This window comes from Salarias fasciatus, chromosome 5 (genome assembly GCF_902148845.1).
Source record: "Salarias fasciatus chromosome 5, fSalaFa1.1, whole genome shotgun sequence".
In the NCBI taxonomy this organism is placed as follows: Eukaryota; Metazoa; Chordata; class Actinopteri; order Blenniiformes; family Blenniidae; genus Salarias; species Salarias fasciatus.
This window is the reverse complement of record NC_043749.1, coordinates 784,894-856,341: the sequence shown is the minus strand read 5'-3', so window position 1 is coordinate 856,341 and position 71,448 is coordinate 784,894. Positions and strand designations below refer to the sequence as shown.

General features: G+C 44.4%; 3 protein-coding genes across 4 annotated transcripts in view; all 3 read left to right on the top strand.

Moving 5' to 3' along the window:
• Positions 1-6,858, top strand: part of bin2b (bridging integrator 2b) — an 11,789-nt gene extending 4,931 nt beyond the window's left edge. Inside the window, exons 4-12 of one of the 2 annotated variants that reach the window (XM_030092622.1) lie at positions 20-114; positions 223-318; positions 394-501; positions 579-664; positions 1,642-1,717; positions 1,851-1,933; positions 2,220-2,949; positions 3,619-3,711; positions 6,505-6,858. In XM_030092622.1, coding sequence (XP_029948482.1) covers positions 20-114; positions 223-318; positions 394-501; positions 579-664; positions 1,642-1,717; positions 1,851-1,933; positions 2,220-2,949; positions 3,619-3,711; positions 6,505-6,606 — 1,469 coding nt within the window. In that variant the 3' untranslated portion in view covers positions 6,607-6,858. Of the gene's footprint in view, positions 1-19; positions 115-222; positions 319-393; positions 502-578; positions 665-1,641; positions 1,718-1,850; positions 1,934-2,219; positions 2,950-3,618; positions 3,712-6,501 lie in introns of both variants that reach the window. The other variant, XM_030092621.1, reaches the window with a different exon arrangement.
• An 11,397-nt stretch (positions 6,859-18,255) lies between these two features.
• On the top strand, positions 18,256-58,103 carry LOC115388981 (integrin alpha-5-like). Its single transcript, XM_030092319.1, has 30 exons — positions 18,256-18,609; positions 27,095-27,219; positions 29,288-29,388; positions 30,902-31,025; positions 31,131-31,192; positions 31,332-31,377; positions 31,484-31,609; positions 32,383-32,427; positions 32,560-32,603; positions 32,728-32,784; positions 35,821-35,873; positions 38,037-38,245; positions 38,657-38,848; positions 38,926-38,971; positions 39,719-39,832; positions 41,674-41,729; positions 42,132-42,286; positions 44,409-44,546; positions 48,356-48,423; positions 53,541-53,691; positions 54,121-54,213; positions 54,432-54,511; positions 55,122-55,202; positions 55,288-55,393; positions 55,584-55,742; positions 55,822-55,929; positions 56,508-56,624; positions 56,712-56,813; positions 56,896-57,018; positions 57,596-58,103. The coding sequence occupies exons 1-30, from the start codon at positions 18,410-18,412 to the stop codon at positions 57,677-57,679; spliced, it is 3,165 nt and encodes a 1,054-aa protein (XP_029948179.1). The 5' UTR covers positions 18,256-18,409; the 3' UTR covers positions 57,680-58,103.
• Positions 58,104-68,960: 10,857 nt separating this feature from the next.
• Positions 68,961-71,448, top strand: part of fbxo2 (F-box protein 2) — a 13,818-nt gene continuing 11,330 nt past the window's right edge. Inside the window, exons 1-2 of the mRNA XM_030091820.1 lie at positions 68,961-69,023; positions 69,659-69,724. Coding sequence (XP_029947680.1) covers positions 69,688-69,724 — 37 coding nt within the window. The 5' untranslated portion in view covers positions 68,961-69,023; positions 69,659-69,687. The remainder of the gene's footprint in view (positions 69,024-69,658; positions 69,725-71,448) is intronic.

The window sequence follows — 71,448 nt, the reverse complement described above, 5'->3', positions numbered from 1 at the left end:
TCCCTCTTCCTTCCTGCAGGCGTCCACGAGACGTCCAGACGTCTGTCCCAGACGCTGAGGGACGTGTACGAGCCGGACTGGATGGGAGCGCAGGACCTGGGCGTCATCACGGAGGCAGGATGGAGACACGTCCAGGACCACCTCCGACCAGCAGGAGGCGCTGAGGAGCGGGTTCTGACTGCTATTCCTCTGTGTGTGTGTGTGTGTGTGTGTGTGTGTTAGAGTGAAGATTTACTGTGGAACGACTTTGAGGAGAAGCTGAATGACCAGATCGTCCGCACCATGGAGAACTACACCAGCCAGTTCCCCGAGGTCAAGGTAACCGGCCCCGCCCCTCCTCCTCCCCTCCCCCGCTGTCAGAGGAAGACGTCTTGACCCGCTGCCGCTTTTCAGGAGCGAGTGGCGAAGCGCGGACGCAAGCTGGTGGACTACGACTCGGCGCGTCACCACCTGGAGGCGCTGCAGGGCGCCAAGAAGAAGGACGAGGCCAAGATATCCAAGGTGAGTGTGTGGCGGTGGTCAGAGGCGGCGGCGGCGGCGGCGGCTGGTGGTCACAGCGGCTCTGATTCTCTCTGAAGGCCGAGGAGGAGTTCAACAAAGCCCAGAACGTCTTCGAGGAGATTAACAAGGAGCTGAGGGAGGAGCTGCCCGTGCTCTATCAGAGGTGAGGTTCAGCACACACACACACACACACACACACACACACACACACACACACACACACAGTGTTACCTGCTTTTTCACACACAAGCTTGAAACATGTCTAACTTTTGAAACACCAGTGTCAAACATAAGGTTTGTGGGCCAAAACTGGCCCGTGTGGTCACAGTGCGGTCCGCCGAAGCAACAGACAAGTTGTAAAAATGAAAAAATAAATACACACATATATATATATATATATATATATATATATATATATATATATATATATATATATATATATATATATATAATTTTAATTTACAAAATTTTTCAGAGTGAAATTTTTCAAGTGTGAAGCTGTTTTTAGTGAACTTATTCGTTGTTTAGCTGTTTTTGCTTCTTCTCTAGTTTGGTTATTTTAGTCGGTTTTACTCACTTGCTTAGGTATTTTATTTAGTTATTTGGCTCTTTTTTTAAACCAGCTTTTAAATACTTTATATGTTTGAACACCTGTTTTTATTTTTTTTTGTTTGTTTTTTTTAACCTTCTATACCTTTTTTAGTCAAAGTTTTCTAGATTTTGGCAGATTTCTCTGTTATTTTTAGCACTTTGAGCCATTGTAACTGTTTAAAACTTTTAGTCTTTCAAACTATTTAAACTGTTTTTACCTTTTTAGTAATTTCAGCTCTTGTAGCCAGTTTGGATTGTCACACATTGTGACTGTTATTGAATATTTAATAGTCAATTGCACTATATTATATATTATATAATATTTTGAGCAACTATATATATATTTTAAGGCATTTTACCTTTCAAACAGTTTGTTTTTCCCTCTTAATCTCACTCCTGACTGCTTTCAGCTGTTTCAGGGTTACCGAGGCGCTGCAGAGCCACAGACCTCTGGCTCTGACCGATCGCCATTACTAGACGTCATTTGGTTCAGCAGAGGAAAAGTTGTGGTTGTTTGAAAGTTAAAATGTTCTTTCTTTGCCTCCACAGTCGAATTGGCTGCTATGTGACGGTCTTCCAAAACATCTCCAACCTGAGAGACGTCTTCTATAAAGAAATGAGCGTGGTACGATGTGGATCCAGCCTTTTTGCTTCCTCTCATTCGCTCTGGCAGGAACAGAAACGTGTTGATGTCCAACATGTGGTGAAGACCTGCAGGAATATAACCTGTGTCCCTTTGTTTGACCTGTGCCTCCCAGCTGAACAATGAGCTGTATAACGTGATGAAGAAACTGGAGAATCAGCACTCGGGTAAAGCCTTCATCGTCAAAGGTCTGAACAGGTGAGGGTTGGTGTTTGGTCACTCGACACACCCCGTCTGAGCCGAATACCAGACATACAGACATTTCCCCGTTCCTCCAGACCACAGTGGGACAGCTTTCATCAGCTGAGAATCACAGGAGTTACTCCTCTGCTAAATGGGAGTTCAGCAAAATAGTAACTGTCGAGATGACTCTGACTCCAGTGGACCGGACCCAGACTCCTTTAAAGTGTACAGACTGTTTGAACTGAACCCACTTGCTTTTTAACCCCAGGAGAATGACCGTGACCGTCTTCTCTTCCATCAGCATGACCACCAAGTCCAAAAAGAGAACCTCCCTGGTTATTTCCAACCCCATCCCCTGCAACACGGCTTTCCCCGCCGACCACGTCTCCATTAAGTCCTCCAACCAGAACGGCAAGGACTCGGCTCCCGCCGCCGTGCAGAGGACCCAGAGCACCTCCGAGGACAGCAGCCTCCCCTCCAAAGACAGCAGCTCGTCGGAGTCCGACCTCAGCTCCAGCGGCGCCCACACGCCCAAGAGGCGATCCACGTGCGACGACGAGGCCGCCGCCAAGGACGGAGACGGCCAGAGCCCAGAGGAGACGGAGAGCCAGTCTGAAGACTCCGGGGTCGGAGGGCAGCCGTCGGAGGCCGCGAGTCAGGAGGCCAGCAGCATCTACGAGTCGGCCCCAGAGAGCCCTGATGGGGACGCTGCCGCCGATCCTCCACCCGGGGAAGACCAGGCCAAGTCTCCGTCAGAGGAAGACCAGGCCAAGCCTCCGTCAGAGGAAGAGGAGGTCGAACCTCCGTCAGAGGAAGAGGAAGTCAAACCTCCACCTGGGGAAGACCAGGTCGAACCTCCGTCCGGGGAAGAGGAGGCCAAGCCTCCACCCGTTCCGGCCCCTCGAGTCTCGTTCTGTTCCGCTCAAAAGCCCTCGCTCAGGTCTGCTGGCACACCGGAGGAGACGGAAGAAGACTCGGTCCACCAGGAGACAGCAGAGGACTCCCAGAATCCACCGGGCTTTCTTTACAAGGTAAAGCACCGCGGCGCTCCAGCAGAAGGAACAGCAGGATGTTCTGGTGATCATGAACCACAGGATCTGATCAGCTTGATCCAGTTTAGCTCTTTGGCTCTAGTAAATATTTTAACCCCATCAACGAGCAAAAACACGCTTTACCTTTGAAATTCATGTTTTTTAAACAGGAACTTGGAATATACCTTTTCTGTTTTTTTGTGCTGCCGCTAAAAAGAGCACGATCTTTTATTATCAAGGAATGAATCCATTAATAATGTTAGGGAAGTGTGGACAAGTACTGTCATTTTTTTTTTTTTTTTTTTTTTTTCTGTTTGTATACCAGTTTCTACAGATTCATTAAGAAAAATCAGATAAAACTCATGGAAATATGTCAGACGTGTTTCATTAGGCTGGTTACATGAATTTTAATTCATTTATGCATTGAGCCAATCTCAGCATTGTTCTATTGTTGCTAAAAACAGAAGACTTGGGTGTGTCGCCACATGGAGGGCTTCCACTCTCCAACATTCTGTCCTGAAACTTCAGTTTAACTACGTAGTGTTGAGATTCCAGCTGCTTGAACTAACTGCCTGAACCTGGTAGATGTTTTTAGCTTTGATAATTGTCCCTTAAACAGGCTGAAAGTGCTTGTTATTTATGCTTCCTTGTAACCTGTGCTTCCACCAGGCGGTGGCGCTGGAGAGCCACGCAGCTTCTGAGGAAGGCCTCCTTCAGTTTGAGCAGGGAGACGTCATCCTGGTGCTCCAGGCCGCTCTGCAGGTAGGAGTGTGTGTGTGTGTGTGTGTGTAAAACAGAGAGAGATTAGGTTCCTGGATGTCTGTGGAGCTCAAACAGATGCATTGTGGGATTGATACTTTTTGCCACAGCTTCTGAAGCAATGCTTCTCATCACTTTTGAAATTTCTTTTTGTGATTTTCAAGGAATTATTTTCTAAATTTTCCAGTTTCCCTCTGCACATGAGCTGAAGTCTAGACTGAATTTATCACTGAACTCTGGAGTTGACACCCTGAAAGTTGCTGCTGACGCCTGAGTTAGAAGGAAATATGGCGTTTATGAGGAATGAATGTGAAGAAAACGGACGTAATCGTGTGTTTTCACCTTCGCTTCCGGCCCTGATCTGTCCGGAGCAGATGTTTGGCGGCCTGCAGGCTCCTCCTACAGAGCCGCAGTGGAACTGAGTAACGCTGGAGTCAGAAAACACAAACCTAATGATACGGAGCCAAAACAGGCCCTGCAGGTCCAGACGGTAACTAAATCATGAAGGTAAACTCAAACCTCTGTTTCAGCAGGGCAGTAAATTCACTTTAGATAAGACACACACACATTCATACATTCACACACACACACAAATCTAAGACCTGTTCAGACGATGTTTTCAAGTGAAAACACTAAACTCTGATGGCGTTTTATCAGAGCGTCGTGTGTTTCATTATCCTGCTTTGCAAAATACTGAGAAAATGTTTCACATTTTAGTGATTTTCTTTCTCTTTAAACAAATCAAACATATTTAGATGTATTTTTTCCACAGTATCAACTTTTAATTATCCATTCTTTTGTTACTTTATGTGGACCCTCGAGCCCAGGAGTGTCAAACATAAGGCCCGTGGGCCAAAACCGGCTCACAGGAGACTCCAATCCGGCCTGACAAACCAATTTTTACAAAATTAAAAAAATAAAGGATGGATTCTTCTTCTGTTTATAACAACTTCAGTAGTAATGCAGCGAGGGATGGGAATTGTTAAGAATTTAGCGATTCCCATTCCGTTATCGACACAACTTATTGATACGATTCCTTATCGATTCTCATTGAGTGAGAAATAGAAATAATACAAACGGGTGTTTGCATTAACTCTTTAATATCTTCATCCTGAACAGAAGAAAAAAATATCTGTGCAACGGCGAAAAGCGTTGCAAGTAGCCCCGGTGGTCTTCATCTTTTCTCCAGCCGAACTCTGGAGCTTCTTCCTCGACGCCATGTTGGAAAACTCAAAACCGAATTAGGCCGGGCTCACATTGGACGCCCGTGCGTGTCCGGTCCGGCTCCGGTACGGAATTACAGCAGCGCTGTCACCCGCACCGCCTCCGGTGGGTCTGCTGTCTGCTGAAGGAGGTTGCCAGATCTGTCGCTCTTTCAGCCCAGAGTCAGGGCCCCAGACATCATGTAAAACCGTCCAGCAATAGAAAGCAGCCCAAACCTACTTCCCTGTAGAAAATGCAAGATAAAACCGGATTTGCATAATTAAAAAAAAAAAAAAGTCACAAGCACAAAACCATTTCATTAACCTGCCCGACACGTTCAAAAGAACCTTGATTGTGCAGAAACCTGCCCAATCTGGCAACACAGAGCCGCTCCGGCCATAGAGCTGTTTTGCGCAATTCTGGTGTCGTTTGACTTTCCTACAATGACTAAGTACAACATCGCTCATTATTCTAATGCGTATAATGACTAGATCGCGTTATCTGTCATATATTCCACCAGAAGAATTACAAAAAACAATGTTAAGGCAAAAACACACACAGATTTTATTTGGAACGCTTCTTTTAGAACAAGTATCTGCTTCCAGCACCCGACTTGCTTCTGTTCAGATTGAAGCGGCAGGGCTCTGGAGTGCGGAAAAATGGGATCCTTGCTGAAAGTTTCTGGACCGCCGGACGGGCTCCGCAGCGGCGCCAAAGCCAGACTGCAGCGTGGCTGCTGTAAGCCCGGCGTTACGCTCCGCGCATGTTACGTCATCACACACAGCAGAACCGATAAGCGGAACCATCAAGGAGACAAAAAATTCCTTGGAATTGAGTCTCTGGGAACCGGTTCTACACAAGAATCGGTTCTTGATTCTCATCCCTAAATGCAGCACAACACTAAGAACTGAACTGAGACGAAGGTGACGCCTCCATGAAAGCCTGCTGGCTGGTTACTGTCAAATAGCCTCAAAGAGTTTGGAAAAACAACTAAAAACGACAGGTTTTTTTGGACATTTCGCTGGGTTTCCCATCATTAAAATTGACTTTATGCTGAAATTTGAGTACTTTTCAGTCCTAATTGTTTAGTTTTTACAGATATAAAGACATTTTACTCTTGTATACTCTGCACCACAAGAAAAAAAACCTTAAAATTGAGAGCTTTTTATGCTTCTGTTTTACTGGTTCGACCCACTCAGGATGAGAATGTTCTGTTTGTGACTCTTGAACTAAAATCTGTTTGACACTCCTGAACTATTGGGCCAGTTTTTGTCCCACGAACCTCATGTTTGCTTCCCTTTTTTATTATTATTATTTTTTTTAACCTTCTCTTCCTCCTCATACAAATAAGAGTTTGTTTCACAGTCATGGTTGAACTGTAACTCCGGTGAGTTCAGGAACTCGTCGTCATAGCAACAGCTTCAGCTCCTCGGCGTTCGTTGGAACTTCTTTAATGTGTTTTCTTGCGTAAAACGAACTGACAAGGCTTAAACAGAATGACAGTGTCCGCTTGCAGGGTGGATTCGTCCCAGCGAGCCCTCACGTGTGTGTGTGTGTGTGTGTGTGTGTGCGCGTGTGTGTGTGTTGCAGCAGGAGGGTTTCCTGACGGGGATCAGGGAGGAGAGCTGGAAGCAGCACCGCCGACTAGAAGGCCACTCTGGGATCTTCTCGGAAAAACTCGTCCAGCCAGAGTGAGGCAAGAGCCGGTCCTCGGCCTGCAGCGCGCTTCCTCAGTGACTCTCACACACACACACACACACACACACACACACACACACACACACACACACTCTGAGTCACGCAGAGGGAGGGAGCCCATATGTTTTGGGTGCAGAAGCTGCACAAACAGATGAGCGCAGTCCTGCGTGCTTTCAAACATCCCATGATGCAACTTGTGGAACAAAAAAGAAAAAAAAAAAAAAAAACGAGCTGCAGAACATTTCGTAAGAGACGCTGGAAAATGTTAACAGTATTTTTTTTTTTTAAACCATATTTCTTGTGACACTGTGAAACATGCATGTTTTTAAACTGTTTGTGTAAAATTTCCTATTAAAGTTCTAAGTAAAAGATCTTGTTTGTTGATGGTTTATGAAGGAAACGCTGCATTTCTCTGAACACCGACACAGCTGCTGCTTTTATTGCTCAGATTTCTCTCTTTCCTCTGTTGAACAGATTTTGCCTTTTCCATATAACAAAATGGAAATATATGGTAAAGCGAGACGATAAAGAGGACGCTTTGAGCTAGAATTAAAAGGACAAGCATACAGTGAAGCAGCTGGACGCCACACTGTCCTGCTGATCATCAGCTGAACTTCAGGAGGTGATATTTATGTTCACAATGACTAATTACATGATAAATACTTAAACTGAATCTTATAGTTCAATCATTTGCACAAAATGTCATTTTCTTCCTCTGTAGTTTGAATCTGTCGTATCTTTAAAATGACACCAAAATAACTTTCAAGTTTAATTTCTTTTCCACTCTACATGTTTCCCTTTATTTTAGTGCCAATAGTTTGATAAACTACTTTCAAGTAAATATCTTCTTGTAGTGATGCATGCTGGTGCAAAATGCAAAGAAAAGTTGTTAAAAATAGTCTTTTTGCTGTGTTTTGCAGCATTAAACGTGCACTTTGTGTGTGGTTGAGATGCTAACACTGCATCGTTATTCAAACATGCACAGGTTTGTACAGGATCAGTAAAAAACTTCCGTTTTTATTAGACACAGTGTATTTATCCGGTTTGCTATCATGAACCTCAGACAGCTGGCAGCGTTCAGGCAGTGTGTGAATGTGAGTGTAGAAAGGTGTTATCTCAGTGAAGTTCACTTATCAGAGGGGGGATTTTCTGGATGGAATCTGAGCTGGAGCCTGAATGAAGTGAGGTTTTCCACATCAGGACAGCGGCTGATAAAACCTCTATCGGTCTGTGGAGAAGCTCCAGCGGCCTGAACCGTCTCCTTGTGCTGATCTGCCGACGATCTGTTTTTGAGTCCGTCTTCTATGAACACGTGACGGTGAGGGGAAAAGAGAAGCGAGGACTGCCACACTGAAAACGCTCTGAGCAACACATGAACTCTCCTCTGGGGTGTAATCAAGGCCGTCAATGTCTTGCATGTTTCACCCACTGTGCTTCTTTAATGTAACTGTCCAAGTTGTGTGATTGAAAAAATAGAAAAAAACTCAAAAACACAGTCACATGTTTAACTGATATCTTCGTATAATAAAGTTTGTTCTGAAGTCTTAAAGTTGGAAAATACTTGAGTCAGCATTCTGCAGCTCAGACTTTTAATTTAACAGCTTTCTGGAATCATTTATGTTAATCAATAGAAAAAATAGATTTTTTTTTATTTTATGCTTTGGTTATCTAAGAATCACGAAAAAGTCTCAATGCTTGTGATTCAGGCTGGTTTTTGACACACTGGACACATCAGTCTGTGTCTGCTGCTTCAGAATCCAGTGAACCTGACGTGAAGACGTCGGATCAGCAGGCGGAGAAACACAAGCAGCAACTGTTGAGACGGTTCAGGCCGCTGGAGCTTCTCCACAGTAAACACTCTGAAAAGACCGAAAAGAGGTTTTATCAGCAGCTGTCCTGATGTGGAAAACCTCACTTCATTCAGATTCCATCCAGAAAACCTCCCCTCTGATCAGTCATTGAAGGAAACTGCTTAACTTTACTGAGATAAGACACTTCTACGCTCGCATCCACACACTCCCTGAATGCTGCCAGCTGTGTGTGAAGTGTGTGAAGACAGAGTCCGTCACAGTAAACTGTATCAAAACACTGCTGTAAGTTTTAAGTTTCTGATAAAAACTGATAATGTTGCGCTACTGCTGTAAAACCCGGACATCTCTGAAACTGTTAGTGAGTGGAGAAATTCTCCAGGAGCCTCTGCAGTCGCTGTCAGCCATGAAGAAACGATATGACGAGTACATCTCAATATTTACAGCTTCTTTGCTCCATCGTCACCTTTTCCTTCTTTCTCCAATGTCACTGTGAGCTTCGGTGGTTTAAAGAGGTTCACTGCTGAGGCTCCCCGATGAAGACCTCCAGCTGATGAAGACCTCCAGCTGATGAAGACCTCCAGCTGATGAAGACCTCCAGCTGATGAAGCTTCCCTGTCGTATTTCCTCCATGATTTCTCTGAAAGACCCAGGTCAAAGCTGAGTAAGTATGGAGAAAAGCTGGTCTTTGGCCTTCTTGAGGGAGCAGCGCCTCGCCACCATCCTGTTTATTGACTTCATTCCTGATGAATGAAGTCGCCTCGGGGGCTTTGAGTCATGTTGACGGGATCAGGAACAGTTTGGCCCCTGAAGAAACCTCCTCCCTTAACATCTGGGTAACACCGTCACTGATCACAGGAGCCTTTCATAGTTAACGCTGGCAGGTTATTTTTTGTTGCATTATTTAGACACTTGATGGCAGTAACTAGACATATATGTAGAGGATGTAGGGGGAGGGTACAGTTCTCTACAGACCAGGACAAAGATCCAGAACTTAGAGCAAAGCCCATGTATGTTTATCTTCTGCTAGCTTGAAATAAACCATCAGCTAAACTGCTGCAGGTCAAACCAATGAGACTCCCGGGGCTCACAGGTCCTCATGCTGGTTTGTTCCTCATGAAGTCACTAATAAAGCGGTCCCTCCATGGGAGATTCTCTACATGAGCCGTCTCTATCTGGACGTTTCAAACCTCGAGGCGCGACCTTCCTCGGGGCTGCTCCAGAGGTCAAGGCGTGAGCTGAGGGAGCGGCGCTGTGCCGACAGGCCCGGTGCTGGATCAGTCTGACCACGGCTCTCTGGAGGAGTATCGCCTTTTTAGCACTTCTCGCTCCTTGATTAGGTCTGGAAGCCGGAGCGACGGCGTCTGATGGTGGATCACATTTCTCTGTTTTCACAGCCTCCGGAGCAGCACCGGAGATGACGGAGGAAATCCAGTCCAAGTCCAGTGAACACTTACAACACACGACAACATTTTCAGGCGGAAACGCAAAACTTCTGGAGCACTTCCTGTTTCCATGACAACGTGTTCGGAGCCACACAACTTTTTGAAAATGCTCAAATACATTTCCATGGAAATGGAGGAAAACAACTTTGTGCCAGAAACTGCTGAAAGGATGAAAAATAACTAAACTACGTCAAGATGGCTGAACTTGCTTTGAACTGAAAAACGTTGAAACAGCTTCATCTGCTGGAAGATGTGAAAAGGAAAAACAAAAACGTTGAAAAAAAATCCAAACAGTTAAAAAAGCAAAAATGACTAAACTAGTCAAAGCATCTAATTTTTTTAGAATAAAAAAAAAATGCCTCAGAAAATGTAAAAATAATAATAAAAACAGAAAAAATTTATTTAAAAAAATAGTTAAAATGTCTAAATGAGAAGGCCACTAAAAAAGCTAAATAACAATTTACCAAAAAACACAAATGCAATCTATAATATTCTACAATATAGTTTTTATATGTAGTCAAACTTCCTCAGGCTAATTTAATGAGGGAGAAAATGATAAGAATGGGAATTTCAGTTTAGTTCAGTTAAAAGCTTTTTTTTAATGAAGCAATCGCAGTCAGAGATATAAATGTCTCCTTGTGACCTTTACTGGATCATACATTCAGACGGAGCAGGAAACACTCACATGACTGAAGAACAAATCACCCTCTGTGGAAAAGCAGAGAGGAAATCTTTCATCAGGATTTCTTCCTGTAACAATATTCTTCTTCCTCTCGCCTCCAGTCAGGAAGATTGCAGGTCAGGCAGAGGTCAGAGGTCACGCTGGGCTACATGTGAAAAAACCGAGCCACGGCAGGAAGTCTCCAACACAGGAATCATTCAGTGTGAAACGGGTTTAATAACAGGATGTTGGTGCAGATCAAGCTTCAGTTCAAAGTTAACATTTATGAACATTTACTTCACCATCATCTGCGTATGAGCAGACATTTACCCAGTCTCCGTTTACAAGACGACGCTTCATGTGGAAACGCATCCATTTTCGTATTTGCTTAAGAAAAGCTTTGCGTTTCACTGCAGTGTTTTGAAAAGTGGCAGAAGTTTTGATCAGTGGCCTCTCCACTGGCTCTCATGCTGGGCGGCAGCGTCTCTGCGGTTTCCTCCTGCCTGGCGATCGAGGAATAACGTTCATGGGACTTTCTCTTGCTCGCTCAGCAGCAGTTGATGATCTCTGCTGTAGTTACAGTTCACTAAAGATCTGTGAAAGAGAGTTCCAGCGGCGGATTTTAGGGTGTGACTTCTGAAACAGTGAGCTCCAAATGGTCTGAATCAGCCCCGCTGAGGTTTGAAGCGGCAGCTCTCCACTGATGACTGCAGATTAGAAAAAGTGGCCACAGCTAGATGATCCAGCTCGTCTCCCGCTCATGCAACGCGCTCCAGTTGGAAATGCAAGGTGGAAACCTCAGAGTGGAAGTGGCTGCATATCCAAACGTGGCGTCTCTTAATGTGAAGCTGGCAGAAAAAAACGGCTCCCGAGCGCCAAATGTCTGTCTGCTCTGAAGCTCTCATCACAACAGAAGCCAGGAGGTTCATCTTCACATGCAAACCACCTGCAGTGGAGCGATGGAAGCCATGATGGTAGAGATGTGTGGGTCTTCACCGGCGGAGTCAAACCAAGTGTCTGTGCCTGGTGCAGCACCGTGCACACCGAGCAGGAACAGAGCTTTTCCCTGGAAGACGGTGCTGCTGCATATGAATCACGTAAATGGAAAAACCAAGAATTTTCACCAGAAACGTTGTGTAAACCGGCCGTAGACGTCAGTTTTATTTCTCTCTTTCAACTATCAATCATTGAAACTTCATTTGTGTATTCTATTACTTGCCCACGTTGTGATTTGTTTACTTGTCATCATTTCCCAGATTTAAATGAGGGGGTCACAATAAATCACGGAGGTTTACACTGAGCATTTTCAAATAGTCGCGTTTTCCCCCCGTCTACATGACGGAGCATTTTCGAAAAGTTCTGCTTTGGGAGCTGCTCTCAAAAGGTTTTTCAGTGGTGCCAAATATTATTGCAGTGTAAACAGACACCGACAACACAATAAAACTGTTGTATTTTTACTTAAAGAAGCTTATTTTACATTTTCAACAGATTTCAAGTGATTTTCTCAGATTCTTTTAAAAACCAGACTTTTTCTGGAGGAAACTTGCCAGTCAGTCGCCTCAGTGTGTGATCCGCCGCAGTCCTGCCCCTCCTCCCATTGATTAATGTAGAACAATGCTTTGGTTTATAGTGTTTTCAAACACAATAAAAAGAACGATCACACAATAAAACCCAGCTATTGCCAAAGAGATCATTGCGTAAACTCCTGGGGGGATTTCAGGCTGGGGGCTTTTTGCAAACGCTCAGCAAAGAACCTCAAAACTCCCACATCAGCTGCCATGTTGTTGTTTTAATTGCGGTAATCTTGTGGTTTCCTGGGTGTGTAGGTGTGTAGGTGTGTGTGTGTGTGTGTGTGTGTGTGTGTGTGTGTGTGTGTGTGTGTGTGTGTGTGTGGAGAGACAACTGCTCTTTCAGGGCTCCTCCAAACAACATGCAGACGGTCTGCATGTGTGTTACGTCTCTTATCGCCTTCAGCTTGACAGAGTGCAGACTGTCCTGACTGGGGTCGGGAGTGTGTGTGTGTGTGTGTGTGTGTGTGTGTGTGTGTGTGTGTGTGGGGGGGGGGGGGGGGGGGGGGGGTAGTTTTAGCTGCTGAAAAGCAAAAAAAAAAAAAGAAGATATCCCCCACATAGCTGGTGGAAAACGACACCCTTTAAACTTTACAAGCACCCACCAAGCAGAAACTAACGCTGGAAGAGCTGAGGAGTGTGTTTCAGCGCTGCCACACTCCAATTAGCCTGCGGATAAATAACGAGCGCCGCGGGGCGCGCAGCACTTTCAGCTCGCTCCTCTCTGGCAACGCAATGGACCTTTTTTTTTTCCACAGCAAAGAGCCAGATGAGCAAAACCCAGCCCAGGTTACCTGCAGATTGCCTGAAGCGATGAAAACAAAGCTGGTTAAACGGCTGAATCTGAAGGAAATCTCTCCGTCTGATCATTTTGCTAGGTTTGAGTGAAGCGGGTCCAAACTCAGACTTGTAAAATTTCAAATGCCAAACACGAACCATCTCAAACTTTACTGTTTGTGTTCCTAATCCTAAAACTAAATGTACACAAATTAAAGAAAATTAGATTTCTTTTGTTTTAACTAATTCCTCAGAGGAATTTGAGTTTGCATGTTGAATGTGTTAATTAGTACTAATGACGGAGATGTCAGGATGAAGATTGTTCACAGGAAAGTAAAAGTGAGACACTGAGCTCAGTAAATACGCCCAAACTCCAAAACCTTTCGTGACATTTCTATTTACAGTGATCACGGCCGCCATATTTCACGTTACACTTGATTATGGAAGCCAGTGTCGCTGTAAAGTCCTGCAGCTTTAGCAACTTAATGTAAGACAGCTGTTTCCACACGGAATGGAAAGTGATTTTTTTCCCTCCTTTTTCATGTTTAATTTGTTTTCCCTGTAATTTTACCATCTGTCAGATTCTAAAACCATCAGAAAACCTGAACTCTATCTTTCCATGTCTCTGGAAGCACACTTCATGAATTAGCAGATGAAAGCTGTGAGTTGTTTCCTGACCTTTTGCACAGATCTGCTCATTACGCCTTAAAAATCGGTCTTTTTCTCAGCAGATGTCGGAGAAGCGTGAGAACCAGATGACACAGCAGCTTGCTTACAAGATCCGGACCGTTATATAACTGCGTCTTTCTCCGTCTCCACTCTGCTGCGCTGGCCTGGAGTTTTTATGTGACTTTCCCTGTTTGTGTCAGCTCAACGTTGTACACTCTCAAGGTTGTGCAATTCACTCCTCGGGCCAACAGAGGTCAACAAAGGTCACAGATTGCCTGGGCTTCTTCCAAATTCAAGCAGTTTACATGACATATGCTCATTTGTTTCCTTGATGGGACCCAAGTTTCCAGCTCTAAATCTTTAGCTGTTTGATTTCAGCCACCTGTGGTGCAGAGATGACAGAAATCTTGTGTTTTTATGAATGTAGAGGTATGGATTTCCCACAATGCCTTCTCTGGTGTTGGTGTTAAGTCAGCCTGTGGATGAAATCCATCGCTGGATGAATCAGAAGCCATCACTCGGCACCAGCCGGTCTTTATGGGAAGAGCTGGCGGGTGGATCCTCGTCGCTACGAGACGAAGTTTACGGCCTCCGCTCCACCTGAAAACGTGTTTTTACGGAGTGAAAACTCTCTCTGTCCAAGTCCTGTTGCCTTTGGCAGGTAACGCGTCGTGACTCACTGTTATTCAAAGCTGACGGTCTCTAAAGGCTACACACACACACACGCACACACACACACACACACACACACACACTCCCACCTATAAATAATCCCACACTGCTCTGTACGCTCGCTCGCCTGTCAGGACTTCAGTTCGAACAGAGTGAGGACAGACGCCTGTCCGTGGGTTTTCCCGCTGAACTGTCCCGACATGTTGGGAGGAAGACCTGACTCGGTGACTCTCAGCGTCGGGCTTGTTCTGTACCCAGGAAGTTTACCCACAGTTCACTGGCCTGCCGCGGCCATATTCGAAGAAAAACAGCATCGACGGAGATGAAAGGCCGCATTCCTCTCCGTGGTCATTATATGCAGAGATGCTTATCTGTGTGTAAACTTATATCAGCTGCAATCAGTCAGTTTATAATGACGATGTTTTAACTCCGTCTGCAGCTGCCCTCAAGTGTAAGCACTTGGAAATGATCCATAAAAACCTGCATGACTTTTATTTCACCCATCTAAAGGGGCATTATTTTCCATGTCCAGATGTAATTCCAGGTCCAGCTGCTGGTCCAGAGTTCAGTCCTCAGCTCTGGACGTCGTTCTGTCAGCCCATGATTCTTTGTTTTCTTCAGTGTGATAACAGATTCTCTGCTGTTCTCCAATCCCTCACAAGTTGAACTCTCTGAGGTAATAGAGGTTCTTTTTGTGGTCCTGTAGCAGCCTTCCCAGAGGGTATATACAGGTATATTCTAATATATAAGTCACAAGACCAACCAACCAAGAAAAAGTGTAACGGACAGTCTGGACACCTGGTTTATCCATCTCAGTCATATCGGTTTAACTCTTCTTCAGGTTCACACAAAGGGAAACAGTCAATGACATTCTCCAGAGTACACACACACACACACACACACACACACACACTAACAGGGAGAACACAACTAACTCCACACAGAAATGTCCAAAGTCAGATCGCTGACACTCAAACCGCTGCACCGCTGTGGTCAGTCACGGGTTTCACTGCTCAGACCAGAGCTGATCCTGTTTTCCAGCACTCATCAAACAGCTGTCAGAAGTAAGACATGTACACATGTTTCCTGCATGCTTTCAAGGAGGATTTACATTGTTTTCATAGCTGAGCCATCACAAACAGCACAGCGGTATAAAACAGCTTCATCTGCATAGAGACTGATTTTTGAAAGACAAGGTTAAATACATTTTTTTTTTAGGAAATATGATAACGCGTCCTGGATGTGAAATAAATGCGTCAATGAAACGCCTTTTTTTTTTAGTTGACATAAATACAACGGATGAGACATACAACATCCAAGAAAGATGTATAAAAAACTTTCATCCAGGCTCTCTTGAGGACGTCTTCTGGACGTGCAGAGATAACGCCTTACAGACCTGTTTCTGAGCACTTTTTGCTCGGTGGGATTGTTTACAGCAGATGGTGACGGGGCCCACTGTTGATCCCTGCTATACAGAATTGCTAAATGGCACATTTAGTTATTAAACGGGTGAGTCAAGGGGACACATTTCCAGTGAAATTTAAATAAGTTCACAGTATTGCTCAATATTAGATGTATGTCAACTGCACTGACTTTTTGCTTAGATATGTGGCTCTGAAAAAGATCTTTATTGAGTCCTTGTTTATACTTCTGTGACGTTTTTTTCTTGTACTGAAGACATTTCCATCTAAATCAAGTGAACTACGTATGTTGGAGTTGCAGCGTCTCCTCCACGTTTTTATGGGATCAAACGTTATTAGACAATCAGCTGCCTGCTGTTCCATGATCACATGTCTCCATCAGTACCGGGACGTCCATCAGCTGGCTCTGTGAGCTCGAACCGCTGACCACCAAGAGGTGGTTTGGAACACAAACCGCTGGTTTTCTTCTCCAAAATGAGGGAACCACAAGTTCAGTGGTTCTAACATTTGTGATGGCTAGAGGCTAAAGGGGAAGAACAATGGAAATGGTTGGTGGTGTCTGGTGGAGCTGGCCTGGAGGTTAGAGAAACAGATTTCAGATCGGTTGTTTGCAGGTTTCAATCCGACAGCTGACAGATTACCACCGTGAAGAGGAAGCCCCTTGAAGCAGTCCACTGCTCCTTGCATGTAGGGAAGGTTAACTATAAATAGGATGGGGAAGAAAGTTCCCCGGGGGGGGCGGGGGTCCATAAAATATGCTTCATTCTTTCATCATAGTTTCTTTCTTATTCTTTCAACATAGTTCCACAGCAGAACTGCTGTTTCAACTGCATCTCTTTCGGAGAAGAAACAGAAATGTGGAACTTTCATTCAATAATGCCATTGCAGATTTTATACGCCTGAGATATAGACTGGTTTTATAGTTTCAGGTCGTCCTGCTGTTGCAAATGCAGGCAGCAAGAATGACCCAGATGAACAAATAATTGGGGTTCTCATGGAAGAGTATGTATGATAATAGTGTTTTGATTTGAAAAGAACAGAGAAGCTCAGCTTTCAAGAAGTGAATTGTTACGGGATTTCACTTCAAGAAACCAGAGTCTGACTTCTTAAAACCTAAACCGAACAGATGAATGAACCGTCTGGAACAGCGTCCTTCATCCAGCAGCTGAGAGGACGAGTTCTCCATGCAGAACCGTTCCCGATAGCGCCGCTCGACTTCCCCTCTGCTCCCTAAGGTACCAGCTTGGTTTTTCAGGACCTTTGTCAACATGATTACAGGGATAAACATTCACTCTTTGGTTACATTTTTCAGTCCAAGCATGATTAAAGAAAACTGATTTGGCTTCAAACCTGCCGGTTGGAGTTTAGGGAAAAGACCCTCGTTGGCTTAACACAGCTACATATGTGGAGTTTTGTTTGTTCTAAAGCAAAAGCTGGAAGATAAACTCTGCTCTCCTGGACTGGACCTCTGTGTGTGTTCCAATCATTTTCTTTTTGAGCCAAGATGCTACTTTTATACTTTCTATGTCCACCTGAGCGCAGAAGCTTTTCCAGATTCTCTCGTTTCAGAGTAAGAAACCAACTTTTTGGGTTCCAAAAAACAACAGTGAGCCACAGACAATGACTTCCAACTTGGAAATTTTGAAAATGGACATTGTTTTCCAAACGTTGCTGTGTAATAATGAAACTTCTCTGAATCGAAAACACAGAAACGATGATTCGAAATGAGAAACGAGAAACAAGAACGATTTTCGCGATGGTTCTGAAACTTTAGCTAATGTTCAGGGAAAACTGAGCATTTTCATGACAAACTGCTCTCAGACGTTTCCTGAGTGGTGTTAATTTGAAAATATGAGTCGATGTAAGGTGGAGGTGGGCCAGGGTCGACACTTCGGCATGCATATTGTGCCTGTTAACATTACGACAGCGATCGTTCTGGATACCCCGTGGAGCCCGAGTTGCTGATGTCGCTGATATATTGGTGATATTTCTAACATGTGCTTTCATGATTTTAATCAGTTAAGCTGCATGTTTGTAGCCAACATTTAATTGAGGAAATTTCCTGAACTCTCTGTTTACCTACGGAAGTTATCATGAAAACTGCAATATATTGTGTGAATATTGTGGATTCCTATCTGTTATAAGAGTTTTAACCTCCACTTAAGAATCATTCTAAATCCTAAAAGAGCAAACTGTGCTGGGATGGAATCCCCAGACCCCTGAACTTCAACCCCAATCTAAAGCGGTGCTTTTAAAAGTATTGTACACCAGGAGTAAAGTACTTCTTTTTATCAGCTGAACAGAGAAAACACAAGAAACAGTTTACAGTTGGGAGATCAATGAAAGTGAAATTGGTTTTCAATAAGTAATGATTCCATCATTTCTCCCTGCTGATTCCGATTTACTGCCTTCCTGCACATTCAGATCTGTGCTCTGATCTGTTTTCCCTCCCTGGTCTTGTTTTACAGCTCTCTCTCTCTTTTTTTCTTTCTTTCTTTTGGGGACCAGATTGTCTGGTAACATTTAAAGCTCCACCCAGAATGAGGCTGCGCGCGCTCCCTCCCTCCCTCCCTCTCTCCCTCTCTCTCTCTCTTTACATTTCTCTGTTGTCCTCGGATCGTGACACTGGACTTGTAGGAGCTGTCGGGATTATTCGGGACGCCAGACTCCAGGTCTCTCCTCCACCTCTGCGCACTGAGAGACGCGCTTTCCCTGTGCGTAAAAGGAGCCGCACGGATGATGCGGTTTGCGCTGCGGGAAGCGACGCGCACACTCAGAGATGGGCAGCCTGGCCGGACCTCCACCTAGCCGGTGTCGGGGGAAACGTTGCGCGCGCTCCGCGGTGGTCCTGCCCGTCGTGGCGGCTCTGCTCCACCTCTGCGCCGCCTTCAACCTGGACGCAGAGACGCGCGTCGTCTTCTCCGGACCGACGGGGAGCTACTTCGGTTATTCGGTGGAGTTCTTCGGCAACGCGTCCAGGTAAAGTCCCTCAGAGAACCCAGACCAGGTCCTCAGGTCCCCGAGAGCCTCTGATGCGCTTTACGCATCAGATCATCCAGATCCACTTTGAAAGACGCACGTTGTATTACTGCTGATATTGGAGCTGCTCCCACTACTTGGTGGTGATGTTGTTTCAGTTGCATCATTAAGGTCTGTTTTCAAATACTTTGGTCAGTCAATGGGACCAAATAATAGCATTGTGTACTGGTGTCAAACATAAGGCCTGCGGACCAAAACTGATCTGGAGGAGGCTCCAACCTGGCCTCTCACCAAGAAAATGTCAAAATGTTTTTTGAAAGAACACCTTTGCTTAGAGTAGCGGACAAAACACTGAGATGTGAGCATGGAAACACCCACAATGCAACAGCTTGTTTTTGACATTTCACTGTATTTTTCACCTGGAGGATTCTTTAAAATTGGCTTTATGGTCAGATTGTAGTACTTCTCTTTGGCAATTGTTTGGTTTTAGCATAAACAGACATTTTCATCATGCACCGCAACAAAGAAAAACTTTAAATAGAAAATCGAAGGCTTCTTATGGCACCACTGCATCAGTCCGACCAACTCAAGATGAAACTGGGGCTTGAGGTTTTCTATTATTCTTGCATTACCAGTGTACACCACCAGGTGGTGCATTGAGTCTCTTGAAGGAGATGTGGCTCACATGGTTCTCACCCCATCATCAGTCCTGAATGAACCAAATCAAGAAAATACTCAACATTTAGGATTAACTGGATGAGAATAAGGCGCCATTTGAATCAGAGTCTCACAGACCTTCACAGTCTGCCTATAGAACACAAAAACCACGAAATGATCAACAAATGGACAATTAACGACTAAATAAACCACGCAGCATCGGTTTTTATCTTCTTTTTGTTATAGAATGTGACTCGACGCACCAGCTGATCTACCTGAGAACCAGTCCGCCCAATGAAGAAAGTTTTATATATCACTGTACTCTAACTGGAGCGGGAAAATAGAACCATAACTGTAACATTTACACTTTAAAGTTTTGTTGTTGTTGTGGAGCAGAGCTTCCATGATGAAAATGTCAATATTGTCACTAAAACCAAAGAATTACTCAAGAGAGTGACTCCAGTCTCCATATAAAGTTAGTTTTAATGAAACCTTGTGGGAATGTCCATAAAGTCTCTTATACAGCTGTTGCATTATGCATGTTTTCACACTGACATTTCCATGGACATCCCATTTTAAATATTCTGTCATCTATTGAATTTTGTTTCAGATTAGCTTGTTCAGGATTAAGTGGCTCCGCAGCAGCGACCTGTCAGATCTGACTGCTCGACCTGAACCTCAATGCCTCAAACATACTTTCACTTTATCTATATACTGATATTGAGACTTATGTTTTCATGCTCAAGGTATTGTTGAATTTTTGGTTTGAACTGAACATTTTGGAGGAAAAAAGCCGCAATAAGAAAAATCAGGAGATCCAGGGAGGCACGGTTTCTCTTTTAATGTTTAGAAGGCTTCTTAAGTGGAGGTTAAAGCTCTTATAAAAGATACAGCTGCACAATATTCATGATATCAACAGATCCAGTGTCCTTGATCATTTTTGTGATTAAATGGAGATTTGAGGAAATTTCCTCATTTAGCTATTTGTTGCATAATATTTAGCCAATTGTGCAATATGCATAAGAATTACAACACTTTTTTTTAACCATGCAGATTTGAAACAATTTCCGCATTCAGACATGCAGATTAACAAGTTTTGAATATTAATATAAAGCATTAAAGTGATACTCAGTCTTCGCAGTATATCTCAAATTGATGGTTGTCTTACTGTTACCAGGCTCAGTATGCAGATGACAAAAGGCTGAACTTGATCAGTGATGTTCTCGTGCTCTCTGCATTCATACGAGGACCTCGGCTATGGCAGAAAAGTGCAGTTAATCTCAATTACTTCACAAAAGTTGTACTATTTACTAAAACATTGCAACTGGCTGACAGCTGTAAATGCGTCGCACCTGGTGGCCGAAGCAGCGAGAAACACGAGAATAAAGAAAGAAATGACAGCAGAGAGCTTCTCAAAGGCTGCTGGTGATGAAGAGCAGAAAACACTGCAAAGACGTAGCTTTGGAAATATGGGGCAAGAGAAAGAGCACTGTTTGCACCGGTGCTGTCTTCTACTTTTAAAAACGTGTTATCGGTGTGTGTGAGTGTGTGTGAGCGTGCGAGGTTATTGCTGGTGGATTCGGTGCTCGGCGTCGCGCTGCAGTGAGCTCTGGACTGGAATCCAGTCGGGGCTGATTGGAAACAGACTCACCGGCCCGGGAGAGAGTGTGATTGAGACGAGGGAGGAGGGGGAGGAGGGGGTCCAACCTACAGCGAAGGAAGACAAATGCAAATCTTACAGGGGATTTACATGAGAGAGGCCCGAGCGAGACGCTCCTGCTGCTTCCTGCTCGACAGACGAGGAGCCGCAGGCTTCAGATCAGGCTCGGAGTGTAAAATCACTCCTTTAAACTCTCCGTTCGTCCTGAGGTGCTGATGGCTTCACGAGTCACTGCATCGATCCCTTATTATTGGGTTTATTTGAAAAGTCAATAACCAGGAGTCTTTCAAAAACATATATTTCCCTTAAAACGCTCCCCTCTGTCCATCTGACTGAAGGTATTCAGTCTGCTGCCAGAATAAACGATTAAAAAACCCAGATTTTCCTCGTCTGGAGGTCAAGTGGAGTTTCAAAAGACTTGAATGATTTCCCTGCTTACATTAAAGAACATGAACATGAACCAAATATAACACAATACTACACACTGTGTGTTTTCTGGCAACAACAAAACACCAATAACAACATTTAGCTGTTTCACAAAGCATGACTTTACAAAACTCACAGTATAAAAAAAATGCCATTCTCCAGAATACACACACACACACACACACACACACACACACACACACAGGTTTTTTGTAATGAAAACAGTGAGACCTGTCTATTTATTTCACAGTTTCTCAGATGTCCGCTGCTTTGTCCTCAGTCTAAATAGAGGAATCCAGCTGCTTTTCTCCACTTTTCATTTGAACTTTAAGAGGATATATCATCAAGTCTGACTCTGAAATGAGGATCGCTGCTTCAGCGGGACAGAAGTGTGTGAAATGTGCCTGCAGGGAGATGAAGTGTTTTCGAAAAGTTTTACGTTAGGAGCCATTTTCAAAAAGTGGCTCGGAGCTCGATGTGAGCGGACACCCAGAGCGGCGAGCATCTCCTGAGGTCTGACAGTGGAAGCTCGAGCGTCCTCAGTTTATTGACTAGCCGTGTCTCGGTCTTTCCTCCTCGGGGGCGACAGACCCGGAGCTGTGTTGGTTTAATTAACGGAGACGACTTCCTGTTGGGAAATTGGTGAACATTCCCAGAGTTTGCTTAAGTAAGCTCCTGCCGGTGAGAGGTCACGGCGCCGGGCGCATTCTGAGATGTTGATTTACACCCATTCTCTTCCTGCAACAATGTGACTCTGTGTCCCGGACCGGAGCGCACGGCTGTGTGTGTGTGTGTGTGTGTGTGTGTGTGTGTGTGTGTGTGTGTGAGTCAGACTGCTGCCTCTTGTTTCGTGGTGGTAAACAACCCGGCAGGAGAGGAGACGCCGTCCTGAACGCTCCTCCCGCTGATGCCGTTCCTTCAGCTGGCTGTCAGGCCTTCAGAAAATTACCAGCTGGTTTGTCAGTGAGGAGCCTTGTTTAGTTTCGGAGGTGAACACTCCTGGTGTGAGGTGCAGGGGGCATGTAGAGTCCGGACGGTCCGATCGGCAGGGTGTGCGATCGCAGATCTTCATTCTTCATCTTAAATCCAGATGTCTTGTTGTCTGCACTGATGTGTGTCTGGTTTCATTAGAAAAAACAAGCAACAGCATCAACTAGTGGCCCAACATGCCAACCTCATCATTTTTAATGATTCTACCGTTTTCATGTAAACACGAAACTTTCCTGAAACAAAACCTCCTGAAATGGGGTTGTGTTGCTGGGTTGTGTTGCTGGGTTGTGTTGCTGGGTTGTGTTGCTGGGTTGTGTTGATCGGTCGTGTCGATGTGTTGTTAGGGACCTTTTCTCTGTGAGCCTCAGAGGGACTAAAGGTCCTCAGGTTCTTATCAGTCAGCTGACTTATCGTATCAGGAGACGGTTTGGGAACCTAAACCTCACAGTCCAGCCCGGCTCTCCACAGATCCACTGACTTCAGTTATCCTGCGTCGACATGTCGACACACTGTGAGCTGCTTCTCCATCGAAGAACAGCAGCTTCAGAACACAACGTTTGGCTTCGACCCTCCAGCCCAGCAGGAGAAACGCTGAAACATCCACCTGTCTACCTGCTTTGAAACAATTCCTACCTGGAATAACGAGAATACGCACTGGAAACCTTAGCGTCGGTGATTTTTGGCTGAAACCAGGAGATGAAGGAGAACGTCGTTTTGTGGGGCTTCGCAGCAAAAACACCTTCCAGAGGACGTGAAGCTGCACCACAGTGTTACACAAAGCCTTTTGTTCAACTTTAAACTCCTCATGCCTCGTCTACACATCCCCTCCTCTGCTATCAGCTGTTTCTTCAAGCAGACACATCAAATGATTGACTTATTCATTTGGATTAATAAAGAAATAAAAAGAAAAAAAAATTCTACTTTTCGGATTGCATTTTTAGTTTTCTTGGTTTATGTTGCACAAAACTCGAATTGTACAAAGACTGAAACATAAATTCATCCGATCGTCTGAGTTCGACGGCATTTTGGTGAATCACGTCGTACATTAAACCCTGTACGCCTCTCTGTATCGTCGCACACAGCTCTGCTGCCACAGCATGAATCCCTGCTGCTCCTCCTCTGATCTGCATTTCTCTTCCCTCACGGCCGACAGAACAAGAAGGAAAACACACTAATTGAGTCTGGTTTCAGATAAGCCCTGGCCACCCACCCACACACACACACACACACACACACACACACCGGTTTAATGCCTTTATTTACATGCTAACCAAATAAAGCAGATATTCAGGTTCCTGGAGTTTATTATAACAACGCAGATACAATCTGGCGGAACCTGAGCGGTAGCAGAGGAGCCGGAGACCCTCTGTTGGGTTTTTATGAACAGGCAGTGTGTTTATTAGTGGTATTAATAGAAGATAGCATCGCCACTCGTCTGTCGTTTGGAGCGATGTGGTTTTTGCAGTCGGTGTTTGTGTTTCTGTACGTCAGTTCAGCCGAGGCGACCGGCCTCAGGCCAGCCGTCGTGGGCGACGTGTTGAGCGCTCGGCTGATTTAAGGACGAGCAGACGACTCGTTTGGTGCGCCTTCTTCGTAAATCCTGCAGTTTAAATGACATGTTGCGTCTGTGGAGGCAGGAGGAGGCTGCAGAGTGAAAGCTCCTCCTCGTTCGGGGGGGATGGGAGAGTCTGATGTCTGCTAATGTCATCAGTCACCGCCGCCTCGGTTTTGGGCGACATGCTAACCGTGCAGGTGAAGCCTCGACTTCCGAGCACGAGGAGAAGCAATGCTGCAGCATTCCTGTTTCAGTCATTTCCAGACAGGCTTCCAGAGAAGAAGAGGAAGGAGGGAAAAAAAAAGAAGAAGCAGGAACATTTCCAGATCCTCCTCATTGAGTCTCCGGTCATTTGTTTGCTCGGTCAGACTCCCACACCCTCATTTTCTCCAAACGCTGAAGCAGAACTGAGGATTACGGAGATGATGGCCGCTCATTAAAATAAAACCAGATCATGTCGCTCTCCACTGGAGCCAGCTGAAGATGTGAGAATGTTTCTGACGCAGAGGATCAGGACTTGGCTGGGTTCTGTTCCTCTTAGCTGGAGGGAGGTTCTGTGTTTGTGTTAGCAAAGTCAAGCTAATTATTCTGCTATTGTGGCCTTTAACTCCATTGTTTTGGTTCACTGCTGTTTCTCCCATTTTGTGTTATTTATACCAGCAGCGAGAAGCTGTTTTTACTGAAAGAGCTTTGCTGAATCCACCGTGAGGCACCGAGCAGGAGCACACTGTTAGCATTAGCTCGTGTCTTTATTTGTAACACTTTATTAGTGTTAGATTGATACAGGGAACAGCTTTGTCAGGAATGTCACATGTTTGTCATTATTTATACACATCCCACACAATTCTCCCTTTTGCAATGTGTCACGCAGGAGCTGTTATTTTATCCTGTGTGTGATTAACTCATCAGGGTTAAAAGAATGGTTACTCAATCTTCCACTTGACTTTTCACTTTTCATGAACTTCAGTGATTCAGATCTGAAAGAATTTCCCAAGTTATTTCCTTCCCAAGAGTATATTGAGTCATAGTCGTCTCCATTTTTGTGTTTTGGCCATTTTCTATCCAGTTCATTCATCTGACGGTGGTGAAATGCCTCACCTTCACATGTTTGTGTCATTTAAGAAGTTCGGTACTCAGTATCATTAAGTAGCTAAAGGTTACTACTCATATTTGTCCTTTAAAAAAGTGTTGTCAGTGCTTCCAAAATTAGATAATTAGCTCTGTTGTAACTCCAAGTATTGTAAATCATATTTCAAAATCCCCGATCTAAAAGAAAATGAGTGATACCATCAGAGTTTATTCATCGAGTGTTTCAGAGATGATGAACGTTGCTGCTACGTTCAGGATTAACAGGCTTCACGATGTCCCTGCGCAAAAAACAGCAAGTGAGGAGGAGATGGTAAAACACACGACTTGGTAAAGCGTGGCGAACAGTCAGACGCCGGTGTTTCTGTACAGGTGAACTGAGATCAAGTCACTGCCTGAACTTATGTCTGGACGATTCTCTAAACCTCATTCCCAGTCCGGTCCTGGAGCGGAGACTCAAACCCTCCTCTGCACCGTTAAAACGACGTAGCGCTGCCCCGGTCCTGCTCACCTCGTTATTCCTCACAGGACTCAGAGACATCCAGGAACCGTTTGTGGCTTTAATACCGACTTGGCCTCACGTCACGCAGCATTTCTTTCTCTTTTCTCAGAGAAGCGGGCTGGCAGCTCATTCTGATGCTCACTCAGTCATTTTACTGTATTTACCATCTGCTGTAAAACCCAACTGGTAATAACAGGGATGTGCGGCGCTGGAGTCACGGAGGCAACAGCAGCAAATTGCTCTTTAAATGTTCTTTACGCCCTCATGAAGCAGTCGTGCTGGTTCTTCCAAGTCCTCATAAAAGAGGACCCACAGGATGGTGCTTTCTCGAAAGCCTTCTTTATGGATCTGCTCTGTTCTCAGTCTCTAACAGCGATGGCATCACGATGGTAAATAAAACAATACAGTGTGATGAAATAAAGAAAGTTGTCGTTCGGGACTTAATGTGTTCCAGTTGTTACTGCTGCTTTCATGTGAAAGTTTTTATTTGTGTGTCATCTGCCTTAAAATTAGCTTTTACAAAATGCTCCTGTGTAATGTGGCCTGTTGTAAAATGGAAATAAAAGGGGGTGAAGAACAGAACCCTGTGGCACGCCACACGGATCCCGGGCTGAGGGGGATGTGCCACAGCATCGCAGAAAGCTCACAGAAGACGGGTCGAACTTATTCAGTTCAGGAGGCTCGAAAAATCCACTTTGATCTCAGAAACTCAGAATACTTTTCTATGAATCGAGTGCATGAGGGGAGTCCCTGGATTTTCCCCCCCAAAAAATTATATATATACATATTAAAAAAAAAGCATTCGATACCTGATGAAGATGTCTATATCCTCACAAAACCAAAGAATTACTATGAAAAATTATGACATTGAAACCTTCTGCTGCAAAATGTCCAGAAAGCTTCTCCTGTAGCTGTTGCATCATGGGTATTTTTACAAACTCACCCTGACAGACTGGTTTTGAGGCTAATGCTAGTTAGCTAGCGCTCATATCAGCCTCAGTGATATCTCAGCTCGGCCCTCAGTGTCCGCTGAAGAAATTTGTTGAATAAGAAAACCTGTTTTCTGTTTAATTTTTGTGATTTGCTTGCTGGTGCCGGATCGGAGCCTCTTATGTTTGACATCTCTGAGCTGGAGCATTTTCTGTTGATTTGCAGTAGAAAACACTTCTTGTGTTTGTGTAAAGCAGGTTTATTATGTCTTTGCAGAGTCATCTGTGGTGTTTCTTCTTGTCCAGTAAACACATTCAAACATTCTTCTTTCAGGTGATGCATCACCAGTTTTATTTTTGTAACTCAAATGTTCAGATTTTTTTATTTTTTATTTTTTTTTGCTTGTATCACCTTTTTGAAATTGTTCTCAGTTATTATGATTCCATTTCCTAGTTTTGGTTTTCTGCCGACAGAGGTAAAAAGGCAGCCATGGTTTGTAAACCCTTCTGAAGGCCTGTTGACGTGGAGCCCTCCACCCCTCACTGTTTCCACGTTTGTGTTTAAAAACCTCTCCGGTCTTTGTCAGAACCGCTCAGAGCAGATTTCATGTCATAACTAACACGTCTCGGTGAGAGTCTGAACCGCATTACAGCTTGTGTTTCTCTTCCCGGCCGTCCAGTATCGGCGTTTTGATCGGCGCTCCGAAAGCAAACAGCAGCCAGCCCGATGTGACGGAGGGGGGGGCGGTGTTCTCCTGTCCCTGGAGCCGGGCCGACTGCAGCGCCGTCCACTTCGACACGCAAGGTGAGCGATCCCAGTCCCGGCGGTGCCTGGAGAGCCTGGCTCGGCCCGTGGTCCCGGACCGCCGGGAGCCGCTCCGCCGTCGGGAGCTTCAGCTGCACTGCGCTTGACCTCCGGGGTCACGAGTGTTTCTCCCTGCCATGTTACCTCTGCTAATCCGGGGCCGCTGTGTTATGATTGAAACCCGACTTTGATGCCCCCCCTGGGTTTTGGCCGCCTGTCCTCCGCCCCGCCCCTCGCTCAGGGCTCCGGGTGAAGCTTGCAGTGTTTTCACAGGGCTTTGATTTTACTGCCGGACTCTGCAAGCACTCTTTAATTAGGGCAGAAAGCAGCCAGCAAGACCCCCGGAGGACCCGGGCTGCACCCACCGGCCCTGCCAGGAACGCAATCTGCCCCATCAGAGGGGCAGGAAGCGATAAGGGGTTTGAGGTTTGCAGGGTGTAGCTTCTCGCCCGCTCGATGCTATCGGACGCCGTTTACGCGGGTCGAGAGCTCAACCCCTTCGTTCATAAATCCACGCCCACAAACAGTTTACAGACACGAGTCGGCTCTGAAACATGACACCACACACACACACACACACACATGTGCTCGTGCGTTTATGTGGAGTGGTCTCGTGTTTCCCGTCGCGGGCCTCCGGAGTCACGGTGTGTTCGAGGACACAGGCCAGACTCCTTCAGCCAAACAGGCCTGCTGAGCGCAGCCAGCAGGGTTTAGTGTCGCCACTCTGCTGCACACAGCAGGAGGAGAACCTCCAGACCGCGGTCCAGGCTTCAGTCTGATTCACGTTTATTAGAACCTATTCTCAAAACTTAACCTCAAATGATCAAGACTATGAAAAATATAGGATTAAGAAAGGCAAATACGATTGACCGCTTACTCCCAGCAGCACATAGTAAATCCTTCAGTGTTGGAAATCTTTATGTTCAAACAATGAAAAACTTTGAATAACTCCACACAACATATGTCAAGGTGCACAAAAGTGTTGGGGTTAAAGGATAAAAACAATTCTTTATCAGTTATTATAAGATTGTTATGTGATCGTTTCTAACAAAATGATTTAGTTTGCCGTGCAGCAGATTCTCAAGACACTGAGAGCACATGGATAGACGGAAGCAGATTTCAAAGATTTTTTTAAACAGGAAATCCAATGTTTCTGTAAATCATTCAAGGCTTGTTTGAAAGCAGTAAGAAATGTAGAATTATTTGTTTTTTGCAGAATTTGGCAAGACCAAACCGTTTATTTTCTGATAATTTTCAAAGAAGACGAGAATTGCTGCGATGTTGATGAAATCTCATGAAATTCTCCGGCTGCTGGAGACAAACAGACTTATTCAAGTGACAGTGATCTCTAATACTGCTGAACTATGGTAAGAGGTTTTGGAAGAAATTGTCAAATGTGATTGCTGAATCAACCAGAACACAGAACTTCCACACACTGAAAACATTCTGACACATCAAGAAATGAAAAAGACGAGCGAAGGTTCTTAGAACAGGAAAAGGTTTCAGTCCTGGTTTCATCAAAAGACGACGCGATGCAGCACACCGATGACCTTCCTTCAGGTTTCTGGCATCAGGGTTGTAGAAGAAGTCAACAATTTCCAACTTCACAGTTCTTCTCAGTGTGATCCTGGATGTAAAGAGGTTTTCCAAGTATCAATCTTGCTTTCAGGGTTTTCCATGAGGACTCTGGCCCACCTGCCTGGCTTAAGGGTTCAGCTGTGTTGGCCAGAATAAGCAAATACAAGCCTCACTGTGTCAGTTCATCAAATGAATCACTTTAACAGAATGTCGCTGAAGTGATGAATTAAAACCTTCAGCAGACTGAGTTCCTCCGTCCCTGATGAAGTGCAGCCGTTTGGATGATAGTAACAACGTGGCCAAGCATGGATTATTACTGCACACCTCGGGAACAAGACCGTGAAATATCCGTGTAAAGAGAGCGGAGAACATGTGGGGAAAGCGGCGCTCGAAACATCTCTGAAGTCTGCTTCACATGTGAGGAGCCTGAAAAGCCCTGCTTCTTACAAACGGAAGGTTAATTATTGTCTCTTCTGCGTTTTTTTCGCAGGTGATCGGTACTTTTATATAAATGATGTGAACACTCAGGTTGAGTTCAAGTCCCACCAGTGGTTCGGAGCGACTGTGCGTTCCCATGGCAACAGCATCCTGGTAGGCATGGCTGCATTTACGTTTTCACTTGAAAACGGCCCTAGTGCCCACTGAAAAGTAGTTTAGTGCAACAATTCATTGTCAAAAAATTGAAAATACATTTTTCTCATATAAAGCTGCATTTGCATACTAATGAAAGTGAAACATTAAAATTAAATTAAATGTCATTGAAATGAAGTAATAATCAAACCAAATATATACTGCTTCACAAAACACTGGCAGCCCAAATTGGTCAAAATATACATTTGTGTAATTTTATTGAAAATTGTAGGTAATGGAATTAAGCAAATTTATCCCCCCCAAAAAAGACTTTAAATTTTCAATCTCCATGGAACAAACAAAGAGAAGATGTTCATTGCTGATGTCTGCTTCATTATCTGTTGGGAGTATTGAATTATAGGAGCAATCCAGCAAAAAAGTTTCAGATTTTTCACAAAGTATTTATATTTCAAGAAGATTCTTCATGCATGTTATTTTGATGACTTTAATGTACTTTAAAAGAAAAATATTTGCACTTTCTGCTTTCTGCTCACTGCTTCTTTCAACCTTATTCAGAAAAAAAATCAAAGACGCTGTAGAAGTTGACAATTTAAGAGTGATCACATTTTATTTCCGTTCTCCTAAAACAAATTAAGCTGGTTTATTCTTCATTCGCTGTGTTTGTTTATATATGTACGTTATGTATGAACATCAGTGAAGATGAATAATTTTAATGGGTTCTTTTTTTAAAGTGTTCTTACTTCAGTTCAAATACATGTGGACAAAACTAGACATGATCAAAACACAGAGATGAGCTACAATCAACCAATCAATCAATCAATCAATCAATCAACCAATCAATCAATCAATCAATCAATCAATCAATCAACTGGCTGATTAAAAAACCCACCCAACCAACCGTCCACTTGACTAACCGACCGACCAAACAACTAACTAACCAATGGAATAACCAACCAACCGCGGGACCGACTGACTGACCGGCCACCAACCAAACACAACCAGCCAACCAGTCAGTCAACTAATCAAATAACCAACCAACCATTCAACCAATCTCATTTCAGAAATGCAATGCAATAAATAACTCACTGAATATTAAAAGAAAATGTATTCACAAACAGACATCTGTACATGTGAGTGTACACACGTAGCTACACAAAGATCCAGTATGACCAAAGTAGATAAGATAAAAAGGTAAAAACCAATACACTGCACATAAGCAAACAGAACAGTCACGTCTGATTTTCTGGATCAGACAAAACATGTAAAATCTCAGACAGCTCGGACCTGAATCTATATCCGTTCTTATTCAGTTTTGGAAGATCTCTTAACCTCTATTATAAGGAAAAAAAACCTTTATAACTTCCTCGTGTCTTTTGAACTAACCGTGATACGTTAATGCTTTCATTTAACTCCTGGAGTCGATCTGCTGAGAAGACTTGGTTATGACGGCACAAAGTTTGGATCTAGGACAGACGGTCAGCTGGCTGACCGCCTGCCTCTCTTCGCTCTCCAGGCCTGTGCTCCGCGGTATTACTGGAGGACCGAACACGACACACCCTTCGCCGACCTCACGGGGTCCTGCTACCTCTCTGTGGACGGCCTCAAGACGTTTGTGGAGTACGCGCCATGCCGAACAGGTGAGCCGCCGCCGGGAGGTCCCAGCCCGCAGAAGGACCTATAATCAGCTCTGAAAACACACGATTGACTGCTGTTTCTGGTGTGTTGCTGCTGCTTGACCACAGAACGACACGGACCTGCCGGACAGGGCTATTGTCAGGGGGGATTTAGTGCTGACTTCACCAAGGTATACAATCACACAGGCGATTACCGAGATTACTCTGTGTACTTCAGCCTTGCAGAGTTTGTTTGAAAGTCATTATGAAACTGGTGACACACAGATTCCTCCTGCTACCGTGTGTTTGTTTTGTGTGTGTGTGTTACAGGACGGGAGAGTTGTGCTTGGAGGACCGGGCAGCTTTTACTGGCAAGGTGAGCGCTCAGGAATGTGAATGTGGATTTTCGGTGGATATCTTCCACTGTTTTCCCTCCTTTGACAGAGTTGGAGAATCAATGCAGTTGCCCTTTTGTCCCGTAGGCCAGCTGATCTCAGCCACCACGGAGGAGATCGTGAAGGCCTACTATCCGGCGTACTTTCTGCTGTCGGTCGCCGGGCAGATTCAGACCTCGCAGGTCCAGGGCACGTTCGACGACAGTTACCTGGGTAAGGACGTCCGTCTGGGGGGAGTTCTCCATGTGCTGATTTTTCACCCTAAGCCTTTGCAGCTTCCCGGCACAAACGCTGCTGTGAGTTTGCATGTACCCAGAGGCTTTAGATATGTTCACTGACCCCACCCTGCACCATGACCTTACTGCTGGCAGCTGGCCGAAGTTGATCAAAATCTCACCTGCACATTTCCCCTCTTGCTCCCCTGAGGATGCATTCTTTCCATTAGCCCTCCTGTTGCGTTGCCCACTGCCAACAAATGTCAGCATTGAGCAAAGTAAAGTCAAATTATCCATGTTTCCTTCTTACTGTATTCTCTGCATACACGTGACTCACAGCAGTAGCAGGACTGATTTAAGGACAGATTACCTTTCTTGTAATGGCATTGTCAAACATAGAGTCGGCTGGTCCCTTTGGCAATATAGGCAAATACTAATGCTGCCGTGGCCTTCAGGGGGCGCCAAAAAATTCACCTTTGATATTAGTGTATCAACATTATTTATTATTATGAATTCTTAAAGTGGAAAAGTTCCCATTGGCCCAAATTAAAGCAGCGATAGATTAATATTATTACTACAAATGACAATAATGATGGAGTCTGGATGAAGGGTCAGGATGGTGCTTTATATAACCTTTGTATGGAGTTAGTCAGGAAAGCAGATACAGATAATTGCACTCTGTTCACCTGCAGTTTCATTTGAAATTTCATCATGATTTCCATCTTTCTCCCCTTCTCATCCTCTTTTCACTCCCCTGATCCGTCCCTCCAGGTTACTCTGTGGCTGCGGGAGAGTTCAGTGGGGATGATGAGGAAGGTGAGGGCCGTATTTACAGCGCAGGGTTATTCACTCAGTCTCAACACACAACTCATGTAAAGTTCATGAAAAGGGGCAGAAAGTCTTTGGAAACTCATCTGATCGTTCTGTTTTTTTGCTTTTGTTTCACAGACTTCATCACAGGAGTTCCCAAAGGACTCATGCTGTATGGTTTAGTAAGGAGTTCCCACATACTTGTTTGACATTTCTTGCCGTCTTCAAAACAAAGATTCAGTATCATGTAGTGTTATGGTATCCTGGGTTCCTAATGAGTAACAGCTCCGGTCTGCTCCACTGCAGGTGTCCATACTAGACGGCAAGGATCTGAAGTCTCTGCTCAACCTGACGGGAGAGCAGGTAGGCAGCTCCAGACTGTCTGTGCGAACTCTCTTCAGGTATACAGGGTCACATTTAAAGTGGCATGTGCACAGGAGGGTTGGAGATCAAGGAATTTGCCCCGTGGAGAGGAAGCCTTCACCCGGGTCAGAGGTCAGGCTTACAGTATGCACAGCTCATGGTCTCTGAAAGGAGTAAATCAGTCCCAAAGACAGTGGATATGCATGTCAGTGTGTGCTTTGTAAAGTGTGCTACTGTTCATGAAATGAAACCCCAAATTGAACTCAGATGTCAAGATGGGATTGTTCGAACCAACGTGTAAAACTTTGTCGCGTAAACCAGGCCTCAGTGTCGCAGCTTGTAAAACGTAGCTACACAATGTTAAAACTGGATCAGTGTGAGTGTTGAATGGCTCTAAGTGTTAATCCATCATCATTCAAACACTCAAAACTTATCTCAGAATGACTCTTGATGGTTCCTACTGACGTCGTGGAATGGTTCACTTATCGAGCCGCTCAGCATTCCTCAGAGGTCGACCGTTGACCTAGCCTCTGGAGCGGTGAGCTCACTGAGCTGGACCGCGGTGCCTGTGGCATCTGAACCTGGTTTCTGCTCAGTGACACTGCTGGTCCAGCCTCACGATAAATACTTGAATCATGGACCCTGACCGATAAGCTGAGGTGACGGCTGGATTCCTTTGTGACCACGTCTGTTGAGCGGCTGCTTGATTTTAATAGAACCAAGAATCCAATGAAAACGATGGTCTTAACACGCCAGACCACTAGTGGGTGCATGTGTTTGTTTTTGTAATGAAAAGATATGCACATGCAACATTAACCACTGGAGAACACCGACAGACAACAAGGTGGATTGTTTTTACAGTGACTGTCAACTGTAAAACTACTGAGTTCAGGAGAATATGGACCAGAACCAGGAGAATCTGGACTGGGAGTCATGATACTCGTTATTGTTTAGTGTCCTGGATCTCTTGCTTATTAGTATTTCTGGACAGGTGTGGCCGCTCTGGACACATTTTCATGTTTCCATTGACTGAAAGCCTGCAGTGGAAGACGGTCCAGTTGAACATTTGGACGTCAAACTCTGAAAGCTGCCCTTCAAACAGGTTGACAGAAACAGACTTCCTGTTTCCTTTGGACGGGACCCTTGTGGCTGTTCTGACTCAGACCGCTGACGCCTCACATTAGCTGTTGTCAGCCTCTTAAAATAAAATAACCTCTGTAAAGGAGAGCAGGGACACTCTTGTACAAATGCAGTCAAACCGAATGGGATCACGGCATTGCAGAGGTCTGAGTGTGTGTTTTCGATCTGGGAGGTCATGAGCGACGCCTCGGAGGTGTCCGTGTCAGGGCGGAGGGCTCTGAGTAAACTGTGAAGTGACAGTGAGAGCCATCTGAGGTAAACTCCCGGCCGACTGACGCTTCGCTCTCCCTGGGTGAAGGCCGCCCCCTCTGTGGGGGTCTGGACCGAGCTGTCTCCATCAGCTGAGAAAACAGGCACAGGGCGTCTGAGCCGGGCCCCCTGGTCGCTGATTGAATCTGAGAAATGGATCAATTGGTATGACTACTAGCAGAAGTTTTATTTTCTGTTTCAGTTGACATATTTTTACCAGACAAGCCAACTTTCGCTTTAAACTTAAACATTTTTTTGTGGTGCAGAGTATACTTGATGAAAATGATGAAACATTTTCACAAAACCAAACAGTTACCAATAAAAATGACTGCAATCTCAACATGAAGCCAATTTCAATGAAACTTGTTGCAAAATACCGTGAAATATTCCAAAAACTTCCCATTATTACAAACTTTGAACCGTCCCACAAGAGGCTCCAGTCTGGCTGCCAAACCACCAAGGAAAGGGAAAAGAAAACATGACTTTTTATCTGATTTCTCAAGAGTAGGCAACACAAACGAGACTCAACGTCATTTTATTAGGGGGAGTTTGTTAAAACATGCATCGTGCAACAGCAACAGGAGTAGTATGCAAACTGTATTTTGCTCAATTAGCATGCTAGCATCTATTAGCCACTTGTCTGCAGTCAGCAACAGATTAACATTTAATACTGCATAAACACACACAAAACTACCGAAAATCGGTACCGTTGGGTACCGGTATTGATTCCCAGGTACCGGATCAGTTCCAGTGTGAACGGCACCCATCCCTAATTTTGCAGCTGAAGGTTTCACTAAAATTGGCTTCATGTTGAGATTGTTGTCAATGTTGTTAGAAAACAGATATTTTTTGTAACACACTTGGAGTCACAACAAATAAAACTGTAAAGTTTCAATTCTAAAGTTATTTTGGCACTATTTTACCCTCTCAAGATGAAATTGGGCTATTTGTGGCCCCTGAACTAAACCATATGGGACACTCCTGTCTCAGAGGGCTAATTTACATCCGTTCTGATGAAACATTAACTGTAATTCTATGTATGTTCACCAGTTTTCTGTATTTCCTGCTGGTTCTTGTGTTAATGATGTTTCTCTGTGTGAACGTGAGCTAGCAGCGTATCATGCTGAACTTTGTTTTGCGCCTCAGCTTGATTTACGCGGATCTGAGCTGTTTTGCATGTGCGAAACCTGAAGGGAAGCCCAGTCCTCAGCCTTGGTTTTCACTAGGGGGTCCCCAGATTTCCGCACGGCTGCTTCACAAATCACTTTGAAGAGAAAGTCACCCGAGAGTGTAACGTGACCCTAATTTATCATGTGCTGTGAAATCAAACCGGAAAACGCCAAGTCCCACAAGGAGCCCTCCAAGTGAGATTTAAAGGGGTTCTGGTCCTCGATCCCCGGTCCACCGGACCCCCTACCTCTGCCGGGCCTTACAGCAGCTCCGGCTCTGAGCTCCATGAAAAGGGAGAAGATGAGACCCCAGGGGATTGTGGGATTGAGAGGTTGAAGAGGAAAGCTTCTGGGGGGTGGAGGAGAGCACAGAAAAGATAAAAAGGACGCAGAGTCAGAAAATGAAAGAAAAAGAAAAGGATCTGTGCGCTGCGGTGTGATTACAGGCTAACCGGGGCTTGTTTGTAATGTCTTCCAGATGGGGTCTTACTTCGGCTACGCGGTGGCGGCCACCGACATCAACAGCGACGGGTGAGTGCGCAGACGCAGACGGAGGCGGAAGAAAGAGGAAACGAGAGCAGCTAGGAGAAGAAGCTGAAAGTGGATGTTGAGTTCAGTGAAACAGAGGTCGACGGTGGGACTTTCTGGCAGTTTCCCACCCTGGCTCAGACTCCCTCTTCTCTTTTACATGAAACCTTCCCTCCTGTACAGCTATGATGTGTCGAGTTTATTTTGGGGGAGAAGTTCTCCTTTGAATAATCTCACTTCTCTACTGACAGCCTGCACAGTTTGGCTTTTATAAAGTACCAGCATGAACTCATCATGACTCTTTATCACATGCTCTTCTAACTGTTCCTCGGAGCTAAAGGGACACACATTAGCAGCTTTTCAGTCTCTCTCAGTCACTGACTTGAAATCCTGGACTTCCCTTCATACTTTCACACACGAGCTTCAGTTATTACTCGCTGTAGTGGACGTACAGTCCACCTGGCGCTGGGCTTCACTCACCGTAATGTTACGTTCTTCTGAGTGAAACAGAATATGTGAGCGATTTAGATCAAATCCTCAGCAGCGGTGTTCACGGCTTAGCTAGCAAAGCGCTACTTACAGAGTTACAGATAGAGTTACGTCACGAGGGGGAAATAAATGAAGCTACACAGGTGTTTGGTGGGCCCTACCAGGACTATCAGACCCATCTTTAAGTTTCATGTGGATACATGGTAATGTTACTTTACCCATACGGTTTGGCTAAGTGGGTCCATTGTTCATTTACTCATATTTGGGGGATATAAAGGGTAAACCTTTTTTGTATCTAAAAGTGAACCCATGCATTCAGCCCATATGGGTTGATTGTGTCTGCTAAAAAGTATATTTATAAAAACCATTACTTGCTGTAAACTGAAATGCATGAAGCTAAATTCATAATTCACAATTCATGTGATAAGCTTTATTAGCTGTAAATATTGAATCAATGGACACTTAAGTTGTGTGACGAGTTTTGTGTTTGACATAGAAGAGAACATATGCAGTATTAAATAAGCTAAAACTTTATGCAGATGATATAAAAATATCCATTTAAAACTGGACATGAATGAATTATTGAAAACAATTGAACACTTGTTGATAAAGGTAAAATGTGGCTTAACATGAATAAATTAGAACTATAGTAAGATAAAATAGGATTTTATGATGTTTAGCAGTCAGCGTTTGTGAATTGAAACTGCATTTAAATGGAGTTACTGTTGACAGATTATAGATTATGAACTTCGTTGGAAACCACATATGGAATACGTCAAATGGAAGTGAACCAAATCTGGTGCCATTTTTTATAAAACACGATTCATTGATAGAACATAAAGGCTGCATGTTACGACGTGAACATTCGGTACATAATCAAATTGAGTATTATTATTACTATATGATTAAGAAAAACATCTGAGTGAAAAATGTTGGTTTCTATGAGCCTTCGGATTTGTTCTTATTAGCAGGATGACTTTCTTTTTGTTGTTTTTTTCTGTCACATGTGCATCTACATAAGTACTTAGTTTGTTTTGTTGTTTTGGGATATTTTTTCTAGATTTTTGTGCTTTTTGTATTCTCCATATGGTTTATGAAGGTTCCATCCCGATTGGCCACATAAGTTGATATGCAGAGTATGAATGCACAGTCTAATGAAATGTAATTGATCTAATTTTCGTCAGTCTGTTGTAATATTCTTAAAACATGTTTACCTCACGATAGTTTGCATTATGTTGTGCAGCAGATACATTTTGTTCTACAGTATTGTATCTGACACTACAAAAAGAATAGAGATTGTAAAATATATGTTTTTCATTTCATCACGATAAAGGCCAAATGTGAATGTGTTTTAATGTGAGAGATTAGAAATAACAACTTCTTAAAGCTCACTTACAAAAACATTCATTAGCCTCAAAGTACACAAAATATATAAAAACATCATTCTTTTCCTAAACAGAGGAAATCTGTGAAATTCTCCCTAATTCAATCTTTTCACCTTCAGGCGATCTGATGTGATTTCCTGATAAATTAATAAAAATTAATGAATTTTTTTCATTCTCATCCGCTGGAGCTCTCCTCCCGGTTTGGAAGCGTCCCGTGAAGGAAGCCCCTGCAGGACTTTCTTTCTTTGTGGTGACAGTGCATCCTTTTCCGTTCTCTTCCTGCTGCTCCCAGGCTGGATGACCTGGTGGTGGGAGCTCCCATGTTCATGCGTCGCGGGTCTCAAGGGCGTCTGGAGGAGCTGGGTAAGGTCTACGTGTACCTGCAGAGGGGTCCTCTCCTGCTGGACCAGAGCCCGTCCCCCCTGCTCGGGCCGCAGGCCTTCAGCCGCTTCGGCTCCTCCCTGGCTCCGCTGGGCGATCTCAACCAGGACGGCTTCAACGGTAAATGTTCTGAAGACGACGGTGCTCGGAGCCACTGTGAACGCAGCCTTTTGAAAACACTGCTACTGTGCTTGTAGTCAGCAGTTGTTCTGCACATGCTCAGTAGATGGACAACAACAACGATCGTGGCCTCAAGTGTGGAAGGACTCCCAGTCCATCTCACTGGTTTAGTGCATAGAATTACTAATCCTCACATTTATATTGATTTGATGTTTTCCCTTCAAACTTCCTTGAATGCTTCTTAAAATGCGAATAATAACTGGAAACCGCTGAACGTCCCTCTGGGAAAGTCTGCGGTTGACTCATGAATCATCCAGTGAAATGAATCCCAGTGAAGCCCAGACGGTGCCGATCACGCTGTAATCTCTGTCAAACACGCTGAAGTTCTACCTCTGGTCTTGTTCCGGCCAGACATGGCCATCGGCTGTCCGTACGGAGGGGACGACCAGCAGGGGCTGGTCTTCATCTATAACGGCCATGCCGGAGGACTCTGGGACACGCCCACTCAGTCTCTGTCGGGCCAGTGGGCTTCCAGCGCTTTCCCGGCCGGGTTTGGCTTCGCTCTGCGGGGAAACAGAGATGTGGATCAAAACGGGTACCCAGGTACTGCAGAGGACACTTCAAACCCAGACGCGATGATTCACTGACATCTTCATTTGAGGGTTTTCCTCTGTGTTCAGATCTGATCGTCGGGGCGTTCGGTGCAGATAAAGCTGTTCTATACAGGTATGTTCAACACAAAAAGGTTACTTCAGCCTATTGCACGTCTTCATTGTGAAGGCTTTAGTGCATAAATGTCTTTTTGTACATCGGGGCCACCAGCAGAAGCCACCTGAGGCTTTTCAGTGCAAATCATTTTTAATGGTTTCCCACCAGAAGTAAGAATAGATATTTGTGTTAAAGTTAACTGCATTATGGAGTTTTTATCAGGGATGGTGCAGCGTGGCTGATGATTTTGGCCATTTACCTAGCCCAGTGATTAGTCTGTGTTCTGCCAATCGAGTGAACATAAACACAAGAATAACACAATAAAAGTAAATGTAAAACAATAACAATACTATCAATATCTGAACCAGCATCATAATATCTTATAGAAAATGTTTTAAAAACTTCTCATTCTATCACATTGTTGAATTAACATTTAGATAACAGTGTCTTCCAACAATGTAATAGTACACAAATAGTTCAGAATTTCCCCAAAATATTAATATTAACTGCAGTTTTTTTGCAGCTTGCTCATCAACAGTATTTATAGTAGATGGCATAGTCATCATACTTATTAAGGACACACACTATACTCTGCAATATTTGATTGTATCATCGGCATATTGTTTTTTGTCTTTTACATTTAAAATGGTCAAAATGACAACGTCACCGTTTGCAGCACATGTTGCTACGTTGCATTTCACCCAGTGCGACGTATCAGACAACACATGCTTTCTCCTGTTTTTCTCCCTGTGTGCTTCCGGCCAGAGCTCGGCCCATCGTGAGCGCCAGCGCCTTGCTCACGGTGCAGCCCACCATGTTCAACCAGGAGGAGAAGACCTGTTTGCTGAATTCAGGCAATGAAACCCTTCCTGTGTCTTGGTATGGAAGTTACTTCATGCTCCTCAGTAGCAGGTTTGATCAGTGCTGTTTACCGCAGCGGAGACGTCCTTTAAGACCGAACAAAAGTCGTTTTGAAGCGTCGTCTGACGTCAGCAGAACATGGAAAGTCCTGCTGCTGCTGCTGTTATGTAATGCACGTCGCTACCTTACCAGAATGTCAAGTGACCTCATGTTTCCTTTTGGAGTTTCTCTGAAGCACACACTTGGTATTTTTAGCCCCAGCAGATGGGGGGAAAAAGACAGCGCTGGCCCCGCCTCGGCGAAGCTGTTTCCACAGGTCCCTATTAAATGTGGAACTTTTTGTGAGACATTAAGCGGCGCGGCTGCCCCGCAGGTTCGATACAGGGAAGTCTTGTTTTCTTCCTTAATGCTGCGGTTTGGAATCAGAACCAGGGAGCGGAGGAGGCTGGAAAAATGTAGAGTAGCCACATGAAGGACAGAAAGGGAGGGCTAAAGTGTACTCACGAGTTTTGAAAAGGTTGGAAAAGGGTGGTAAGTTTCTCGAAATGAAAGATATATTGGAGGGAATCAACAAAACTTCCCACAGAAGCTTTCAGTTTCATGTGAGCATGGACTCCTTTTTCATGCTCTTTGAAACTGATATTTTTTATTTCTTCAGTCACAAATAGCTCTAGAATGCCCAATGATGAAGTTGACCACATGTTTGGATGTAATTACTTTGAAGACCGAGCCAAGGGATTCATTAAATCTCTGTATGAACGGCTGTACCTTCCAGACTAAAGTCAAACCTGAATTCAAGACGCATGTGGCTCCAGAATGTGTCGTGAAAAACAATAAAAACCTGCTCAGTTTCTGTTTTCTGCCACATCGAAGATCATTCTTACTTTAAATTGAGACAGAGAGACATTTTTCTTGCTGTGTCCCTTTAATAACGTCGTAACTGATTTTTCTGTGGTATTGCAGCACCTTCCTGTTGTCATACAGTGACACCTAGTGGTGAAAGAGGGCATCTTTGTTTCAATACGTTGCTTCTTGATATAACTCACCAGAAACATAACACAAAAACTGTGACTTAAAGTAGAGAAAATACAGTAGTAATAAATGTTCTTTTGTGGTACTGTAGCAGCTTCCTGTTGTCATACAGTGACACCTAGTGGCCACCAATAGTATGACTTGCTTCTTGATAGAACTCACCTGACCAGCTAAATAACAAAAAATAAATTTCAAAAAACTGACTTATAGCCTGGAAAATATGTTGGATTTAAAAAAGCTGGTTTTCCTTTTATGGTTATGTTATGTTATGCCAAGATGTTACTTTGAGGCTGGTGTCTAATTACAAAGATGTGATGCCGCATGTAAGCAGAGATATGTAAAAAGATGAAACTGACGGAGCTAAAAGTAAAAGGTAGTTTTCCACTGAAAATATCTGTTTTTAGTGATTTACGCTCTCAGGATTGAAACGCTAATCTTGCTTATTTGTTCTCTAAAAAACTTAAAGCTCCCTTGAGGTCAAAGGTCACTAGAGTCCTGTTTACAATCTTCCAAGGAGGAGCTTTGTCTCTGTGTAAACAGAAAAAAAAAAAAAAGCCGCTTTTTGAAAATGCTTCGACTTGGTCTCTTCAAACAAAATAGCAAAAATGACGTATTTTGACTTGAAAGATCGTGGTTTAAACGGGACCTCGATGATTCTGACCACGACTGCATGGATCATAACGGATCTTCTTGAAGTCATTAAAAATAATGAGGTGAAAGTGAGAAAAGAGGGAGAGAAGTGCTGTAAGGTCAGCATGTTTATCCACCGTGACCTTTTCTTTTTCTTTTTTTTTAAGAAGATTTCTCATCTGTTTTCAAACCTCCAGTGTCAGCATCAGTTTCTGCCTGCTGGCTGGTGGGAAGCACCTCCCATCTCATCTAGGTGAGGCACGCACACACACACACACACACACACACACACACACACACACACACACACACACACACACACACACACACACACACACACACATGGTCCCCATTAGCTTGCTTTCTTTGTGCCGCCACAGCTATGCTGGACCTCGCTGTGGTCAATTTGCCAGTTAAGATGGAGATAAAAGCGCGATGGTGTAAATACGGGGGAGCGTGGGGGGCTCCAGCAGTTTAGAAGAGTGTGTGTTTGTTTTAAGTGAGCGGTGGATATTGCCTGGGCTCTCTGCAGGTCAGCCGTCCCGCCCGATCCCCCCGGTGTGTCGTGGAGTGTGTGTATTGGCATGTGGTGAGAGCAGTATTGAGTCTGTGGCTCCATGCGTTGCAGATGTTCAGCTGATGTGTTTCTGCGCAGGCATCGTGGTGGAGGTGCAGCTGGACAGTGTGAAGCAGCACCAGGAGTCCGTCAGGAGGACGCTGTTCATGGAGAGCCAGCAGCCCGGCCTGGTGAAGACCCTCAGCCTGGCCAACGGGGAGCGTCAGTGCCACGACGCCAAGGTCTATCTGAGGGTCAGTCCGCTCAGTTGGAGTGTGTGTGTGTGTGTGTGTGTGTGTTACACTGCAGCATTTTAAAAGCAATGTCCATTTCTACAGAAAAGTCAGAAATACTGACAACGATAGTTAGCTTGCCAGACCACGAGGTAGCATGAAACCACACAAAATGAATTTAGCAATGTAACTGACTGTCAAAGAGGAATTAACATCATCTGCATAAAGGTTTGTATTGACTATAAATCAAACAATTGTCACAATATTCAACATTAGCTCGACTGGCGTCTTCATCTGTTGTCCTGCAGCCCGAGCATGGAGCATGTTCAGTATGACAATAACCAACATTTCATCAGTAAAAGTGAAAATAGCGAGTGTTTCTCCCTCGAGTGCAGAGACCTGCAGCTCTTTAGCCTCGATAATGGATCCCTCAAACTTACAGGTAATGACATGGAAATAAATAGTTTTATTTCATTTGTATTCTAAACTGATTTTTCAAAACAGTTTGAAAACAGCTAAAGAAGGTAAGACAACCAAAACAACTAGAATTGCTACAAACTACTCAAAAAACAAAACCACTCAAAAAATAAAACAGGAAAAATGGTCAAACAACAATGATTAAACAGTCTAGTGCAGATCTTCTTTTTAGGAAAATAAAAAGAGAAAAAAACTGAAAAAGCAGGAAAAAGAAAACAAAAATGAACAAAGGAAAAAGAAAAGAAAAAAGAGCCAAAGTTAAAAAGTGAAAAACCGAAAGAAAAAGGAAAAATGAAAAAAAAGATCTGGAAAAAAGGGAGATTCCTATTATTGCTAAAACTACTTGATCCATTGGAAAAAGTGCAGCCAAAGTAAAGTGAAAAATCTGGAAAAAATTCCATTGAAAAAAACCCTCAAAATTAGCTACAAAAAGTAAAAATGTAAGACAATTTATCGACAGTGAATTAAACTTTTGTCTTCATTTCAGATAATTCACATGTTTTATTGCGTTAGACACATTTTATTTGGTGGAAAATCACAAAAACTTGTGGTCATAAATGTTGCAGAGCCCTGTCCCAGTGTAAGCAGTACAGTTTACTCTCAGTGGAAACAGCAGAAGTTCCAGAAGTTTTCAACTCTCTTTGGAGAATAGCGACTTTTCAGACATAACTCATTCTGATGGCTGTTAAATTCATGTGTTTATTTTAATGTTTGTCATTTATTTTATGGGTTCTTGTGGGGTTTCTTGTTAGCTTTCTCTGGGGAAACTGGGAAATTTGGAAGTTGTAACTTTCCAAGTTCCCAGTTGGATGAATGGAGCTGAGGTGGAAAATCCTGCCTGAACCAGAGTGATGAAACCCACAGGCGCTCAGAAACTACACTGGTTTACACTGTAGCCATTTAAAGCAACACGCATGGAAACATCTACGTCAGTGAAGACTGATTGATTAAGCTGGAGGTGGAGGGAGGGAAACATTTACATGAACCTTTGGTTTCTTCTGATAATGTGTAGAAATTTGGGGGACAAGTACAGATCACTTATGACTTTTTCTTCAACACTTACCACCGAGTCAATAACAGAATACAAAACCTTTCTGATTGTTTTTGCAGGACATTAGCGCCATGTGTTGATCAGGATCACAAGGCAGCTTTTCAAAAAGCCCTTTAAAGACCTCCAGTGAAACTTTTAGCTCATTTATTCGTGAGTCTCTCAAGAAACTCATTAGTCCCTCTTGAAGGTTTTCCCGGTTCTTGATCCCGGCCCGTAGAAGCCGGAGCGCCGCTGCGTTCCGCTGGACCTCTGGAGTGGCGGTGTGTTTGGCACCTGCAGCACCAGGTGAAGCCACTTAGCGTTCCAGCAGGACGGAGCTAAGAGTCTCTGGCTGAAGTGCCTGTTTCAGGTGAAACAGCTTCAGACTCAATCCTCTCATCAGTCAGCGATCAGAGATGAGAGGCTCTGATGAAAAGTGGATGTTTGAATCAGATGAGCCGAGCGATCATCTGCCTCTTTTTTCCTCCAAGAGGCCACATCATAGAACCCTCGCCACAGCGGAGGACCTTAAAACAGGCTAAACCCGACTAGTTCTGCTCCAACATCTGCCTTTGATCCCAGAAATCTCCTCTCTCACTCACTCTTTCTGACGCTGTGACGTCTTTCCATTGGCAGGCCGAGGACGAGTTTCGGGATAAACTGTCGCCGATTTACATCAGCCTGAACTTCAGCCTGGACGGCCGGGCGGCGCTGGACAGCCACGGCCTGAAACCCGTCCTCAACTACCAGACGCAGCAGCTCGTCCAGCAGAAGGTAGGAGGCAGGAAGGCAGCGGTCCGACCTTTCAGGAGGGTTTTCCTCTGTGCGTCACCCGACCCCAACTCCGATTGGCTGCCAGCTCCACCAATCCCACGGTGGAAACCCCGTTGCCTGAGCAGTGGAGTGCTGGCTACCACACTAAACATCTCCGCCGCCACGCGCTGAACAGGTCGCCGCCGCAGCCAGGACCCGACGAGATGCCTTCAGGGACAGGGAGAACTGCCTCTCAGGTCACGTTGATGCATCGGCTGAGCCGTTGAGAGCCTGTTCAGAAACACACACTCTGCCGTGTTGTGGGTCTGCGGTGTTTCCGGGGCGCTCCAGGCGGAGTGTGAGTGGGGAGTCGTCCCTCTGGGTGGGGCTCTGCTCCAGACATCTGGCTGTGGTTTGTTTATGCATGTTGCCAGTGGTCTCCTCCGGCGGGGAAGGAGCAGGCGCTGGAAACGTGCACATGTTTATGTGAGTGATATTAGGTGAAAGGAGTGTGTGATGTGGGCAGGAGAGCGGGTGCTCGTAATTGGATTTTTTTTTTTTTTTTTTTTGAAAGAGTGCACCAAAGCTTTTTTTTTTAACAGGCAGATTCTTTAAAGGTGCTCTATGTGAGCCTTTTTGAGCAACGGAAGGCAACATTGAGTCATTCACCCTTTTGTTTAGTAGTTAGTAGCAACAAGCCGCTGCTTCTTCCTCTCTTACTGACGAGACAGCATTTTCCCGAATGGCCTGACGTCCCACAGCATGTTTTATTTCAGGAGCCGCAGCCACTTCGTTTCATCTTCAGTGGGCCGGACCAGTAAAATAGTTCTATGATAGTCTTTAAATTTAAACATAAAACTTCAAAGATTCCATATTATAGAAATGATCCCTTTTCCCCGTAGCCTGTGTGCGAGGCCCCACAAGTGTAGCAAGTCTGTCGTTTCCCTCACTTTGCTCCACTTTTTAACACGTGAGCTCAAACAGGCCAATCAGAGGTCTTCCCTTCGTGTCGTCATGCGGGGAAACGGCCCCTCCTTCTGGTGGTGGATCCTCACGTCCACCCGTCACGTTTTTCTCTCCTTGTAAATGCTACGGGGAAACAGACACGGTGGTCGATCTGTTGTTGAATCGACCAACAGCGAGTAAAAGCCGAGTCCTTTCCGTGGGAGGGGGGTGGATCAGGCGTGGTCAGACAGCTCATCAGCAATGAAAGGTACAAAGAAGCGGCCTGTTGGAGCCTCTTGCAGGCCGGATTTGTCCCATGGGCCTTATGTTTGACACCACTGGGAGGAGTTTCTCCTCACTAATGTACATGACGCAGTGTCATTGGCTGCATATGAAAAAGTTTGCATGTTTATGAAGGCTCCTCTTTGTCACTGCGGCCTCTCTTCACCTGGCCCTCCACGACTTCTACTGGCAGACTTTTATCACATGTTCTCTGTTTGAACTCAAATTTTATGAGTAATCATCTTGCATATTTCTTTTTTCTTGCCCATATTTAGATTTATTCTCTGCCAATGCTCCAGTTCGATAACTTCGTGTTTCCCACCAGTGTTGTGCTTGTGGGGGTTCAGAGCTTCACGCTTCAGATGCTTTATCTTCCAAACTTCAGCATATATCTGCAGCTTTTGTTTGACTTCTTGGTTGTGTGATGGTATTTTATGAAACTTGATTAATCCATTGCTAAAGTAATTAAAAAGTTGCATGTTTGTAGAGATAAGTTTGATACTTTTGAGATCAAGGCTCTTCACCAGGAGAGCAGATTTGTCCAGTTGATAGTGAAATAACTGTAAAACAGACTCGCTATCTATTTAATTTAACTATCCTTTATCAATCCTCATTGAACTCAGAATCTAATTAACAAGCCTGGAATCCTCCAGCAGTAACAAGAACTGTCAGACTCAGGTCCAGACGAAGATCGTTCCAAGATAGATAGAACAGAACATGAACATTACCACAGAATCAGAGGTAAACATTAGAAATCTGCCTCTATTACCTCTACAGACCTGATCTCACGCTGAATCAATCTCCACTGTTTGTGATGAACCACTCCATTAGTCTCATTTCTGTTTGATCCAAGTTTCAGATCCTTGTGTTTGGTGTATTTTAGGACAGGAAACAGCAGAGAACAGGACCGGGGGGATGAGGGTTGCTACACTGGCTGGAAATAAACTATTTTTCTGACTTCAGTTTGGATTACAGGGTTTTAAACTCCAACTCTCTGGGTTAATCCCCCGTTTTTAATCATCTGGCAGAATAACTGTTTATAATAGGACGACTATGACCCTCAAGATTAGATGAGACTCGTGGTGCTTTGCAATTTCATTCTTCAAGTATGAAGCTAAACATCTCTGTAACCAGAGACAAAAATTCTAGATTTGGATCTGCTTTATTTTGCTTCAGTTAATCTTCATTAAATAATCAGTGACATTAAAATAACTAAAATGTCTAGAATTAAATCATGTGAGAATCAATAAATCCAGTGTTATTGCAAAAATGGAGCTTTTCAAAGTAAAGTCCAGTGTCAATGAAATCTGATCCTGCATTTTCAATATTGTAACTCAAAAATTAAACCATCCTGAGCCTGCTGGGCCGCCGAGCTGAACACCTCCCTCTAACATTACAATGAGGTGTAATTTCCGGTGTGCTGCTTTTAAATTGGGTGTTTTTGTTTTAGTTTTTTTCACTGCGACTGTGGAACAGCCAAACAGCGGGAAACGGGTGACCGTCTGTTGCCGCCTGACGCTGCTGCAGCGCTGCCGGGCGGAGCCGCCGAGCCGCAGGCCGCCGCTCCGACCGCCGCAGCAGCTGGAGCTGACACTCATCATGACTTCTCCCTAATGAGCGTTTAACAGGATTAGGATTCTGTTGTAGCCTCTTTATGGAGTTTTTACTGAAGCGATTCCCAGAAGCTCACTCAGTTCTGCAGTTTATGAAAACTTTGCAGGGTGAAACTCGTGATTCCTTCAGATTACAGCCTCATTGGTGGATCCTCTAAAATCCTATAAGTATGTCTGTCGGCCTGCGAAGCTCTTCAGCTGATGTTTGGATTTTTATGTCTTTAATTTGACCAACAGATTGCAGAAAGACTGTTTGATCAGTTGAAGCAGGAAAGCAGAGTTGGTCTGTGAGGCGGGGGGAGAAAGTGGGAACCCCCCCCTCCCCGATGCTAGCTAGCCGGTCTGTTAGCGCGCGTGCTCTCGTCTTCTGCCGCCGGCTCCTTCGCTCCTCAGTAAATAGAGGAGCGGGGAGGAGGACTGTGCCGCCAGACTCCGTTAACCATTTCCAGGCCGGCTCTGCGCCGCGCGAAGCATTCTTCAGGAACCTAATGTTTCCCACATGTGGGGGAGAAGAGGCCGGAGGAACAGTGACGGAGTAGCAGAAGAAGAAAGAGCTCGATCCAGTCCAGATCTCATTCATCTCCTGCTGACGCTGTTCCCGAGTCTTCATCTCCAAAGGCTGAGGAGCAGATCCTCGCTGCTCCGCTGCTTTAGAGGGTGATAATGTCGTGTAACGCTGTTCGGGGGGAATTTATCTTCCTGTTCCCACATGAGAGGCTCGCAGCGCTTTCATCCCGTCAGCATGAGAGAGTTTCGGAGCTTTCATTGACGTTCCAGAAACAGCTCGGTGAAAATGTTGCTCCACTTTTAGCTCATGTGAGCTTATTGTCTCCATCTTCCATCCTGTCATTAAAACCCGGGTGGAGGGTCCAGACTCCTCTTCCTCTGAAGCTTTGGACTCTTTCACCAAACCGTATCCATCCCTCCCTCGCTCCCCCTCATTCATCTCCTTCCCTTTGTTCTCTCTCTCTCTCTCTCTCTCTTTTTCAGGCCCAGATTCAGCTCGATTGCGGAGAGGACAACATCTGCGTCCCTGACCTGCAGCTGGCTGTTTACGGGTGAGAGGGAATCGCCTTTCTGCTGCTTTACCTGACTCAAACAAACCTTGTGCAAACCCCGCGGCCATGCGGCTAATCCGGCCCAGCTCTCTGCCTCGGCGACCGGTATAACAGCAGACCGTTTGTGTTTTCGTTTAGTACGAACGGGCCACACTGAGGACCCGATTCACTGGAATCCCGCTGGACTGCGGCCCATGCAGTTATTTCAGGCTTTTCAGATGAAGAAGCTCTGATGCTGTTCCTGTTCCAGACCTGCGTCCTTTAACCTCCGACTGACACATGGAGGAAGAGTTTTTCTCTTTCAAGAGTGAAATTAGATCAATCTTGAGGGACACATGAAAAAATAAGCGTTTTTAATCAGCAGACGATGATTGACATGAGTCAACACCGAGGAATGATCAGCGGCTCTTAGAGCAGCCACACACACACACACACACACACACACACAGTTCTGTTATGAGGAGTGTTTTGCATTAGGTGCCCTCCATGTGATTCCTCTTAGCTGCAGAAATACAATCGGCCCTGTCGATTTCCCAGAGAAACTCAACGAGCAGCGTTTGTCGCAGTGACTCAGCAGATTCTCCCGGCAAGAATTTCCCTCCGCCGTCTCTCTTTTCCACCGCGGCCCTCTGGCTTGGCGTTTCTGAGCTCCAGGACCTTCTGCTGCGGCGTTCAGCGTTTTCCCGTGTCGACCCGGGTCGGGTGCTGGGGGTCTGCGACGGTTCGGCGTTTTGGGTCTCCGCGCCGCTTCCTCTGCCTTCGCCTAATTGAAGTCATCTGGTTGTTGTCTTACGGAGCGGGAGGTCACTGCGTCCAGACCCCGGCGAGGCGTGGAGGAAGGGAAATGAAGCCTGATCCCCCTCCTCCCCGTCCTCCCGATAGAAACATGAATTTACTGGCGGCGGGGGGGGCACTGCACTCGCTGGGTGTCGAGAGGATTTATCTTGACACTGAAAAAGCTGTTTGCACGCAGGAGGTGTGTGTGTGTGTGTGTGTGTGTGTGTGTTGGGTGTCACTGCCAGGGTCTGCTTCCTGAGATAAATCACAGTGATCAGATCAGCGGTTTCCCGGGTGGGCGAGGGGCAGGCGGGGACTGGGAGGACGGACGGACCGGCCGCCGCTGCTCCTCGTCACAATTCGCTCTCCAGGAAGTGTTTCCAGACAGGAGCTCAGGTCCAACTGGGCCGGCGAGCAGTTCGTCCAGGAAATACAAGGCGGCTTGGATCAACCGCTGAGACGTCCTGAAGCCTCTGGAGTCACTGCAGCGTCCAGGCTGTCCTCCATCCTGCAGCTCGGAGGGCCAGCGCCCACATACTGAGGAACGGCTGCGCTGCGCTGCGCTGCGCCGCGCAGGTCGCAGCACTCACGCAGTAATTACGCACCCAAGTCAATGAAGTCGCAGGCAGAGCGCCCACTGCCTGCGCGAGTGCTGCGTCGAGCGTCCGCCTGCCGTCGTCCTGCGGACCGCTCTCCACACAACTTCGGTCCAGGTCTATTTTTGCCGGAGGCGCAGCGGAGCCGGAGTCAATTTCCCATAATGCCAAAGAAGTAACAGGAAACCAAAAGAGTGCAACATCTGTTTTATCAAGACAAATTACAAAAGTTAGCATTTTTTTATTCCTAGGCATATTATTTATTTAAATATCGATATAGATTACTATTGAAGCTGTCACACATGTTTTTACATGGAAATAAAAGTGTAAATATACACTTTTATGGATGAGTGTTTTATTTTGAAAGCTGAACACGCTCTGGCGTCACAAAACAAAGGAGTAGTGGAAGTTTTTAAACTCGAGAGCAGCATGGTTGACAAAGAGAAAGTGATCCTGGAGGAACAAGAGCACAAAATCCTCTGACACCAGTCATCCTTTTTACAAAGACACCAGCAGGAAGGAGAACACTCGGGCAACAACAGCTGAAGTTATTGGCGTGAGTGGTGAGTAAACTGTAACGATATAAAGTGCCTGTTCAAACATGTTTTCATGGAGATCGTCATGGAAACATAATCCCACTCATGCGCTGAGCGCATGTCTGGTCAAAAGGCGGAGTGCTGTGACGCAGCCGCACCGCATCCGGTGGGCGCTCTAGTACGGCTGCAGAACGGCTGCGACCTGCGACCTGCGCGGCGCAGCCGCTCCGCAGTATGCGGGCGCTCGGCGTGACTCCTTTAACACTCGATGTGGGGACGAATCCTCCTGCCTGTGGATGTGCAGAGGATCTATTTCCGATGCCGTGGTGGAAGAAATGTTGTGCTGTTTGGACCCAAAACACAGTAAAAGTTTTCCGTTTTCTCTTGAAAACGTCGTTGTGTAAACGGGGCCTTAAATACAACCAATCATGGTGGGAAGCATGAAAACTCTGATACTGCTTTAAGAGAGAACCTTGAAGAACATGTTCTAACTGGACTAACTGACTGTAGAAAACTCCCGCTTCATGAAACACCAGGCCGATGCATGAAGTGGCTGTCACATTTTACAGTGTGTTAACTTTATTAAAGCTGTTTTATTAATGAAGCAAAGACAGAAAGAAGAAAGGAGCCGCTAACCATCAGTTAGCTTGTAACACTAGTAAACAGAATTAAATGGCTACTGTAACATCAGATATCAAAACGGTTTGGATTCAAATAATCAAATCTGGCTCAACGTTAAAAAAGTATACAGCATATAAAGGGTGTCTAACATAAAGCCCGTGGATCAAAACTGGGTGGCAAGAGGCTCCAATCCGGCCCGCCACGCAAATGGAAAACATGCTCAAGAAAACCCTGATTATAAAAATTAAATTCTGATAACTAGTGAACAAAACACAACACTGAGACTTGAGCTGAGCAAACCTCTGACTGATGAATGTTTGCTCGCCAATAAATGTGTGCGTGAGAAAAGTGTGTGTCAAAGTTCACTTAGGAACTATAATGGAACACATGATGGAACAACCGACGGAACAACCGACGGAACACAGGATGGAACAGAGACCTGACCTCCTGTTTCGTCACTCTTTTCACTATTTCAGTCAATATTATTGAAAATATTTGAATATTTTGAACCTTCCAATTTAGTTTTCTTCAGTTTTCATTTCATTTATTGATAAAAAAGACAAAAAAACTGAACAAAAGTTTCCAAACTTATGAATGAAAGTGTTCACCTTTAAATCCCACAGTCAGCCTCTGCTCTGAGCAGTCAGTGTGTTCAACAAGTTAACTTTTCAATGGCGTACAAAAGAAGCAAGAAGTTTCAATCACGTTGATAAAACTAAAATGATCAATCTGCAGCTTCAGATCTGAGGACTGTTCTCTCAGATTTTCTCTCTGATGCCGAATCGGCTTCATCAGGAGTAAAACAAGGCTGGTTTGCAGGATATTTGAACCAAATTGAACAAATATTTTGCCTGAAATGTCCAAAGTCAAAATAAGAAGCAGAAACACTCCCAAAAGGTTTTCACATGCACTTTCATGTGCACGTGCCACTTGTTTCATGGTGCGATCACAAAACATTTAGAACAGAAGACAAAAAGTCATTTTTATTTTCAAAAATTTGAAAAATCAAGGCGTAAAAGATCAGATCCCAGTTCCATCAGTGACAGAGCGCCTCAGTGAAGGAACGTCGCACATAAAACAGGAGAAAATAGGAGAAAAATGTCTTTTCTGAGAGCCGAAATAGCCACTTGACCGGACAGAATCCGGTCTCAGAATCAGAACGAGCCTACAAACTGCTTCTCCTAGAGCTGAACTGCAGGTCGGTCAGTCCGTCAGACTCCAGATAAAACAGTTTATTTACTTTACGTCTTCCTCAGATTACACAACATCAACCCCGTGACCCCTTCACACAGGTCAGCGGCTGCAGACAGCCCAGTTTCATACCAACCAATCCCAGTACCCCATAGGCTACAAAGGCATAGGCAACAAAAAAGTAATTTAAAAAATGAATACATCCTGAATATTTCCCAGTAATTGCATTCATAACGCTGGTAATAATGTCTCATTTCTAAAAAGAACTTGATTTTTGCAGCATATAGAAGATGTTCTGTTCCCCCCTGTGGTTTTCATGCTAGTTCATGAACGGTTCTGCAGTTCTTCCTGCTGCTGTTTGAGGTTGGAGCGTTGTTGTCGTCCGATCGTCCCTTCAGGCCTCAGTGAAGTTTTGTCACTCTCTAACCTGGTCTCACTGCAGCTCATGAACTGGTGTTGGCCTCTTTTTCACGTTCCACACTAAGAATTTCAAAGTGACAATGCGTTTCAATTAGACTTCTCTTTTTGTACGTGAGCCACTTCTCTCCCTATTCGACAGTGCAGATGCGTCACGTTTGTTTTTCTTTTCTTCTGACAAAATTACTTTCACAGACACACAATTCCATTCTCAATTGAATGAAATGAAAACGCGTTTCGTCCCTTGTTCCGCTGATCTACAACATGTTTTTTTCTTACTTTTCCTTAATTATATTAATGAATAATTTAGAATGACCATGTTAGTCTTATTAAAAGATCATGTAAATTCTTTATTGAGTGTCACTGTCATGCTTGTGGATATAGCGTGGTCCTTTTCCACAGTTTCTAGTTTTCCTCGATCATATATACGTAGCTGTGTATTGATGATCGCTATCTTTGAGCTAATACATGCCTCTCTCATGATCTAACAAACTGTCATTAATAGATTAAGAATCTTCCGGTAGTTGCTCTCTGCTTTAAACACCGACCTGCCATTGCCATGGAGATGTGTTATTCTGTTTGTAGAAAGATTACTCTTATCTTATGGGATGTGACAATCATCTTTATAGACATGGTGTGGCTTTTGAATAGAATAGAATAGAATAGAACAGAATAGAATAGAATTGAATTAGAGTTGACAGTCACTGTAATAACAGTCCCACTCCGTGCTCTATCCTCATGAATGTCCATGTTTGTCCTATTGTTAATGACCAACAGCACACACTAGTGGCCAAACATGGAAACTACATAATTCTCAGTGTTTCTACTGTCTCCTTGACATTTTTTGCAAAATGTTGCTGAGTAAATGTGAAACTTTTCTAAAATGATGCATTTTCACTTGAAACACGGTGTCGATTGTACGGTAAACGGCTGTGAAACAGTCGGCTGAAACGTTGTTGTTGTTGTGTTGTTCTTCCAGCGACAGGACGGAGGTCTACCTGGGCGACGAAAACTCTCTGAGCCTCACCTTCAACGCCCGGAACGAAGGAGAGGGAGGGGCGTACGAGGCCGAGCTGTACGTGGCGCTTCCTGCCGAGGCCGACTACAGCGGGATCGCACGCAACAACGCGGTGAGGAGGCAGAACCCGGCCCGGGTGGGGGGAGGGGAAAACTGTACATGTCTGAAACAAGGTGAAAAGGAAGGAGTTCACTAAAAACCTGTGGAAATTCAACTTCTTTACCTGTTGACCACACCTGAATATGATCCGACAGTAGCAACTAAGTATATTTGCTGTTACAAACATTTATTAAATGTCCACTAGCTAACATTTATTTGTGCAAATGGCCCCAACAAAAAGTCATGTTTGGAACAATCGGGGTTGGGGTCAAAGAAGGCAAAGACCAATGGCAGGTATCAGGTTCCGTAACCGTGACTGGTAGCCAAAAGTCCAGAATGCGAGACAGGAGTGAGACACTGTGAAAACACGAAATGCCAATACTGTGACACTACCATAGTCCCTCTCATGCTAGTTTTTACACTTCCTGTGTGCTGCTTCCAGAGTCTGAGCCAGCTGACATGCACCTACGAGGCAGAGAACCAGACCCGCTATCTGGTGTGCGATCTGGGAAACCCCATGAAGTCTGGTACCAGTGTAAGAACCAGCAACGCCCGTGTACTGTTTCTGGACGCTGTCTTTCTTCACATTTCCTGCCCCAGTGCGATTAACTCAAGTCGGCTGGCAGAATTCTCTCACAAGACGTTTTCACACGATCAGACATCAGTTTCTGAGCTCAGTGACGACTGGCTGAAAGCTGAAGTCTCCCTTCCAGGAGTCGTGTTTTGACTTTGTCTTTTTGTGTGACTGTCCAGTTATGGGCAGGCCTTCGGTTCACGGTTCCCAGACTGAGGGATGTTCACAGCACTGTCCAGTTTGAGCTTCAGATACGAAGGTGAGTCTCTGCTTGGAGAACACGTGGTGGTGGGACTGCAGTGAAACAGGCTGCAGTTCAACGTTACTGAAAACCGTTCCTGTGTTTCTAATTAAATGTGGTTTGAGCTCAGTGAAATGATATTCAGTCCACAAAGGGACATGGTTTCAGCTGTCAACCATGCTATCGAGCTAACTAACGAGACTGTATTTACATCTCATTGTGTTGGTCGTACAATAACATGCATATGGTTTTTCTTTATGAATGACCTAAAATTAGATGTTAAAATCTGGAAAATATTGCCTTGCTTATGTAATACCAGTCCTTCATGATATATTATTGTTGCTCATGTTGTTGGGTTTCTGTTGTCCTTTCTGGGTTTTAGTTTGCTTTTCTGACAAAACTTTTGTTTCAGCTGATCTCATAGAATTTGCACTGTGCTCAGTTACACTGGTGTAAACGAAGGGGTGGATGTGGGGGCGCAGCAGCGGTGTTTCAGAAACGTTGCATTTTCCATTGAGAAAAAGTCATAGCATTTTTAAAAAGTTGCATTGTCAGTGACTGGGAGCACCGTTGTGTTGTAAAAGAGGACCTGAAGTGTGGTTGAGACCTCTTTCTGTCTCTGTTCCAGTAAAAACGTGAATAACTCCGAGAGCGCGGTGGTGCTGTACGAGCTGGAGGTGGCGGCCGTGGCGGACGTCGTCCTGCAGGGGTGAGGCCTCGCTCTTCACTCCACCGTCAGTCCTCCTCACACTGCTGAAGCGACCGTGTGTGTGTGTGTGTGTGTTTCCTCTCAGTGTTTCCCGACCTGACAAGGCGGTTTTCCCTCCTCCCAACTGGACGGCTCGGCAGAGCCTGGTGGAGGAGCAGGACGTGGGCCCGGAGCTGCAGCAGGTCTACGAGGTGACCCAGCCTCTCCGCTCCGTGTTGTCTGAGCGTGGCGGCGGTGCGGTGGTCCGCTGGCTACAACGCCTCCTCATGTCATCTGCAACTCAGGCTTGATAGCATAGAACAAGCGGAGGCATCGGCTGTGTGTGTCAGCAGGCGGCTAAACGGTGGTGTTTCTGCTTGTTCTCTCCTGCTGTGCCTCCAGCTGGTGAACGACGGTCCCAGCACGGTGCTCGCCTCCACGCTGGAGCTGCGGTGTCCTCTGAAGGCTCACGGCTTCGAGCTGCTGTACCCGGTGCAGACGGAGACCGAGGGGCCGCTCCGCTGCTCCTCCACCACCACCTTCAACGCACTCAAGCTCAAGGTGAGGACCCCACTGCCGAGCCCCCCACCCCCCACCCCCCACCCCCCACCCCCCTTTCTGACCGTGCTTCTGTGTTCAGCTTCGGTCGCCAACGGCAGAGGATCCCGCCTCACTGACGTCCAGCGGCGAGCACCACATCCAGAGGAGGGAGGCGCCCAGGGACCCGCTGGCAGCTCAGGGAAACCTGGTGAGACCGAACACACATTTAAACCAGGTACACACACTGCAGTGCACTGAATGTAAAGAGTTTTCCTCGAAAGACCTGGAGTCTACATTTGATTGTTTTCCTCCTTGTGGGTGAAGACACACACACACACACACACACACACACACACACACACACACACACACACACACACACACACACACACACAGCAGTCGGTGACTGTGTTGTGGAGGCCTCAGTCGCTCCATCAGACGGTGGTGGGAGGCGATCACATCCTAATGAGGTTATCTTTTCAGGAGAGGAACCGGAGACGATGTTAATGAGCTCTGCTCATCGTTTCCTGCCGCTCGCTGGGTTTGTTTGTGAGATTAATTGCGATCAGTGCGTCAGTGACCGCAGTGACTCTGATCTGAGAGTCGCCCAGAGGCTGCAGGGAACCCGAGGTCCACGGCCAAAAGCGTCTGCTGATGTACCCATGTGCGACAGATCAGCGGTTCATTGCTGTTTTTCTTGAGGGACACGGTTATTTAACCATGTACCCACCACAGCCAGCCGCACATGGAGTGTGAAGTGATTTCTAACTGGGCGTCCCTCCACAGACCTGCAGTGGTGCAGTGGAGTGCTGGCAGCTGCGGTGCGACGTGGGGCTGCTGGGCAGAGGAGACAGGGTCATCCTCAGCGTCCGATCTCGACTGTGGGCGGAAACCTTCATGGAGGTCAGACTGATGCTCACACTGTGAAGCTGAATGTGTGTGTGTGTTTGTGTGTGTGTTTGTGTAAGTTTCCTCATTGTTCATCCGCAGCGGGCTCATAAGCAGTACACCCTCGAGTGCTTTGCTCAGTACAAAGTGGAGAAGATGCCATATTCAATTCCTCCCAAGTTCAAGCCATCGGGATCCAAAAAGGTGCGTCTCTAATTCCACGTGTAAACCCATGAAGTCCTCGGTGAACAGAAGTGTTTATTCTCTGCTGTGTCCTGCTGTCCAGGTGGAGACGGCGGTGGTGTGGACCAAACCTGACAGTCACCTGTCTGTCCCCCTGTGGATCATCGTCCTGGCTGTGCTGGCTGGGCTGCTGCTACTGGCCCTGCTCATATATCTGCTGTACAAGGTAAACGGATGAGCCTGACCACAGGAAACAGATCAGCAGCAGGAGCAACAGCGCGCTCAGCTACTGAACATGCAACTTTTTGAAAGCAATCCGACTCTGAAAACGCAACATTCCTGCTCCAGCTCACGTGTGCTCGCTGTAGTAAACAGTACTCATGTGAGAGTCGATGGACAATATCAGCAATCTTTTCTTCCAGAGTGTCACGACTCCCAGGCCAGATTCTCCGGAACCTGGTTGTTTTAGAGTCATTTAACAACACAACTGGGTCATCTGTCTATACGAACTCGCTATTGTTAATATTCTGCAATCATGTGTGTGTGGTTTCATTCTGGAAACAACATGCTAGCTGCATCGTTCTTACTGTTTTTGCCTTTTTCGTGCCTTTGATGATGTGTTTTCACTCGAAACACTTTGTAAATGGGGTGAATCATAAGAACATATCGGCTTCCACAGCACAGTTTTCTACTTTTTGTTGGTCAAGCCCTAAATCTGAATGTCCCATTCCATACAGCACTGTGTCTTTTTAGCTTTAGTTTTGGTTTTCTGTGACGACTGATCTCCCCATTTCCCCCTCCAGATGGGCTTCTTTAAAAGATCAGACCCGTATGGCACCACCATGGAGAAGGCCCAGCTCAAACCCCAGGCGTCCTCTGAAGCTTAGATCCCAGACGATCTGTCCCCGACAACTGGAAGCGCCGTCTCACTCCCGGACAAATATCGGAAACGTTCTCCGACGAGCTGGCGACCCACAGCGATGGGTGCTGTATCACTGGAAGACACCATGTCTGGTGCTGCACTAAGACCAAACAGCAGAACAGAGGACTGGGTTTGATGTGCACTGCTGTTTGTGGACGATGCGTTGTACAATCAGAGCTTTCTCAAGAAGCTCGTCTCCGTGGGGATTTTCCACCGACAGCACTCAAACCTGCCTCCAGCCGAAGGCAGTGGAGCTACAGTATTCCTTCATGTTTGCAGTCCCTGTGTTGGATGTTTCCGGAAACTCTGTGGGATCAATACACCACTTGTTATTTATGGCACAGTGTTTTCCGATGGATTGTTGAATGTTGTACTGTACTGTCTGCAGGTGAAACCCTGGTCCAACTGCAATGTTTAACTTGAATTCTTTCCTCTCCCATATTGGGAGCTACTCTGTGTATGATGTAATTAATGTATTCAGTGTGTTATGAGCTTTTGGTGTTGTTGCCCAGAATAAAGCCTCAGTTTGTATACCCACTCACAATGTCCCTGGCATGCCAGCTGTCACTAAAGACAGGCCGTGGAAAGGTATTTTTGGAGGGTGGGAAAAGGTGGACCTGCTTAACTCTGCAGGTCGTCTCCATTCTTGAAGATGAAGAGCTCTGAATGTGATTAATTACCCTCAAGAAGAACAGCAGAGATCTGGTACCTCAATGAAGCTCAAGCATTTTTAATACTGGTCTGTTTCGGTGAAGAAGAAGGCCAGGTACTTAAGATCTCAGTTTACTAGCTCCATGTACCTACAGGCACTCTCAGAACCAGACTCAGAGGAGGCGTTCTCTGTTCCAGTGAGGTGATAGAAGGATAGAAAACAACTGGACGAACAGACTGATTGTTGGATGGATCCGAACCCAGGTTTATTTACAGAGTGAGGATATTTTAATCAATTCTGGAGAACAGAAATGACCTGATTGTAGTTTTTTGTCAGGATTTTCAGAATTGTGAATTAGCTATTTCATTTAATGGTGTTTAAGAAAGACATGGAAAGAAGAAAAGCATCTCCGCCCTGTCCGGTTCACTGACTGACAGAAAGGACGGGTTCAAGAGGACGACCGACTCAGGTGTGGAGGGAGGTGAGAGGTTCCGGTCTGGTGACTCCAGCACCAGATCCTCCCTGTGCTGAAATACTTAAGCAGCTCAGAGGACAAGACATCACTGACCTGGTTCACTTCCAGACCTTTCTCAGGTGGTACACTGTAAAAGCTCTGAAAACCAGCACATCACACTGGCTCTGCTGCCTTCCCTTCCTCCCAGACCGCATCCTGCCCTCTGATGTAGAAATCTGTTTTCTTTATCGAGGCATCTCTGCTGATTCGACATACTTTGAGCATCGGACTGTTGTTCATCGACTGTGGTTGAGCAGCAGTTTGGCGTAAACAGGAAGCTGAGATCAGCTGTGGCTGTGCTGGATTCAGGCTCCTGTCAGTTTGACCCTCATGTGTTTGATAGTTCTGGTCATCAGGACTCACGTTAGACGCGTCCTTCCTGGGTCTCCAGTTGTTCCAGTTTGGCCCCAATTTTCCAGCACTGTCTCCTCCCCACCACTCCTAATGGAACAAACCACACAGACCTAGTGCCGTCATGATGGAGTGGCGCCCTCTGCAGGTGAAGCTGCTGTTACTCAACAGACACTGTCAAACGCTTCAACAGGAATGAAAGGAATTGTTTGCGGCTTCTGTCTTGATTGTACAGAGTCAGTAATCCTTCCTAAATTTAAATCAGGGGTGTCAAACATAAGGCGTGTGGGCCAAAAGTGGCCTGCAAGAGCATACAATCCGGCCCGTCAAACCACCAAGCAAATTGCTAACAATTTCAAAGAATTTTTTTTTTAAACTTAAAACTAAATTCTTAAGAGCACACACACACACACACACACACACACACACACACACACACACACACAGGTGTGTGCTTTGATTTGTGCTTTAATTTGCTCTCAAAATGTGCTCAAAGGCCTGACACTTTTTTTTTTTACGTTCAGTATGTGAATCTCTTCCAGAGTACTTGACTGACGGTGCTGTCATCTCTAAAGGCTCCTCAGTCGTCGTCAGGAGGATCCCCGTCTCTGGAGCCAGGCTTTAAATCCAGGGTCAGCATGTAAGTGTGGACTTTAGAGAGCTGCTTTCTTCTGCCGTTCAGTGTTGATAAGTGACAGCAACAGGTCCAGCCCGGAATGAGGGCTGAACTGGGATTTAACTCCGTCAAGATCCAATGAAACACAAACTCTCCTCTTCCAGGTTTCCTCATTAAAGCACAACATACCAGGAATTGCTTTGCCAAAATCTCCTTGCAATTTTAGCAATCAATTGATGAAAGTCACTCATAAATATCCAAGAACTGTAATTGAAGCTCTTATTCTTACTTTTTGTGACGCCTCGTTTTGGTCCCGATCCAACAGACGACCTTAAAGGTGTATTAAGGAGTTTGCAGGTTTTATGCGAAACAGCGCCCCCTGCAGGCCTTGGGCATAACTGCAGCTTAGTGAAACGCTCGTGTCTGTGGCTTGCGTCCATGTACGTGCACGAAGAGGGAAACTCCTTCCTCGCTCTTTTAGTAGCGGTCGAGTTACCTTTAAAGTTTCTTTTGCCTGGTGGGGTCTGTGCTGGAGCTGTGGCAGTGCTAGATGCCGGTCTTCTCCTACTTTCTGGAAGCTCCATCCTCAGTACTGCTCAGTTGCTGCTCGCTAAGCATCTGGCGGAGTAATGGCGGACGCAACGAAACTTAAGGACAATTGCCCACACAGTCTGACACAACAATCAGCACCATAGACAGTAAATACAACGGATAGAGCTTTCGTGACGTCGCCCACAGCGTTCCAAAATCCCGTTGTGAAGATTTCAGCGAATCCAGCCGGACGTCTCCATATTGAACGTTTGAAACCGGATGTAAATGTGATTGGTCCAGCCTGTCACATGACCGCATCACGTGGACAGAGGAGGTGCTGTGATAGGGCGATTTATGCAAGAGAAAATTGGCAAATCTCAACATATATTAACTGTAACTTTGGAGTTCCCCAGGGATCGATATTGGGGAATATTTTATTTAGTTTGTACATAAATGATCTGCCTTCTGTCTGTTCAACTGTCTCCATACAAATTTATGCCAATGACACAGTTCTTTATACACATGCTGAAACTAAACCACTAGCAGCAGAGAAACTGAATGCAGCCATGGTGAATGTGTCTGACTGGTTGAGGAACTCATGTTTACATCCAAACACAAACATAACGGTTTGTATGTTTCTCTCACGTAAGTCTGCAGAATCCGACCCTGTCGTTGTGATCAATGGAAACAGTATTCAGGTACAATCAGAATTTAAATATCTCGGAATCACATTAGACTCAAAGTTGACATTCAAAAAGCACGTTAAAAAGGTAGAAAATACGATTAAATTCAACTTGGCCAATTTCAGGCACATAAAACCATAGCTAACCATAGATGCAACAAAGCTTTTTATGCATGATGTGATCTTCTCACACAGAACATCCTGGTCACAGACAAATCAAACCACTTTAAAATCCATAGAATACCTATACAGACATTAAAAACACCTGATCAAAAGCCCAACTGTTATCACCACTGTCACACAGTACAAAAATACAACTTATTTAATTTTGAAAGCTTTACACATTTTTCATACGCTTGCCTGATCTTTAAGATATTAAATGGGCTTGAACCTCCACCACTAAACAAGTTCATAAAACAAAGAGAACGTGGTCCCAGAATAATAAGGCCAACTGCCAGAGGGGACAGTGAGGGACATTCAGACAGTGTGTTTGGTGGGACAGTCCTCTCTGTTACAGGCTCACACCACTGGAACAGTCTCCCTATTCAAATAAGACAGACCGCTAACTACTTTTTTTCCCAACAATATTTTTATTATTGTCCATATAACAACCAAGGAAGTAATGAAAAGGACAAGTACAAAGTTAACTCAAAAAGATACTAGATCAGCCCTTTTACCTGCTGACTACTGATTCCCATTCCCCTTCTATAAACTGATATTCCAGGTCTTCTTCCCATTTACCTTTCACTTTTAGTTCTTCCCAACCGGCAATCTGTGAGATTCCTGAGTAACAATAGGATATCGACCCCCTCACTCCCTGTTTATTACTCAAGTTCATCTAATGCTGCTCATCTAATGGCTGAAGATGGCCTTCCTGCTCGGATATAATAAAGTGTTGTATCTGAAGGTATTTGAAAAAATGGGTGTGCAGTCGCCCATACTGAGGTGAGAGCTCTTCAAAGGACTGAAGAGCTCCATCTTCAAAGAGATTTCCAAAAGATGGGATATGTTTTTTAAACCACTGGTTTGTAATGCCGTCTCTCAGGGCTTTAGGTATGGAAGGATTTAAATGGAAAGCGGTTTTGTTATAGATAGGTTGAATTCCCTGCCAAATCTTATAGTTGTGGATGATAACTGTATTTGTTGTTGCAACCAAAAGTGAGCTAGTGTACGGGACTGATTTCAGTGTTAACTCCAGTAAGTGATTCTGCTCGGTTTGTTTCCACTTAGGCGGACTGACTTGCTCTGTTTTCCAGGCCCATATTGCTCTCTTGTGCTGCCCAATGGAAGTGCTTTCAGCCCACCTTTTTCAGGAGGACTTTGTAATATGGTCATCTTTATCCTGGGTGGTTCGTTCCTCCATATAAACTGTGTAATGCAAAGATTGAGTTGTTTGAAAAATAGTTTCGGAAGAGGAACTGGTAAAAAAAAAACTGGAAAAGATAGAAGTATTTTGGTAATACATTCATTTTTATGCAGTTAATCTGCCCGATTAGAGATAATGGTAACTCATTCCATCTCTTACAGTCCTCTTTTGTCTTTTTATTAACAGTAGATAGTTAAGTGAGAATGTATTATGTGTTTCATTTGGAATTTTAAGTCCGAGATAGGTAATATGATTGGGACTCCATTGGAACAACGTGTAAGGAGGTTTAGCCTTAGCTTTGGCGTTTAGAAGCATGGCAACACTTTCGTTTATATTAATCTTATAGCTGGATATTTTACCATATTCTGTTAGTGTTTCTATTAGGGCTGGGATGGATTTCTCTGGATTTGAGAGGTATACTAATATATCATCTGCATACAGAGACAAAGTGTAAGTGCATTCACCAATTTGAATACCATGAATGGCTGGATTAGACCTTATGGCTGTAGCCTGTGGCTCAATTGCGACAGCAAATAATAAAGGTGAAAGGCAACAACCTTGTCTCGTACTGTGCGATAGAACAAATCTGGCTGAGATTTAGTTTAGTTTAGTTTATTTGTTCAGCACAACCCAATTAAGGCAGTGCAAGGGAACGAAGCCTAAAGGGCTTGTACAGAGTTCCTCTCCCTTACTTATTTCCAGTGACAAATAAGCTTACAAATATCATAAATGAGGAGTAATGTCACAACATTGATCACTTTATACTCTTCCAGTCTTAGTAAATATACATTTCTTACTGATAGACATAAATATATATCATAAGAACCAATTCCAAGTAATTACATTTCTTGATTATCTAATGAGTTGCGGCATTACACTAATACAATCAATAATAGTGTGTGAATCCTGTACCACAATACAAAGTGAGTGAAGAACGAAAAGTTAGAAACAAAAGTAGTAAAACAAAAGGAATTATTAAAAAAAAAAAAAAAAAATCATAATAAATTGATTCTCGCTTTTGACATGCAGAGAAATAAGTCACCAGGGTTTGATGGAATTCCCCCTGAAGTATATGTGGAATTCTGGGATGAGCTAGGGCCGCTACTCCTTGACATGATTATGACTTCTATAGACAAAGGCAGTTTTTCAAGGGACGTCAACATAGCCCTAATATCCTTACTCCTTAAGAAAGACAAGGACCCTGTAGACTGCAGTAGTTATAGACCGCTCAGTTTATTAAATGCAGATCTTAAAATATATGCCAAGGTGCTGGCCAGACGCATTCAGAACTACATGTCAACATTAGTCAGCTGCGATCAGACTGGTTTTATAAAGTCGAGGTTAGCTTCAGACAATGTCAGACGTCTTCTACATATAATTGATGCATCTACAGACAAAAAAGAACCAACTGCAGTGCTTTCACTTGATGCCATGAAAGCGTTCGATAGGCTTGAGTGGTCGTTTTTGTGGGCGGTCTTGGAAAAAATGGGTTTTGGTAACAGCTTTATTCAGATGGTGAAGGTTCTGTACTCAAATCCCTCAGCCTTGGTGCTCACCGGTCAACTTTCCTCTACATTGTTCCCAGTCACCAGATCATCCCGACAGGGCTGTCCCTTGAGCCCGGCACTGTTTGCGCTCTCGCTTGAGCCACTTGCTCAAATGATTCGTCAGTCCTGCTCTGTGCGCCCAATTTCAGTTAACGATACTCAGCATCACCTATCATTATATGCTGATGATGTGCTGGTATTTATGGAGAAGCCTCTGCAATCTCTACCTAATTTATTATTCATCTGTGAAGAATTTAGTTCTCTCTCAGGCTTTAAGATCAATTGGACAAAATCTGCACTGCTCCCTCTTAATGACTCGGCTAAAACGTTGCAATTTCCATCTGGAATTCCAGTTGTACAGGATTTTAAGTACCTCGGAATACAAATTTTCCCATCTCTGAACCGTACGAAAACTTATAACTACACACAAACACTAAATAGAATCCAAGCAGAGTTGGACAGGTGGATCAGCCTTCCCAACTCCCCCAGAGCTCGTGTCTCTATAGTTAAAATGAACATCCTGCCCAGGATAAATTTTATCAGCTCAATGATTCCCCTCTCGCCTCCTGTGAACTATTGGGATAAGATAAATTCTGCTATCTCCCGGTTTATCTGGAACAGGAAGCGCCCACGCCTCAAACGATCCACAATACAGAGAGGAATAGATAGCGGTGGCCTATCCGTGCCAAACTTTAAATATTACTTTTGGTCGTTTGTGTTTAGACCAGTACTGGTGTGGCATAACACAGATGCTTCAGTCTCCTGGCGCAAGCTGGAAGAAAATTGTGTTAGACCCTGGAGCTTGCAGGAGGTTCTTTTTGCTAATCTATCCAATAAACAATGCCGCTTACGCTTTGGCCCAATTGTAACACAACTTATTCAGACATGGCGTGCTGTTGAGCTTCACTGTAAAATCTCCTGTAAGTGGCACACCCGTACGCCACTCTATAACTACTCTGGTCTCTTGATTGGAGGTAGATATGTGTCAAGATCTGCCTGGATTAATAGTAATATTCACACTTTGAATGACATTTATTCTGATGCTGGGCTGTGTTCATTTCAGGACATAAGAGATCGGTATAATGTTCCAACACAATCTTTCTTTTTCTATCTTCAACTTAGATCTTCGTTACAGGCACATGGTGCCCCGATGCAACAAGCATTACCTGTACATCCTTTACACAAATTAATTCTTACTCGTTGTAAGAATAGAGGACCAGTGTCTGTATTATATTATTTTCTCCTGAAGGCTTCCTACACTGAACTTCCTCTTGACAGAATATGGAGGTGTGACTGTCCTAATTTGAACTCAGATTTTTCTTGGTCACAAGTTTGGACACATATTAAAGAGGCTTCCCGTAACCCAGACCATCAGCAAATTCATTTCAACTATATACACAGAACATATTTGACCCCCCGCAAACTCCACTGTATGAAGCTGATAGCTGATCCTTTGTGTAGCTTATGCCCTTTGAAAGTCCATGGTACTTTTTTACATATGTTTTGGGACTGTCCTCCGGTCTCACAATTCTGGTCTGAAGTGGCAGCCAAGTTATCAGAATTAGTGTTAGTAACTATTCCAGTGTCTATATCAGTCCTTTTGTTAATTGATTTGTCAGAAATAAATATTTCCAAGATCAAAAAACGCACTGTCCTAGCTGGCCTAACAGCTGCCAAGAAACTGGTTGCAGTTAGATGGAAGCCTCCCCATTCACTCACCATCAGGCAATGGGCCCTCACTTTCCTTGATGTAGTTTACTTGGAATTATCAACTGCCAGAGTCAATGGTGCGGATGAAGCTACCATAAACAACTGGAACAGAGTAGCTGACTCGCTGAAAGAGTTTGAGAGTTGAGCTTTCTCCTCACTTGACCAGACTGTTGATTTCCTGTTTCCCCTGAATTGAATTTTCATGTATGTGTATATGTTGTGTGTATGTGTGTGTGCGCTCAAGAAGTTTATCAGAGACTTTGTGGTGTCACTAGTTTTGTAAGAGCGTGCTAGTGTGAGTGTTGTTTGTGGGGTGGGGGGGGGTGGTGCCCTGGTTTTGTGTTTATTTATTTATTTATTTATTTATTTATTGTTATTTTTATTTATTATTATTTATTTATTTATTTTTATTATATATATATTTTTTATTCTTAAATAATTTTATTATTTTATGTTATTACTTGCTACAGTCAGTCACTGACGACAAAATGTTTTGGTTGTACGGTCAACTCATGTCTTTGACTGTTTCTGTTTTTGTTAAATAAAAAACATTTGATCACAAAAAAAAAAAAAAATTGATTCTCAAAAATGTCAGGGATGTCAGGTTAATTGATCACCCTAAATTGCCCCTAGGTATGAATGTGTGAGTGAATGGTTGTATGTCTGTATATGTCAGCCCTGCGACAGACCGGCGACCTGTCCAGGGTGACCCCGCCTTCGCCCACAGCCGCTGGGATCGGCTCCAGCCACCCGCGACCCCGAAAGGGAGAAGCGATAGAAAATGAATGAATGAGATGTCTTTGTTGGTTTGTATTTGTGCTGCAGGGTGTTTCAATAGGAGTTGAACCACACTGGTGAAGTTGGGGCCTATATTCATTCTTCCCATTGTCTCAAATATTATCTATGGTCAAACAAATACTGCCACTCCACACGGTCAAATGCCTTTTCTGCATCACACTGCAACACACGAGTTTTCATTAGACTTGCAGCTGTAGATTATGTTAAAGAATCATCTCACATTGTCGTTTGATGATCTATTCTGAATAAATCCTGTTTTTCCATTTTCAAGTGGTAATGCAAGGATTTTAGAAAAAGAATATATTCGCTGAGCAGAATTGAAATAGGTCTGTATGAGCTGCATAGTTTAGGATCTTTCCCTGGCTTTGGTAGAACAACAATCAGCACCTGCTATAGTGTCTCTGGGACCCTGCCAGAGCATGGGTTCTATCAGTTTAGAAATAAATGCTTCGAAAAATTCCATGGAAATCCTGGTGATTTTCCTGAGGCTAAGGCTTTCATCACCTCCTCCTTTGTAATACTGCCCTCTAGTGTCTTCCTCATATCATCAGATAGCATAGGAAGATTCAGTTTATCCAAAAATGCTGTTTGCTCACAGTGTTACATCCTCATGATGTGTACAAAGACTGGTAGTAACTCAGGAAAACCTCATCAGTCTCTTCAGGATTACTGGTAAATGTGTCATCTTTCTTTAATTGTCTCCTCTTTCTTAATCTGCCAAGCTAAAAGCTTCCCTGCCTTGTCTCCATGTTCATGATATCTATGCTTCATTCTCTTTATAGCATTTTCTGTCTTATGTGTATTAAGAATATTATATGCCAGCTGTGTTGATTTCAACTGTTGGAGAGTGATACAGTATCATCCCGTGACTGTACATGATGTTTTTCTAGTTCTTTCATTTTGTTTTCAAGATACTGGATTTTAGCTCAATATTTCATGAATGGTCACAAATGGTTTTTATTTTCCACTTTTTAACAACCTGCTCAGGGACTACAGATGTCAATTAGACCATGGCTAACTCGGGCATATTTACACAGTGTAAATATGCCCTCTTTTTCAGTAGTAGTGTAAAAAAAGAAGTGTTGATCAATATGCGTTGTTCCTGTTAAAAATAAATAAATAAATAAATAAAATAAATCAGGTAAAAGATGGATTTGACATCAGAGAGAAGCAGGAAGAAAAGGGGAGGTTACAAAAGAGCAGGAGATGATAAAAAGTGATAAGAAAGTGTGAAGAGCAGAGTAAGTGATATGAAGAAATGCATTAGAGTGGTGTTTTCATGGTGGGAAAATCCTTCTGTTACAAGTCTACTGTTTTTATATGTCATCAACTGTCACAAAAAAAAAACGGGTTTGAAGCTGGTGTTGCAGGAAAACACCAGTTTAAGGGGGAGAATTAACATGTTCTGGTTAACTTCTCTGTGATGTGTAAAAGTTTTTGTGATCAATAATCTGAAGACCTTCATTTTTTGCCCAGTTATGAGGTTTTATGTAGACGGTTGTTGCACGACACAAATTCAGCCATTTTAAATTAACACACACACACACACACACACACACACACACACTCAAATTTACAAGTGTATATGAACCCCTTGTAAATAATTTGTACACACGATTTTTAGAAAAATACATTAACACAAACTGAATAGTCTACATCCAAACATACACACACTTATCTAAATATATGACTCACTTAGTTCAACATGTCTTATAAGGGGTAAGAGGAAGTGAAAGTTATTTAAACCTTCGCCTTTTAACAAAAAGTGGTGTGCAAATAAAATGAAAACTACATATATATATATATATATATATATATGTATATATATATATATATACACACACACACACACACACAATATATGTATATATACACACACACACACACGTATATATATATATATATATATATATATATATATATATATATATATATATATATATATATATATATATATATTTTTTTTTTTTTTTTTGTGAAAGCATCACTTGCCAGTTGCAGACCCCTGGTCTAGATCTATATGAAACAGATCTATGTAGAACATTGCTCTTCAGAGGAGGTAAAACAAGAAGACCACGTCTGGACACCAAAACGTTGGATTCCTATAAGTTACAGCACAATTAAACAAAGTGTGTGTGTTAAATCCCAGGAGTTTCATTACAAACGTGCATTCAAAAGTCAAGAGTTTTGCTGTTTATCCTTCCTAAATCCTTTGTTCATGCTGTGTGAAAGGTGTGTGTCCCTCCTGCTCTGCAGGCAGCTGTGTGCGGTCTGACTGACGGCTGTGCTGAGTTCATGCATGTTGTGCTTCTGCTGAGTCCTGCTGGACGGATGCAGACTGGGTGTTTTGTGCCCGTCCTCCTCCTCCTCCTCCTCCTCCCTCTCTGGTTCTCTGTGTGTGTGTGTGTGTGTGTGTTGGTGTGTGTGTGAGTATAAAAGCCAGGCCGTGGCGAGGCCGCTGCCCTGCAGAGGAGCTGCGCTGTGAGCCAGGGAAGGACAGACTGACGACAGAGGAGTGTGCTGCACCAGGCCTTCATCAGCTGTGAGTAGCACCTTCAGCATGCTGCAGTGTGTGTTTAGACCCTGCAGTGTGTTATTAATATGCACCACTGCAACACCGGGACTTTCTGGGGGCAGATGACTCAGCAGTTTGTTCGGATTCGTGCGGATCGAGTGTCTGATGCAGACTCGTCTGTTTTTCCGCTCAAACAAACGACACAACAGACAAAGCTGCCGCTGCTCATGGTAAATGTTCTTCTGCTTCCTTTACTGTCAGCTTCCAGAACTGTTAACAAGAGTTTGATGTTGATGTGGTTAGATAAAGTAATTGTGCTGACTGCTACCCATCTGATCCTCTGTGATTCCTCCATTCAGCTCGCACACAGCCAGGATTTTTCCCCGTCTGCTGCCTCACTGCACAGGGTATTAGTGTCTGGAATCTGCAAACCGTCCAAATCCTGCTTTATACCAGTCCTGGCCTTTATTTCCACCTAAAAGATCAGATTCAGTGTCCGGACCCAAGTGAAGTCCTGGTCCGTCAGCACTTTAGTGTAAAGGTGATCCCGGTGATCTGTGGAGTGAACAAAGGCCCGATTCATGCCGGCGGACGGGATCGGCACAGATCTGAAGCAGAGCCACTGATGCTGAAGGAGCTGATTCATCTGTTTTCCCGTGCAGGTCCTGAATTCCCTCTACGAGCTGCTATCATGGCCAGAAATCTCCTCAAAAATCCCAGTGGGGAAGGTAACATGCAGTTACTGACACACAGCATCTCTTCCCCAACGACAGGCCTCTGCAGCCGAATCTGGAGCATCCAGGAAATTAGACCGGAATAATTCCTCAGCAGTTTGAGGCTTGGTCATTGGTACTTGTTGACAAAGGTCTAAATTATTTGTCTAAAGGGAACAAAACAGCTTCAACTAAAGCAAGATGAAGGAAAAATGGCTAAAAGGGTTATATCAATGAAAACAGCTGAAACAAAGATACACCTAACCAAAAGGGAGAAAAAAATAAAGCAAACCGGCTAAAAGAGTCAAAATAACCTAAACTACTTGAAAATAAAAAAGGAAAGAAAATAACAAAAAAAAAACACAGTTTCTATACTGATAGCTAAAATAGCAAAAATGTTCTTCCTATTAAAAAAAGTTCAAACCCACAAAAAATATAAAAGTTATCAAAAAATACATTTTCTGTATGTATAACATAATGATATTCAAATCGAAAGTTTTTATATTTCAAATGATTGGATGTTTTATGGTTCCAGTCAAATTTTACTTAAAGCGACACTAAGGAACTTTTCAACCTTAATAAAACATTTTAATATATTTTGTGATGATACATCGACTTACAGCTAGTTGAATGACCCTCTGTCACGGCCTGAGGGCGTCAGTCTTGCTTTCACTTGGACTAAGCAGCTGTGAGGAGGGTGGTAGGAACCCTGCACACTAAAAAACTCCAAATGTGCGGACTGCTTTACGGCATGCGTCACATCATGATATAACATTGTTTAGCCACCATTAGATTCATTACCTCGTCGCTATCCATAACTTCACACAGCCACTGGAAACAAATGATGGCGAGTTCAGTCCCACAGCATGCCACCGGGAGCAGCATTTTACCACGCCACGTGCTAGTCCTCATGGGAACTGTAGTATTCGTTCAGGCAAAACAGTACCACTTTTGTCCACTGGCGCCGCCAAAATCAACGAAAACTGAAAGTTCCTTAGTGTTGCTTTAAATGAAAATGGCTAAGACCGCTGTTTCTGTCCTAACAGTTCCCAACATCTGAACTACAAGGACAAGGCTCTCAGTTGTTTTTTTATATAAAAGTGTAGAAGGCAGGACACAGACACAGAAAGAACCAGGCAACGTCATTAAAGGTGCATCAAGGAGTTTGCATGTTTTATGCACGGAAGAGGGGAACTCCTTCCTCGCTCTTTTAGTAGCGCTCGAGTAAAATTTAAGTTTCTTTTGCCTGGTGGGGTCTGTGCTGGAGCTGAGGCAGTGCTAGAAGCCAGTCTTTTCTTACTTTCTGGAAGATCCATCCTCAGTACTGCTCAGTTGTTGCTGCTAAGCATCTGGCGGAGTAATGGCGGACAAAACGAAACTTAAAGGTATAATGGACGATGTTTTAGCCAATGAATGGCGTGATGCGAGTCTCAACTATTGGTCCTCCAACATGTCAATCACGCTGGATAAATGCTCGCGTAACGCCGTCAAGCACGCTCGTAGGAGCAGTGGAGCAGGTAGGATGGTCTGGTGCATGCACATTTTTCAAAAAGCGAGTAACAGACGTTTGGCTTCGACTTTTTCAAGAAAATCATTTATTATACCTTTAAGGAAATCAGGCCAGCGGGAGCGCGCATTATGTCACATCATCTCAAATTCTCCCCAAAAAAATTCTGGTGCTGGACCGGCACTGCAACTTTCAAGTGACAATTTAACGCTGTTAGCGGTAGTTGTAACGA

Coding starts and splice junctions, on each gene's coding strand:
- LOC115388981 (XM_030092319.1), top strand. CDS start 18,410: ATGGGCAGCCTGGCCGGACCTCCACCTAGCCGGTGTCGGGGGAAACGT. Junction 31,026..31,130: donor GTACGCGCCATGCCGAACAG/GTGAGCCGCCGC, acceptor GCTTGACCACAG/AACGACACGGACCTGCCGGA. Junction 44,547..48,355: donor AGCAGCTCGTCCAGCAGAAG/GTAGGAGGCAGG, acceptor TCTCTTTTTCAG/GCCCAGATTCAGCTCGATTG.